At 34.9% G+C, this 68,651-nt stretch overlaps 9 protein-coding genes across 24 annotated transcripts in view; 4 read left to right on the top strand and 5 right to left on the bottom strand.

The window, feature by feature from the left end:
- LOC112282057 (homoserine kinase) overlaps positions 1-1,563 on the top strand; it is a 3,105-nt gene extending 1,542 nt beyond the window's left edge. For all 3 annotated transcript variants that reach the window (XM_024519213.2, XM_024519215.3, XM_024519214.2), the window contains exons 5-7: positions 1-137; positions 592-688; positions 835-1,563. The exon at positions 1-137 is cut by the window's left edge and continues 121 nt beyond it. In XM_024519213.2, the coding sequence (XP_024374981.1) occupies positions 1-137; positions 592-688; positions 835-1,100 (500 nt within the window). In that variant the 3' untranslated portion in view covers positions 1,101-1,563. The remainder of the gene's footprint in view (positions 138-591; positions 689-834) is intronic.
- Positions 1,564-11,263: 9,700 nt separating this feature from the next.
- LOC112282767 (DNA-directed RNA polymerase I subunit 2) lies at positions 11,264-20,639 on the bottom strand. The gene is made up of 27 exons (XM_024520834.3): positions 20,197-20,639; positions 19,513-19,595; positions 19,140-19,259; positions 18,722-18,798; positions 18,339-18,402; positions 18,108-18,178; positions 17,769-17,846; positions 17,503-17,548; positions 17,219-17,396; positions 17,006-17,061; positions 16,655-16,728; positions 16,316-16,433; positions 16,031-16,115; positions 15,809-15,924; positions 15,531-15,658; positions 15,240-15,319; positions 14,810-15,051; positions 14,567-14,719; positions 14,230-14,385; positions 13,974-14,048; positions 13,658-13,761; positions 13,451-13,526; positions 13,211-13,360; positions 12,942-13,085; positions 12,586-12,798; positions 11,933-12,199; positions 11,264-11,854 (listed from the first exon to the last, which is right to left on the bottom strand). Exons 1-27 carry the CDS (start codon positions 20,444-20,446, stop codon positions 11,456-11,458), a joined length of 3,603 nt encoding a protein of 1,200 aa, XP_024376602.1. The 5' UTR covers positions 20,447-20,639; the 3' UTR covers positions 11,264-11,455.
- A 2,015-nt stretch (positions 20,640-22,654) lies between these two features.
- Positions 22,655-27,574, top strand: LOC112282368 (uncharacterized). Of its 4 annotated transcripts, none has more exons than XM_024519885.3 (3): positions 22,655-23,022; positions 23,206-23,263; positions 25,631-27,574. In XM_024519885.3, the coding sequence occupies exon 3, from the start codon at positions 25,812-25,814 to the stop codon at positions 27,315-27,317; it is 1,506 nt and encodes a 501-aa protein (XP_024375653.1). In that variant the 5' UTR covers positions 22,655-23,022; positions 23,206-23,263; positions 25,631-25,811; the 3' UTR covers positions 27,318-27,574. The 4 variants fall into 4 exon arrangements, with proteins under 4 accessions (XP_024375653.1, XP_073390314.1, XP_024375654.1 ...); XM_073534213.2 differs by having other exon boundaries at positions 22,655-23,034; XM_024519886.3 differs by lacking the exon at positions 23,206-23,263.
- A 258-nt stretch (positions 27,575-27,832) lies between these two features.
- LOC112282367 (uncharacterized) lies at positions 27,833-35,513 on the top strand. 5 transcript variants are annotated; one of them, XM_024519882.3, is made up of 11 exons: positions 27,833-28,517; positions 29,240-29,368; positions 29,858-30,008; positions 30,293-30,327; positions 30,438-30,744; positions 30,908-31,888; positions 32,009-32,568; positions 32,824-33,589; positions 34,131-34,705; positions 34,895-34,999; positions 35,267-35,513. In XM_024519882.3, the coding sequence occupies exons 2-11, from the start codon at positions 29,276-29,278 to the stop codon at positions 35,396-35,398; spliced, it is 3,705 nt and encodes a 1,234-aa protein (XP_024375650.1). In that variant the 5' UTR covers positions 27,833-28,517; positions 29,240-29,275; the 3' UTR covers positions 35,399-35,513. The 5 variants fall into 5 exon arrangements, with proteins under 5 accessions (XP_024375650.1, XP_024375647.1, XP_024375646.1 ...); XM_024519879.3 differs by having other exon boundaries at positions 29,243-29,368; positions 30,908-32,568; XM_024519878.3 differs by having other exon boundaries at positions 30,908-32,568.
- Positions 35,514-37,310: 1,797 nt separating this feature from the next.
- On the bottom strand, positions 37,311-39,652 carry LOC112282210 (putative arabinose 5-phosphate isomerase). Its single transcript, XM_024519575.3, has 4 exons — positions 39,053-39,652; positions 38,444-38,947; positions 38,038-38,261; positions 37,311-37,909 (listed from the first exon to the last, which is right to left on the bottom strand). Exons 1-4 carry the CDS (start codon positions 39,209-39,211, stop codon positions 37,753-37,755), a joined length of 1,044 nt encoding a protein of 347 aa, XP_024375343.1. The 5' UTR covers positions 39,212-39,652; the 3' UTR covers positions 37,311-37,752.
- A 286-nt stretch (positions 39,653-39,938) lies between these two features.
- On the bottom strand, positions 39,939-43,397 carry LOC112282211 (uncharacterized). 7 transcript variants are annotated; one of them, XM_090250486.1, is made up of 6 exons: positions 42,636-43,345; positions 42,224-42,417; positions 41,784-42,028; positions 41,023-41,613; positions 40,793-40,822; positions 39,939-40,447 (listed from the first exon to the last, which is right to left on the bottom strand). In XM_090250486.1, the coding sequence occupies exons 4-6, from the start codon at positions 41,504-41,506 to the stop codon at positions 40,260-40,262; spliced, it is 702 nt and encodes a 233-aa protein (XP_090106612.1). In that variant the 5' UTR covers positions 41,507-41,613; positions 41,784-42,028; positions 42,224-42,417; positions 42,636-43,345; the 3' UTR covers positions 39,939-40,259. The 7 variants fall into 7 exon arrangements, with proteins under 7 accessions (XP_090106612.1, XP_090106615.1, XP_090106616.1 ...); XM_090250489.1 differs by having other exon boundaries at positions 42,361-42,417; XM_090250490.1 differs by having other exon boundaries at positions 40,756-40,822; positions 42,224-43,397.
- An 11,302-nt stretch (positions 43,398-54,699) lies between these two features.
- On the top strand, positions 54,700-58,811 carry LOC112282079 (pyruvate dehydrogenase E1 component subunit alpha-1, mitochondrial). The gene is made up of 9 exons (XM_024519269.3): positions 54,700-54,923; positions 55,305-55,737; positions 56,152-56,307; positions 56,555-56,767; positions 57,260-57,334; positions 57,493-57,573; positions 57,822-57,893; positions 58,103-58,249; positions 58,470-58,811. Exons 2-9 carry the CDS (start codon positions 55,402-55,404, stop codon positions 58,662-58,664), a joined length of 1,275 nt encoding a protein of 424 aa, XP_024375037.1. The 5' UTR covers positions 54,700-54,923; positions 55,305-55,401; the 3' UTR covers positions 58,665-58,811.
- A 3,307-nt stretch (positions 58,812-62,118) lies between these two features.
- On the bottom strand, positions 62,119-64,637 carry LOC112282425 (flavonoid 3'-monooxygenase). The gene is made up of 4 exons (XM_024519994.3): positions 64,035-64,637; positions 63,558-63,921; positions 63,109-63,457; positions 62,119-63,018 (listed from the first exon to the last, which is right to left on the bottom strand). The coding sequence occupies exons 1-4, from the start codon at positions 64,306-64,308 to the stop codon at positions 62,383-62,385; spliced, it is 1,623 nt and encodes a 540-aa protein (XP_024375762.1). The 5' UTR covers positions 64,309-64,637; the 3' UTR covers positions 62,119-62,382.
- A 1,255-nt stretch (positions 64,638-65,892) lies between these two features.
- On the bottom strand, positions 65,893-68,120 carry LOC112282426 (heavy metal-associated isoprenylated plant protein 28). Its single transcript, XM_024519995.3, has 3 exons — positions 67,805-68,120; positions 67,378-67,590; positions 65,893-67,235 (listed from the first exon to the last, which is right to left on the bottom strand). Exons 1-3 carry the CDS (start codon positions 67,847-67,849, stop codon positions 66,714-66,716), a joined length of 780 nt encoding a protein of 259 aa, XP_024375763.1. The 5' UTR covers positions 67,850-68,120; the 3' UTR covers positions 65,893-66,713.
- Between the last annotated feature and the right edge of the window lie 531 nt (positions 68,121-68,651).

The following is a 68,651-nucleotide window of genomic DNA, read 5'->3' as shown; positions in this document are numbered from 1 at the left end:
TTGTTCTAGTGCGAAGCTACGACCCCCTCCATCTCATACCACTTAGTTTTCCTGGAGGAAAGGATCTTTATTTCGTCCTTGTAATACCCGACTTCGAGGCACCCACTAAGGAAATGCGGGCTGTCTTGCCAACGGAGGTACATGTCTTCTGACATTCCTTGGAATGGACGTCATTACGTCCTGTAATGATTTCTTCTTTTTAGTTCTTTAACCAAAAGATGATGTTCTCTCTCGTATGCACGTCTGTTGGTTTATTATTTGGTGATACTATACGGCTTGTGTAGGAGAAGACAGTATTTAAAACCCCCCTCAAAAAAAGAACCCTCTAATTAGTATCAAGTTATAAATCCTAAACCCTGAACCCCTAAAACCTACCGCGTAGCATTTCATAGCAAACTTAAATTAAAAAGAAGAGTTTGAGGAGTGATAGAATCCATGTTGCTTTTATAGCTTGAATCTTTCTTCTTTACGATCAATGAATAATATTTTGCCACGGAGCCAAAGGGTACATGCACGTATCTGCTTAAGAATGCTATGGACTTCAGCACGATTTCATTTTTACTTATCTCAACTGGAATGTCTTTCATGTAGATATCTATGAAGAAGCACATTGCCAACTGTAGTCAAGCGTCTGCTTTGGTAACAGCCATTCTACAGGGCGACGCCTCTCTCCTTGGAGCTGCTCTTTGTAAGTGCCAGAATACTTTCTCTTTTGTATAATATTCTCGCCTATTTGTTGTTGGTTTTATCGCACGTTGTTTACGGTCTTATTCACGCACATCTGCAGTAATTCTTGTTTCTCATATTTCTATGGTTGTGCTCCTGCTTCTGCAGCGTCAGATACTATTGTAGAGCCTCAAAGGGCTCCTCTCATCCCAGGGATGAATGCAGTCATAGCAGCGTCTAAGCAGGCAGGTGCATATGGGTGCACAATTAGCGGTGCAGGGCCTACTGCAGTAGCCATAACAGATACGGAGGAAAAGGGGAAAGCAGTTGCTGCAGCCATGGTGAATGCCTTCAATGTTCATGGGAATCTCAAAGCAGAAGCTCACGTAAATAGGCTAGACAGGGAAGGCGCTCGACTCATTGAATCTCATTGATGGACTGCTTATGACAACACAATGAGTTCGCGAAGGTCCCTGTATCTTGACAACACTGTCCTTGCAGAGTGGTTTTGAGATGTGGTTATCTCTTGGGCTCAAGGAGCAGATTAGTGACTGCGGGATTGAGGCAGGGAACGTCTTGATATCTGTCTTTTGGCCTCCTTTCCTCATTTCTCGTGGTGAAGATGTCATTCAAGGTGAAAAGTAATGCGTCATGACCATATCTCCAAGTGTAGTGTGGGATCCTTAAACTTTGTGCTCAATTTCGATCAGCCCAGGGGTTGTCAAGAGTATTGATGTTTCAGTCGTGGGACGTGCACAGTCAGCACTCCTTCCTTTACCAAGGAAGGCTTTTGATAAGCTGTGAATAGAGCATTGCTTTGCAATTACCACCTTGTTCCTAAGCTGTTTCGGGCTTATATTAAGAAAGTTTTGTCTCGACAAATCTTCACAAGTTCAATCGAAACTCTCTTTATACGCCACCTGCAGGCAGTTCCTTCAGCACTAAAGAGATAGGGACATCTAATATAGACACAGAAAACTTGTGGCACATAACTCACGTGTCATGGGTTTGTGATACAAAATTGCAACACACAAGCATGTACTAAGTAAATACAAACTACAAAAAATAGGTCACTATAGGCCACTATTTGATGTTTGTGTTATATAGGCCACTATTTGATGTTTGTGTTATATAGGCTATTATTTGATGTTTGTATTGTGTAGGCTATTATTTGATGTTTGTGTTGTATAGGCTATTATTTGATGTTTGTATTGTAAATACAATGCAAGGGCAAAAATTATTCTTAGTTTCTTTGTCATATTAGTAACTTTAAAAAATATTAAGGTACCAATTTAGGACATACATATTTTGTAGATTAATGTATTTAGGTAATCAATTTTTTTGACATAGTACTTATATTTAAAATAAAATAAAGTAAAATTTTAAATAATAAAACTTATAATAAATTTTATATCTTCATCAATATGTCCTAATATTATAACATTAGCCTTGAATACTAAAAAAAACAAGATATATTCTTATCTACAACATATTTCTTTGCTAAAAAAAATAGCCAAATTCAAAAATTAGAATAAAATATAAAAAACAAGAAAAATAAATATGTCTAATTGCTAATCAATTACTAAGATATTGTCATGTCTATATCAATTTTTTTTTTATCTTATTAGAATAATAATAAGAATTTAGATATATATATATATATATATATATATATATGATTTCTATATCTATAGAAAAATATAAAAAGTTTAGAAGTTTAGAAGTTTTAGTAGAATAGAGTCCAAATATAAATAACATTGTACACAATTTAAAAACACTATGTACAAGTTTTTGGAAATCTTTGTCTAAATTATCATTTAGTAGAAATAAAATAAGAAAAATTAAAAATATTAGCCATTAAATATAAAATTTTATCTAATAGAAAATTAAAAATAATAAGGTCTTCTTTTAAGATATCTTTGGTTGATATAAGACTATATATATATATATATAGTTGTAGTCCTATATGCAAAGCATTATTTTTAACTAACATCAAAAGAATTCACATAATATGCATAAAAAATTAATTCTAACACCAATTTCATATTCTATGTTAAGGAAGTGTTAAATTATAATAGTAGAAGTAAGATGATTTATAAAACTTATTGAAAAATTGAAGCTTCTAATAAAAAAATAAAAAATAAATAGAAAATATATGCACTTAAATATAAGACTTTAAAAGTTGAATTAGAAGATTTAAGATGTTTAAATTTTTTTTAATAATTTTTTAAAAATATTACTAAATTACTACCAAATATAATTATAAATAAGTATACAATAGAATAGAAGAGGTAATAGGAAAGAAAAGAATAGCTTTATAATGGGTGATTTTTTAGATTAGACATTGAGAGTCTCTTCAAAGAGACAAACATACTACTTTGGCTTCATTACATAGTGTTTGATTGCTCAATTGTAACTATATTAAATTGTTAAATACATATATTATTATAATAGTACAAGAAGATATTTTATTTATTTATTTATTTATTATAGTTAGTGATTATATCAATTACATAAGTTGGATTTAAGTTTTTTTAATAAGAAATTTGTAATCAAATTAAGAACCAACTAAGGTTGGAATAATTATTAGAACACTTGCATATAAAAATACCAAGGTTTAACAAAGAAAACATTGAATTGAGAATTAATAATAAAATATAATCACTTTTGATTTACAAAAGGTATTAGAAATAAAGATGTTTCTACTCAACGAAAAACATTCGATGAAAGTTTCTTTTGAGAAGCTTCTCCAACTTTTTGATTCAAACAAAAACTTAAGAAATTAATATAAATTAGGAAGTTTTCTAGAGAGGAGTAAAATTGAGGTCTTAGAATATAATCATTGTTTAATTTATAGCCATCAAGCTTAATAATATTATTCTTTTGATGAAGTGGGAGCAATTAGTACAAGTGATAGAAGAATCTCGAATACTTAGTAAATATATGAAATAGAGATAGTATATTTGAAAATTAATTCTAAAAAAATTTGGAAGATTTTATTATAATATTTTTATAGACTAAGAGTTATATAAGGCATTTTTTTAAGATAAAATATTAATTTGATGTTGGAACAATATAGAGCCCAATGTAGAGACAATACAAACTTATTTAAAATACTAATATGGATTACACTTAAACATATTTTGAAATGATTTATTAAATTTTCTTAATAAATAGCAATTAAAATAGGAGAAATTTTAGAAAATAGCTAAGATAAAAATATTAGCAATAAATTAAGTTTTTGTGTTGCACTCAAGTATAGAGAAGGTTGTAAGTTAAAAATTGAAGTAAGAAATTCTATGAATAATTGAAATAAAATTATTCTCACATATTATGATAATATTTGAATTGATTTTTTTTTTTTTAAAAAAAAAAACCATTAAATAAAAAAATATCTAATATTTCTAAAAACTAAGACTCCTAATAGACAAATATGTAAAGTTTGAGGAATCATTCAAAGAGCAATATTAATAAAACCAAGGTTAAAATACCAACAAAATATATCAAGGATATAGAAGCATAATTAAAAGTATTATAGGAAATCAAGATATGGTATTTTTGTTTTCTTATTAAGATGGTTTTATAGTAGTTACAAATAAGAAAAAGAATGACAAGAAAGAACTAAACAAGAAAATGGCCAATATTTAAGGATATATGATTGTATTCTATTGACAAAGAAGAGAAGATTAATTATAATAAATTATCAATAAAAACTTAAGTGCTAGTTTTTTGAGTGGCTTAATAACATTTTTGTGTAGGAAGTTATCAACATAATAACAATCATATATGCCAACCTTGACACATCAATGTTTTTTAAACCTTTTCATTGAATTAAACATGGCTTCTAAAAACATACTTGATTTTCAAGTGGTTCATAGTACTAGAGAGTTATATCCTCTTGAATTTTGTAGTTAAAAAAAAAGATTGAAACAAAAAGTATTACACTCTTTTGTAAAAAGACTAGAACTTTAAGAAGGTAATTCCTAAGCAACTCAAGCCAAGGTTGTCCTTAACCACTTTTTTTATGAATTTAAAAATCTTGTCTAATTGTTTTGGAGATTAGATAATCCTTCTAAAGTTTTTAAGTTACAAAGTTATATTCAAAGTATCTATACAAGATGTGATTTTTATATATATATATATATTTAAGAATACAAATTACATGGTTTGTAAATGCAAGAGTTAAGATATTTGTTATGATCAAATATTCACTTCTTTATTCTAAAAGCTGATTTTAATCATGTAAATATTTTTAATAATACAGAAGTTGGTGGTATTTGTATAATGGTTTCTTTCTCTATTAAAAATTTAGTAGTTAAATATAAATTATTTTTAAGTATTTATTAATAAAATCATTAGGTCTAATTTATTATATAATATGGAATTAAAGACCAAACTACATCAAAGTATAGTAGAAGAAACCTATTTGACTTAACATTCTTGTCACATCACATCTTAAGAGTATGATTTGTAAAGAAAGCTTATATAAGGATATTCTTGTATAAACATGTAGTTGTGTATTATGATATTTTTTTTTTTTATAATAATATTTTAAAATTACCATCTTTATATTAATATAATACTAATAGAAGGTTATTTATAAAGAATTAAGATATAAAAGTAAGTAAGTAATTTTAATTATTAATTTTTAGATTAGAAATTGATTAAAATCTTATTATTATAAATAGAAATATTATAATTATAGATATAATATGATTATTTATTAATATTATTAATATATATTAATAATATCAAAAAATGAATTATATTTAATATAATTATATAATATAAATTTAATTTTTATTAAAAAAAGTTTTTAAAAATAATATACAAAAGATAAATGTACATAAAAAAATTATATACATAATAATAACAAGTTAGAATTACATGAATGTAATATAATATATCTAAGTAAAATTTAATTATTGACTAATTATTAATTATAATATTTAAATCTAGACTATAATCATATATAATCTTATATTAAAATTATAAATTATCTTAATATAATCTAAAAATTCCTATATATATATATATATATATATATATATATATATATACACACACACTTACACATGTATATATAAATATTATTTATAAGAAAAAACCTCAACATTTTAAATACTTAAAATTAATATGTTTATGATTTTTTACAAGAATAACTATTACACATATTTACTATATAAAATAAAAAATTTCTTTAAAATATAATGCACCATTCTTTTGCATAGAAAAATTTCTAAATTATTTTTTATTCTTAAAATCTAAAAATTACATATATTCATAAATGAATTATATTACATTATATCGATAGATATTAATGTTTTATTTATTCTTTATTAAATATTTTAAATTATATATATATAGATATATATATAATTATGTAATTCATTTGTATAAGTTATATTAATTACTTACATATCTTAGTCCAAATCAATTGTGTTGCCTTACATTTATTACTATGCAAACCATGTATTGCAACAATAGGTTTATTAAATGATTTAAATATTTTAAATAGTTACTGAAAATTAAATCTTCTAATTAATTCTAAATAAAAAATAAAAGATGTAGCACAAGATTATATTAGCACCAATTTTACTTTAAGATCTTAATATTTTTTGTACTTTGCAATCAAACAATTTCTATAGATTTAATGAGTATTTTCACATGTATTAAGTTAAAAAAATTATTAGTTATATTTAAAATAAGACTTAAATAAATTTTAGAAATTAAAAAAATAATTTTTTTTGTGCTTGAAAGTAATAGAAATATGTATTAAGTTTTATCACATTTTTGGTATACATGTTTTGGACCTACTTTACTTACAAATTCAATATCATGCTTCATTGGAAAATTTAGGATGTTTTGTTTTATTAATTTTTATACTTAGATACATAACCTCTTTGTTTAATTTTAAAGTATCTAACAATGTCGTTTAGTTGTTCACAATTAAGATGATGAAGTAAAACATAAAAATACATTTTGTTGTTGATAATATAATTAATCAAGAAAAAAAGAAAAAATTAAAAATTAGAGGTAAAAAAATAAAAAAATGTGAAGAAATTAATATGATTTTTTCAATAAATACTCCTACTACATGGTAGAAATTGTATCACAAATTCTTTTATAATTTTAAGTAAATTTTATTTGTAAGTGAAATTATTTCAACTACATCAAATAATAAATTTTTATTTGAAAAGATTTATATTTACATATTACACATCCATAAAAAAAAACCAAATCAAAAAAAAAAAATTCTAATAATGTCTTTACATTCTAACTTCTTTCAATAAGGGGATTTAGACTTAATGTTTTTGGACAACCAAATTTCATGTGTTTTTGGTTTTTGAGAACCTGAATACCATGGATCATTCAAAATATCACCTCTCTAAATATCACTATTTAGATTTTGAATATTCCCTTCAAGTTTCTGAAGTATTTTTTAATATTTTGGTGATGTACCAAGTGATATCAAGTCAACTTAACATGTTGCCTTAACATTCAAGAACAAACCTTTTTAATCTTTTGAACTATTCATTATGCCTCAAAAGAAGGACTCGAACCTTGCAAGCAATGGCAAAGGAAGTCATTTTAGTATAAATGAATAAACTATGATTGTCAATTGACTGAAAGATCCAAAAAAAAATTCAAAGAATTGCATAGTTCCAACAAGAAAGAGGTATATGAAAAGAAAATGAGCAAGAATGGAGCTTTGGTGCACCTAGGTGCCGAAATAAATAAAGCATAAAAAGACAAGTTCAATTTTTGTGCAAAAAATATGTTAAGTTGATTACATACTTTCAAAGCTAAATTTGTGGCTGCATATGAATGATAATGAATATGGGCATTAGCATCAATAATAAGGATAAAAAGTGAGGTATATATATAGTAGCTACAAATTTGGAGGATAGTTGTTTATTCTTTAATAAGATACATACTTTGTATGGTGTGAGGCCAAACGTGGTACCACTTTGCAAGAAGGATTCTAGCATAGTAATAAATATAATATTGTCACGAGACTCTATGATAGTATTGGTGATGATTTTATCAAGTGAATTGTCTAATTTAAAATTGTTGTTTGAAGATTCACTACTTGAAGATACTTAGGAGGCTTTACCGCAAGACGAATTTGATGAATCAAAGGAAGTGTGCAAGGAAGAGCATAGTATTTTGCTCTTCTCTATTTCTTCCATGTCCCTATCTATTTCACTAGTATCACATTCTGTATAACATGCATTGCTTGGCAATACCACCATTGTCACCTCAAAAAAGAGGAGTTATCAACTGCAAGTTTCAAAGTTTGAAGGAAAATCTTTGAAAGGATACTAAATCATTTCCAACTTATTAATAGAGTCATTACAAAAAAAAAAAAAAAAAAAAAAAAAAAAAAAAGAAAAAAGAAAAAAGAAAAACGACCAAAATAATAAAATATTTGGCTCTATTAAAATAAATAAAAAGTAAAAAAATCAAATTTAGGTTACAAAAAAAAATTAAAATGAAAGAAAGGCTAAAAAGAGATTAGATGGAATTTAAACAAGAATTTTTTTTTGTAGAGTAGGAAGAAAGGGAGGCAATTTGAAAATGCAATAGAGATGACAAGCTCTTTGATCTTGTCTATTTTGTTCAAAAATATCTTATTTTATTTATAATAAATTATTTTAAAAAATAGCTAGGCCTAAAATAGAGCCAATATTAAAAAACTAAATATACTTAAAGCCTTTCATGCATACAATCCAAAACTAGGCAAAAAAAAAAAAAAAAAAAAAAAAAAAAAAAAAAACAATTCCTATGACAAGGCTAAATTGTCTCGCTCGGCTCTAGAAATAACTTTGCTTTCGTTAGAGTTTTGAAAAGTTAAAATTATACTTTAATATAGCTAGAAACTTGAGAAATGTAATCCTCCCAATTAAGATATATCTTTAGAGACCATCTTTTTAAATTACATAAAACTTTATCAATGTAGCAAACAATGAAGTTGCTAAAAAATAATTGCTACTATTTGAATTCTCTTGCAACATGGAATTGGAGCTACTTGGACTCTACTAAAATATGGATGCATCAATCAATAGCAAATGATCTTAATTGGATGAAGAACTCACTTTGATCAAAGACAAAGAAATATTGTATCATAATAGAGGTACTTCAATTGAGCCCTTGTAGTTGCATGTACACTTTGTTACATTGTTTCTTGTATCATGACACCTCATGGAATTGACAAGACAAGAGATGTCTCTTGGTTCATGTCGTTATATGGAATCTACAAATTGAAAAAAAGTACTAAAGAACATTGCATCATAAATCCAATGAAGGATGATAGATAAAAGCCATATGATGAGAAGAATCAACTCCACTTGCATCAAAGGATACGAATCAATTTCCTTATTACCATCAAAACTAAATTACAAAAATAAAAGACAAAGTAAATTTTTACTACTAATAGCTCTTTTACAATTTTTCAAAGGCTTTCTATAATATCCAAGTTTGTCAATCAATAGTGAACTTGGACATAATCTATAGCACTTATTAATACAAAAAGATGTAGAATCAAGGTAAAGAAAAAGTGGGAGATTTGATATAATCTCCCAAATACCTCATGGCTATATATGAGCAGCTAAGCTCTAATCTTCCATTCCTTTGTTTTTTAATGTACTTTATTTTTTATGGTTTTGGAGGCCTTAGGATTATACAATTCATTGCATAATAATACTGAGATAAACAATATTGTAGCATGAATTGAAACGATTTTTTATTTATTTATTTCAATTGTGCAATATACAAAGAATATCATGTGTTCAAAATCTTGATGGTTGAAGATCATAAATCCTAAACCGCCTTAGAATAAACTAGTGTAAATCATGCATTGGTAAAACACCTAATGCATAATTATATGCCATTATTTTATTCTAATTTTTTTGTCTAAAAAGAATCAATACTCCCAACATGGCACCAAAATTCTCTAATGGCTCTCAACTAATCTTTGTGAATTCAATTGTCTATACATTATCCAAACTAGTAAATATATTATGCAAAATTAAACATGCAAAAATCTAATTGACAATAAACTTCATATCCATGTCACAAATGAATTTGGTATAGATTTCTTTGAGCAAAGCCTACTAGCCTTTCAAAATTCTAATATAATATTTGTTTGCAATCCAAGCTTTTGCCAAATAATAATTAAATTCTTGATTTATCAATTATTTGGTACTTGGAGACTAATAGCCAAGAATTACTATCTAACTCACAACTTACTTCAAGTTTGCTAATAGGTACTGTCTATTATCGAAGTACTTTTTGAAATTTTTGAATATTTCCATGATTTTAAATATTGTTGCATGTGCACATGATCCAAGTTAGCTCATGATTAGCTCGATGATATAGCAGTCAAGGTCACACACAACCTAGGCATTCATAAAATATTTCTTCTTTCTGTCAAAGAATGTGTCGCCATCATTTTTTAAGCACTAGCTTAGGGAGAACTATATCCCATTGATAAGTCCAATGCAATCGTCAAATCCTAAATGACTAAATGTTTTGTTAATTTGAAGCCTTTGGTCAATATCTAGCCATCACATATACTATTGTTTGAGTAAAAAAATTGCTTAAATTACTTGATTTGTAAATGTACACATTGTGCCATTGTTAATACCTCAAGCCCTCCTCAATCTCCCAATATTGGCTTCATTCTTGTATAATCCAAGGCACTTCAATACTATAGCCAATTGCTAAGTGATTTTGCTTCATAAGCAACAACTCTTGTTCTTGAAAATGGAATGGTCTTTGATGGATGAAAGCACCATCGGAAAGCCCTCCATTGACTTTCATAAGGTTTGTTGAGATTGAGATCAAGCTCATGTATAAAATAATTTATAACTGAATTGATTGATTTGGTTAGGATGTTTTGAGTGAACATGCATTGAGTGTTGTTGATTGCACCATGAACCACTATAAGTTCTTGTACATCATTGAATTGGAAGAAGTCATCCTCAAACATGTTTTCAACCTCCTTACATTGTTCTTCAAGCATTTCATTGAATTTTTCATCAACTAAGAACGTAGACAACATTTCCAAGTCATAAATAGTCTTGTGTTTTTTGAAGCGTTGAGGCATCCTGAGATTGCAATGTAGTATGCAGTTCAAAAGTTTTAGGGTTTGTTGTTTTCGAAGTGCAAACAAAGGCCTAGTAAGTCAGCAATGTGGTATGGAGTCAAAGAGGGAAAACAGCTAACATGAACCACACACTATATGATATTTCATATATTTCTCTTGTGATATTTCAATTCAAAGTCACCTATCTTACCAGGTGGGTGATTTTGAAGTATCAATTGATATTTCGAAATATCACCTGATACTTTGAGATATCATCATATGTGAAGTATCACCCAAAAACCTTAAGTCTGAATCCCCTTAATGAAGCAACTTCAACAAACACTTTGATTATATTTTTAAAGAAAAATATACTCTGCTTATGATATTGTGATATTAGTAGAATTGTTGAGATGCTATATTCCCAACTGCAAAGATATGCCAAAAGTTTTTAAAGAACAAATCATCAGTGGATATTCTTTGAAAATGTCAACATAAACTCTTGTACACTTGTGAACACATCTCAATTTGTTTTGTTGAAGGAATAAATTGCAAAACATATATCCAAAACCTCCAAAAATAGCACAACATTGGAAAACCTTTTCTTTTTGATATTTTTAAAAGAATCCTATAGTTAGTGTAACAGCGCGGCAGTAAGGGGTCCCCGGCAGAATACTCTAAATCCTTTGAAACTATGCAATACTAGTTCTGAGAAAGAGTCATCGTTAGCTTGATATTCATAGCCGCCAGCTCAGCAGCCAGATACCTGAACACGAAAGGCATGGCTACAGTCTCAATTCCTTTACTTGTGTTGCATACTCGGCAAATCTTCTTCCCACCTTGCTGAATTCCAAGACCTAGAGATCCAAGAGAGCCTCTTGTAGTTGGCAGGGGCACTGTTGCCAGAAGACTTCCACAAAAGCCACAAACATTGGCAGTGTGATAATCCGAGCATGCATGCAAACGGTCATGAAGCAAATACGCTGCTCCATGCGCCAGTAGTGAGTCACGCTCCATTTCTCCGAATCGAATACCTCCTCCAACCTTGCGTCCCTTTACAGGTTGCCTCGTGACAGGGTTCACGGGACCCATCGATCGTACCTAATATACCAGGACAAGGTTAGTCATTGTTCAATATGGTGGTACAATTAAAAACTCTGCAGAAAATATCATTAGTACCTGATACTTGTCAGAAACCATGTGCCGTAGCCGTTGGTAGTAGACCACGCCTAAGTAGATTTCGCAAACAAATTCGGTGCCTAAAACACCACTGTACATGACTTCAGTCCCATGGTAATTAAATCCATGAGCATTCATTTGCTGTCCAAGCAAGTCCGCAGTTCCGTCGTTCCCTCCTGTCTTGGCAAAGTCTTTACCGTCGCCTCCTTCTTTACTGCTTTTCTTAAATGGAGTTGCGTTCATGAACTTACCATCAAGAGCACCAGCCTGCAGGTTGGTGAAATAATCACTTATTAGCGACACGACTCTTCCGGCACCTCATGTTAAGAGACGTTTGCAACAAACAACTAAGGGTTGAGATCTAAGAAAAACGATTGTACTAGTATAAGTCGGCGACAATATTGAATCAAATATATGAATTCTGAAGCTAGGTTTATCTTAGACTATTTATAGCGTCTATCAACACAAGAGACTGTAAACAGTCATGAGGAAATAAAAATTTAAACCACAAACATTCACTAACTGTAACAAGGAATCATCCACAATCCATTGCAGGAACATGACTGTTCTTAACAATTAGTCAAGGTTTTCCAAATGGTTAGAAGTCGGACGGAACCAGAAATAGCCAACTGATCATAGCCCTCGGAGCTTACCTTCGCGGCCATTGACTCTAGAAGCATTCCGATTGTCATACGTGAAGGGAAAGCATGGGGGTTAATTATAATGTCTGGGCGCATTCCTGTAACAGCAGAGAAAGGCATGTCCACATCTGGCCAAAGTTGTGAACACACTCCCTTCTGTCCATGCCTGCTACTGAACTTGTCTCCAATCTGTGGATATCGTGGATGACGCGTGCGAATTGTCACCTGCAGATGTGATGCTCACGTAATTCAGGCATAATGATCCTTACAATAATAACTCATTCATATGCTTAGCTCTCAAATCTGTTTGAAGCAACTAGAACTATCCTATTGACGTAAATAACATTTGATATAAATAGTTCACTTACCTTCTGAAGAGGATCTTTACTACCAGTATTGATAGCAGCCACATAATCTACAATAGCAGCTTCCGAACCTTTCAATTTTGAAATCTTTGACTGCCCTGTCATCTTGTTTACAACGCTGCAGTAGGGATCTCCCTCGGTCAAGGTCTACACATCACATTCATGTATGAGATGAAATATTACAACTACGTCCATAGATACCAGATATTATATGATACGAATGAGCCATTTGAGACAAAACTGTTCGAGTACAGCAAACGAGTGATGAATACCTGTCCTACATAGGGAAGACCATCGATATCTATAAAGTTTGCTGATTTGTCGGCCTGCTCTTTGAACCTAGCCATTGCACCTGACCTTGCAAAGACGTTGGTAACACCATCTCCTCTCTGTCGAAGTTCCGTTAAATCGATTGTCTCCGACTGCATCCAAGCCCAACAGAAAAGTTAACTCCCATTAAATCATTGGAAAATGCAAGATAATATACAGAAATCGCATTGAAATTCACTTACCTTGTAGACTTGACCATAGTGTAAGCCACGCTCCACTGATGATTTGTTCAATATCATAGCATCCTCCATATCGAATCTGAGAAACCATTCCAGATTTGACAATATTGTCAACAAAGACATAATAGAAAAATAGAAAAACAATCAACTGCAACATTTTATGGACATCAAGACACTGAAGCTAGCAGCCTCTTGAAGATGTTTACTTACCCTGTGTACGCCAGCACAGCAACAATGGCATTTGTACCAGTAGGAAATTGATTCATATGATATTTGTTCCATGCATTTGTCTGTGCAATTGGCATTTGTGGTGTCTGCAAGATAAGATTAGATCTCAGACTCTTCTACAAGCCCAAACCAAGGATTAATACTAATTTACAATACAGCTCTTAGAAGGGCTAGAGACAAGGAGAAGATTTAGCATCGTGTACAGTTACCAAATGTTTAGTCGCAAGTGGATGTAATACACAACGTATAAATATCCAACGCCATCCAACATTCCCAACATCTCTGGTGTAACAATTACCTGAATACGGTACATCTTATTATCTGCACGACATTGCAGTGCTTGAGCAGGGAACCCCATTGTTTGTTTTCCCATCTATAAAACACATTCACACATCCTTTATCAGCAAAAACAATTATGTGCATTATGTGAAGCACTAAAAAAAGAAAAAAAAGAAAAAAAAGTACTGTACACTAGATCAACCAATCAAGCCCGGGAAAGATTATAAACATGACTAGACAGGAAAATGCATTGCGGGGTTGGGTTGAGGCAAGACCTGACACTGGTACATGTTGCGGGGGCTTTGATTGTGGTCTGACCATGGCGTGAGACTCGCAACAACACTTAAGAAGGCTGTGGCATTTATCTCTTCATGTGTTGGTTTGGGACCAATGGGTTCATTTCCACCAGGACACTTGATTTCCATATAAGCCTGTACAAACCCCACGACCTCGTCCATAACCCATTTTCGTATTTTTGCAGTTATAAAACAACATACAAAAGCTCCACCATCATATGAGCAATATTTGGAATAACGATAAACATAAAACACCAATGGGAAATGCGAAAATGTTATGAAAATAAAAATAAAATAAAACAAGAAACTGGTTGACCTGCTCAAGAGGCCCTATCAGCTCCAAGCTCCCATCGCCGAACATTTGCTTCACAGTCCTTGTAAAACGAGATGGTGTAGTGGCAAGATACAAACCAGGATATGATCCTGCTGATGTGCAGGGAATATAGGCTATTTCCATGTCAGCTGGAACCTGCATTTTAGTCCAGATTGAAACATTAAATATCCATTTAATCAGCTCAATCAAAAGATGTGCGATACGCTATCATAATCCATGTCTTACCTCAGAACCATCCACAACTTTGAGTCGTCGAAGATGTTCAATGATAGAAGGGATAGCTCCGGTTGCTAAATGACCAATCACACAACCATCCAAAAGAACTGTTAAATATTCTGGTGGTGCCATGTTCGACAACTTTGGGAGCACTGGAACCAGCCCCAAATTAACCATTACTTTAGTCACTGACTTCCGAATCGCCAAGGGGTCTTTCTTATTTCCACGCGCATCCAGATCTGACGAAATTTCTGCAAGACATAGCAATGATCTATGTGAACCACAAGGAGGCAGATATGAAACAAAAAACCAAAATCTGCTGGATATGCAATATTTGTTTGATTAGATTTGGTGTCTAGACTAGCTCCCGTCCTACCATTCAAAATCTACCTAATAAAAACTGCGAGAACAGTATTATAACAAGACTACGAATACTTACGGCAAGCAGCAGTAAGATGGTTGAGTAGACCACATGGTGAGCCATCAGGAGTGTGGACAGGACACATAAATCCCCACGACCTGAACCACAACAGTGCCAACCACACACAACCTCAGCAAGTATGGAGTGTAGAAATTTAAAAAAGACGCGCATTCCCTCCTGAACTTTTTCTATGAAACCCGATCTTTACGAACCGACGAACCAGGCACCAGAAAGATGGATCAAGTCTTCCATCGTAGATAATCAAAAGTTTTTCGAAAGATTGAATGGTGAATAACTCGGATCACTTACTCAGGTAATAATTTACGAACAGTAGTAGTACGAAGTGTCGCAAAGAAGGCGCCTCTATGAACTGAACGAAAATGAGAAAGGTACCGAAGAAAATTTAGCTTCTCTGCAACAAGGGTAAAACCCCCGACCTACAAGCATAGCAGCAACCCATCAAAAGACCGGTGTAGGCATTGAGCCCTGCATTTTTCTGGTGGAAATTTTAAATTGACAATGGATCTTCGCATTGCTTTAGGCTTATCATAAGTAGTGACAAAACCAATATGACTGACAATACATACCTGATTGAGATCCAACCCAGACTGACTGACAAGGTTGCCAGTGTTCAGCAAGTACTCCACCTTCTTACTTACGTCAGAAGCTGGTACTTTTTCAAATACCTTTTGCACATGTTTAACTGTAACGTCAATGGGTTCTAATAGTCAATATATTGGAGCATTAATATGAAAAGCATTATCAATCATGCGCCAAAAACATGAAAGTGAAACAAGTTCGGGGCATACGTTGTAAATCATTCTCAGCAGGCTTCTCCTTCATCTCCTTGAGAAGTTGTCCCTGGACTCTCAACAACCAATCTTGGATTCTATCCTGCAGTAAATCATAGCTGAAAATCAGTTTTATTGAAAAATATACTCGTAAATATACATTGGAGCACCAAAGAAAGAATCCCCACAGAGGATAGGCATTATATATTGATTTCCTACTATGATAACCAGCTCAGAGTTCTCCAATTCAAGTCTTCACCAAACAAGAAACTGAAAAATCCACGCATTGAATATAAAATAGACCTTGACAACTATGGTCAAGAGATGCCCAGGCAGTAAAATTTCGTGGTTTTGCAATGCGTCAGCATTATCTGGAGCCGCCATCCCATCTACCAAAGCGAATAGCTTTTGTAGCATGAACCTGCATAAACGTAACACTATATGAATCGAAGGGTAGAAGAAGGGGCTCACATTAACATGTAAAAGAATCAGCCTGCGTTGTTTAACAGCCTGCGTTGTGTAACGTCATGCAAGAGGGACATAACTAAGGAAAAAGCCAAGCTTAACTTAAACAAGGAACAGTATGCATAAATACACGCCATTACATTCCAGAAACCCAATTGCATAAGGTAGAGAAAGTACACAAGCAGGTTGAATTTATCAAGAGGATTGTCCAGGTGTACAAGTATATAATCGTTAAGAACCTGTTCTCCCACCTGTGTAACCCACAAAGGTAAACAAAGTGAAAACTACGAACCTATACATGAGAATGACCAACTGGTTTTAGACGCACCTTACCTTCATGATAACGAAGAAGAGATTCAGGTTACGAAGGTAAGTAAATCAAACGGAATCATAATTGCAAATGTTCCCTACAAGAACAGACACTTATTCTGTTCTGCAAGCTGTGACGTGAAAAAGCTTAACATCGAAGGCACGTGAACAGAAGTGGAAACACATGAAACCAAACGAAACCGAATCAAAACTGATTACCACAGCTGCGTGCTGTTGTTTGTCTTCTAGGCCCATTACTGGCCGAAACCGATTCCCTGCATAAATGCAACTTCACATAGGATAAATGAGTAAATATATAAGACTTACATTATAGTCAGCCCAACTTTGGGTGGCACACAATGCTTTAGAAAGAAAAGCCAAAGTAATTGAAAAAAACACTCTTAACTAAAAGAAAATAGCAGGTTAACCCACCAAGGAACTGAAGGCAGTCATGACGTGTAAAAAGCGAAAGTTGTCTAACTTCTTCTAATATAATTTTTGCTCTTTGACTAACAAATTGTGAACCAAGTGCACCCTTCATAGCTTTTGAATCACTCTGAATTGACATCAGCTGCTCATAAATCTCATATTCATTCGATTCGATTAAAGCCTGCACCGAAAAAAATTGTAGCAATGATGTGATTCTCCAATCAAGGAATTTTTCGCATCAAATGTTTGAATTCATAGAGCATTTATTAGAGGTAAAAAGCTCAAACCTTCAAGATGATTCCCACAGGTATAAGAAACTCCTGGCGCCGAACGCTGTCTTTGTCAAAACGGAAACGTTATCATGAGCTCTATTTTCTCTCATAGTAAATTATGAACAGCGATGCACAAACTTCAGCGATAAATGATTTAGCATTAACTACAAAAAACCATCAAACACCTGACCCCTAACCCCATATTCTACCGATACAACTACATAGTATGTACAGCATACTACAAAATATGCATTTTTACTTAAAAAACGAGGGATACTTACGAAAAACCAAGTGATGCACTCCCATAGTTCATGTAGTACATCCTCATTGTGACCGCAGACTGATCCGGTCTTACACACCTACTCACCACACACAATCACTCACAACTTAGAAAAATTCCTAACACATGCATCATGATTTAATCACATAAATCAAGTGTAAACACCAGATTCTTTTAATTGTAAAGAGCAATATTATTCAAAAACCGGGCAAGCCAACCTAAACGTGTTAGCTTTCAGTCAACAAAATAATTTTTATGTCTAAACCTTCTCACTGAATTAACTAATAAGCCCTTTCTGAAATTCATAAGAAAAACAGGTGTTCGATAATCTTCAGCGTACCTGATCATAACTCCCTTATCAGAATAGGAGGGGCCACGGTTCTTGTATGAGGTTCGTTTGACTCCTACAACCTGTAAAAGCCAAGTATTTATTGCAGTAATGAAAGAAGCAAAAATCCTCAAACACAGTCACAAACAAATCCAATAAACACAAGATTAGCAAAGTTTAACTTTGTTATATATTCTGATATAGAAAAGACAAATGGACATCTCAGGAGCCATTTCGACATACATAATTGCGCTTAGGCATGATAAGAAGTCGAATGATACGTTCATTTCCGTTGCAGATAAAATACCTGTTCACAGAATATAATCAGCGTCACAAACCAAATCTTATCGACTCAAATAGCCGTTTACTCCAATGACACTGAGGACAACATCCAACAATGCAAACGCGCTCATAAATCTCAGAGTAAAAAAATAGATTTGAGACAGTTTTCTAGATCTCACGTAAAGACGGTAGAATGCCACCAAAACTATTTAGAGAATTAAGAAGAAACATACAAATGCACTGTACTACGACATTAAACATTGTAGTGCCATATAGTACACTTAGAAACAAGGCCAATCAAAGATCGAAATTCAAATGCATCAAAAGCGGGGAAGGGAACTGACCCTCCCATCTCTGTCGCCTCCTCCTTTGCAGCAACCAACTGCTTTTGATTAAGTCCCCGAAGATGACAAACACTAGACTGCATTATACAACGTCATACGTCCCCATAAATAGTTTCAGCGATTTTTAGGTAACTTAATTGAACACAAAGACGGGTAAGACACGAAGCAAAATCGCAAATCAAACTCAAACATGGGGCACCTACTGGTTTCATAACATAGAAAATCGAAAAAAAAAAAAAAAAGACCTACTGAATCAAATGCTTTCACTAATTTCCATTTGTCAGACTTACTGGCAAACATAGAGATAAATCACTAAATCTACTCGATCAACCCTACACTCGAAAAGTATTCTGATGCTTCCATAGGCTTGGGGTAATTTGTTTTCAGACCTATCAAACATAGTTAATTTAAATTGTACCTTGACCATTACAGGCATCTTGCCATAAGAAATATTGTGTCGCACAACTACTCCATTGTTCCATTGCATGCATATATCTGCTGTGAATATACCTCTGTACGTCAATCCAGCAAGTCGACACTGCAGATACAAAACAGGAACGAATCAAAAACAAAAAAAAAAAAAAAAAAAAAAAATCGCTTGGCAAACCCCTCCCCTACAAAAACCTTCTAACAATCCTCGTTCAATGACGGCATTAGACTTATATCATTACACAAGTCATTATGCAGCAACGCATACACAGTCCACTACGGAAACGTGTTTCCTAAAGAAGGAAGGAAGGCAACTAGAGGAAAATACCACTTTCAGCAGGGAAGGATAAACGAATGCTTACTTCGGATGGTAAAAGGCGCTGATCTAATGCTTGGCTACCTAGGTCTTTCATTGGCGGGCTTACGTTAGGCTTCTCAACCCACAGTGCGAACGGTCAAGGATATCTCAAAATCATGAGTATTGAAAGACAAATTGTGTCAAATGACTGTGCATATCCAAGTTCAACTAAAACTACAAGTACGCAAGACGTAATTTACACCCCCATCACTTCAAAAGCTATGTACCGCATATGAGTTACAATCAGAAAGAAGTTCTCACACTGTAGCAAACATAGCATGTGGTTAAATTCTCTGAATATAATGAAACGCATTATAATCAAGAAGATCGTTAAAAGAACGACACGAAAGCAATTAATTGAACCAATGCTTATAGGGTACGCTTTCATCAAAAGTTCCACCACTAATCATTTCAATCCCCTAGGGCCTGACGTAGAAGCAAACGCATTACTATTGTTAAATTGAGCAACTCAACAATTAGCGTCGTCTGCACTGCTACGCTCGCGATCATGGCACAAAAATAAGGCATTCGAAGCACAAAACTCCAGTCACTCTGTTCATTGTCACAGAAGACCGAGTCTTTGCGCCACGATCTTCAACCAAAAATTGCATGCTATAAGTGCAGCAATCCCGATTTTCCAACAAAACCTCAAATAATCCAAAGACTTAGAAATGCAGTGAAAGGATATATCGCAATGATGTTCCAGAGATCGGGTGTTTCAATTCAATCGGCTGCAAACGCCGCACAGCCTCTTCCAGTCCCCGCTCAACAAAATAATCAAAAGACTCCGTGTGAGGCTTAGTCAAATCATACAAGCTGCTACAATCCAGCTCTTCCTCCTTCCTGCCACCGTAGAAACTCCCAAACTTCGGAGTTGAAGCCATGGCACTTCCTCCGATGGCTACCGAGCCTCCTGAGCTCTCAGTGCGTCCAACCATGTTCACAGTCACATCCCCCAACCTCACTCTTTCCGCAAACGAAGCACCTGTCAATCCACCACGCTGCAACGAATTGCCAGCACCAATTCCGAAGCTCGGATTCGGAGGAAGTCTTCGAAACCAGAAATTCCGCGGCCAGGGCTTGCGGAAGCTTAAACCCTAAACCCTAGTCCTGCGTTTAGTATGAACACTAGAATTATGAATCCGGACCCTCGGAGGTTACTTCGCCGTATTCACACTGGCGCATTTGCAGATATTGCCACGTAGTCGAGGAGTCTGTTCACACCTGTGGAAGAACAAGAGGAAATCAACGGAGAGGTTTCGTTCGTTCTACGTTTACCATTGATTGTTATAGTTATTTATTTATTTATTTATTTATTTAAATGTTTTTAATTCATTTCAATTAATTTATCAGTGTTCATTTAATTTATACACTATTTTTATTTTTTAAAAAAATTCACCTTGATGCTTGACAATTTAATTATGAATATAAAGAAATATGTATTCCTTTTTTTCTTTTTTATGTTTTTCTTTATCAGAAGTAACTTTCAATAATAGGAATCATGTGGTTTTGTGTTAACATGTAGATAAAACATATTCCAACTGACTTTCAGTATACAAAGTAAAGCAAGACCTGTTCACATTTAATTTATTGGAAAGTTATTGTACATTCCGAATTTGAAGGAATGCACCAAACGAATTCAGCAAAGAAATTACATAACGAAATTAACTCGACATTAATTACACACTTGGAATGTCAACAAAACCTGCATGAGCATACATGTTTATATGCATTCTATCCAAAAATTCAATTTAAGAAAAAATAAATATCTCTCTCTCTCTCTCTCTCTCTATATATATATATATGTATATATATATATGTATATATATATTGATGTAGTTTGTAATAATTTAATAATAATAATAAAATGTTAAAAAAAAACATCACATTTTTAGGGTATTACTATTGTTACCTAAATTTATGTCACCAATCTGTCACCAATCACATGACACCTTTGTTTAAAACCTTTCAAATCAATCAACTTTTATTTGCTAAATATCTAATAAAGTAATTGATTGAATAAAAATTTTGATTAAAAAAAATAGAAACCTAATAAAAACATTTTATTTTTTTTATTTTTTTATTCTTTGTTGTTGGATTGGTGACAAATTGTAGTGACAACAACAAAAATTGTGGTAACATTAGCAATACCCTATTTTGAGGTAATAACAAGCAATCACAAATAAATCCATGAATGACATGTGTTCTTTGTATATATAAGAAAGTTATGTTTAATAAAAAGAGAATATATATATATATATATATATGTATATATAACCAGAATAACATTTATGTTCTATTGTTTAATTATTACCAATTCTGTGTGTTTTTGTTTATTGTTTAATTATGACCAACTATGTACATTTTCTTTTTGTAATGAATATTTATATTTTGAGAGCATTTTAGTTTCTTACAAGGTTATCCAATATGGTTTTAGAAAAAGATGGTGCATATTACAAATATTTTTAATTATTAAGTTAGTTAGTTTTATTTATAAATTGAAAATTGCACCAAAAAAATGCACTCTCATGCAAGACATATTTCGACTTTTGAAATCAAGGTAATTACACAATTGGAATTGAATGGCTAAAAATCTTGCACAACGATATTTTGATGCCCTATAAAAATTGCTCGAAAAGTTTCGGATTAACAAAACCTCACTCTAGCATTTTAAATTGCTGATCGTGTTTTTAAATTTAATAAAATTTAAAATTAATTCAGGAGATTATTCTAATTGAAGAAAAACAGCACAACACTCATTTTTAAAAAAAGATTTAATTATAATTACAATTAGTAACACTTTTATGTACTTAAAAGACTTAAACTTAAACAACCTTGGTGTTACACCTGTATTGGTGAATAAAAAAGAAAAAAAAAAAAAAAAACGTAAATTGAAAATGCATACCATAATTTTTTTTAAATAAAGAAAGTTGTCACAGGTAATTTTCGAATTTCAATGTCCATCAGAAAAAGATGATTGGAAAAGTAACTTTAAAAGCGAAGCGATGGAAAGGGATAGAGATCGACAACAAATACGTTTTCATCTACACACATTCATCCAATACAATGCGTGGAGATGAGAGAGGGAATAAAGTATGCGTAAGCCGTCGTCTTGCACAGGGGAATGTGGCGGGGGCCTGTCACAGTGGGGAGCACCTATTATCGTCATACGGCGTCGTTGTTCTGAAGGACCCTTCCTCATCTGCTGCTGCCAGATCGTGGCATCGGGCTCTCTTTCGTCAGCATTGTTGCTTTTCATTCCCTTGAGCTCGTCGGAGCTGGAACGTGGGAGGTGATTTTCTATGCAAGCGGAGCGGATGTGTAGAGTGGATTAGCTTCGTCGCTGCTGATTATTCGTGTGACTCACACACTAGTGTGTGTTTGGTTTTCTATGCTGCCGAGAGCTGAACCAGTGGAACAGAGTTGAGTCCAAGTTACACGAAGATTTTGTGAGTTAGTTTGTTTGTCTCCAAGGCGGAAGGAAGGACCTAGCGGATTTGCTTGTTGTCACTGGGTTCGTAATCAGGCAATTTTGCCTTCTATCCCGAAAACCGCCACTAATTTTGACTTATCTTTCCTCCTCTTTGTTGATTCGACAGCATTGTAAGGCAGGGCTGTAGACCGTATTGTTTCATTCTTATCTTCCGAATTTCAGAGCGGTTCTGATTTTCGTTGCCAATTTCTTGTGTACTTTCAGTCGAAGCTGGATTGTTGCGTTGAATAGTATGCGGGCAAGAGACTGTAGCCCGGTTTAGGTGAATGCCCTAACCCGTTTGCGCCTGGTTTTCTCTTTAGCTTGCACTTTTCAATGTAGTATGTAGGTTCTTCTTTGAACTGTCGGAATTGTCCTGATTGATATCTGTAGATTGTCTTCTTTTGAGTTTCTTCGTTTGACCTAAATGTGTAGAAGAGTTTCACTTTAGCTGAGATCGCTTGAGTCTGCCTTGATTGGTGGCCACGAACGTTATGAACCCCTTACAATTGGGCGTTTTTTGTACGCTGTTGTCATAGGGTTTAATTGATCTGACTTTAATTTGCTAAGTTTCATACATACAAACTTTTCTGTAGAACATCGTATTACGAGGAGTATGTAAGTTAGTTGAGTGCAATTCATGCATACCCTCGAGAACATTGTTGTTTGTTTAAGTGTTTCTGATGAATGGTGGTTACGAAATTTCTTTTCAAGGTTGCAATTTCTGTTTAAAATTCTTTGCAAGTAAAGTCGTGTTTAGATTAATTGTTTCGTAATAGTTGGGTTATGTGTAGGGAGCAACGACGTATATAGCATTATCATTTTTGGTCCAGTCTCTTATCTTACCAGTTTATTGTCCTAATCTACATGGTAATCAGATGGAAAGTAGCTACTCTAATTTACAATGCGAGGACGATTTGATGATAGGGTTAGACCAATGCATGGAATATGTTGAGTAGATGAATCGTATAAGATAAGCACCGGGCTTATATAGGCCATACTTTGGCGGGTGACGGTATCCGAGGGTCGTAACCGATTAAGAGGTTGGCTGAATGTAGATAATGTAATTGACATTAATTGATCTATTGGTCATCAACAAAGCATGTGAGGGACCCAGATTGCTGTTGTTTGGGCTAAATTAGTTGTCTCATTTAGGTTTTGCTCATTTCTCTGCTGCAATTATTTGTTTAGGGGATTAGAGATGTGAGGAAGTATTGCAGAGAAGGGTATTAGTGCGACGCTGCGAGTTTTTAAAATTTGGCGGTTGTTCAGAATTGCTTCCGCTATCAACTGCCTCGACCTGTTGTGCTATCTATTTCGCTTTGTTTGTTCGTTGATATTCTGAGAATGTTTTGCGGCAGCTACGTTTTTATTTCCAGTTGCCCCGAACCGAATGTAGGCGGATATACAATCCTTTTTTTTTTTTTTTTTTTTTTTTTTTTTTTCATCTCTTCTCGGCATTGATGATTCTGCTATTTAAAGTGAAGCTGCAAATTTTCAACTGATTTAAGATTCACTGCGTTGTGTTATCAAAGTTGAATTCCGACTTGGTTTCAGAACTATATCAGCAAGGAAAATCGTTTAGTTTGGACCATTTTCCGACTAACTTAGCAGAATAGACCTAAATATGTTACATTCAAACCGAAAGTGGCATTAACTATTTCCTCGCAGCTCGCAACTCTTCAGCCTAAGCCCCCCAAACCGCCTATCTTAATAAAATCCAAAAGACTTGTAGTGGGTCAGAATTTTGAACTTTCACATTGCTCATGAATATTCATAAAACAAGCAAGTAACTACCCGTTTTTTCGTGAAGTGTTTCAAGAGATAAGGCTCATTTTTAACAGTTCTCTGCAATAATGTTTGAAGTTGAGCTAATTTTCATTTGCTTTATTTCGTTCTTATGAATTTTATTTTGGTCAATTTCAAATTAGTTATTGATTTAAAGGTCTAGTATTGACGAACACATCAGGCGTTTAACCAATTGAAAATTCTCAACAGATGGACTCAAGGTTTAGCTTAGGATTGGGGTTGTGACGATGAGTGATCTTGAGAATTGGATGAAATTCATGTACATTGTTTGACAAGAAGTAGCTACCACCTCACCCATATGTTATGTCACTCCTATAATTAAATTGGAAGGGAGCTTCCAGCTTAAATATGATTCAATTAGATTTAAACAGATTCTCTGGTTTACACCTATCAGTTTCTTGAGTATCTCTCGCAAGGGTGCGTTGCCCCATCTCGGTCTACGTTTGATGTATAAGTAATGGGGTTTATCGTTTTGGACAAAGTAATCAGAACAGGTTTGTGGATCTATGTGGCCTTTCTTTTTCTCTCATCTTCGTGATGTAGAAATAGATAGGTGAGATATAGTATCATGTCTTAAGGGAGATGGTTTGCATGTCATCTTTCCATTTAAGAGGTATAGAGTAGCTTGAGTGTGTAGAATCAGGCGCAGAGGGCATGTAATGGTTTCTGCACGCTACTATGATACGTTACGTAGCACTAATTATTAAGAATTTGAAAAAACTGGCCTCGGATAAATTTTGTCCCGGAATGTCATGTTTTAAACGTGTGGTGTTGACTAAAAGCTTTGTGCAGCTGTTTTAACGTTGATATTAATATACTGTGTTGAATTTCCTGAGTGCAGGATTACGAGCAGTAACTTTGATCGAGGCTACAACTGATTTGAAGCCTCCCGAGGGAGCACTTAACAGGCTTTTGTTGTTCAGTAACACATTAGGACTAATCGATTGCTTGCTACAAATCAGTAGCTAGAAGGAAATAGAAATTTGTCTGTTGCCGGTTCTGTAGCATGAGCATCGGCTTTGATGGGTTCAATCAGTAGTCTCTCAGTATCAAGTTACATCTCGCCTACTCTGCATGTCAAGGCGCTCGAATGTCGTAGTGAGGCTCAAATTGAAGGTTTCATTAGAGCCTTTCAGTATCCGTGCAAAGTTCTTGAGTGCCAACACACACAAAGACTATTTGCTGCAGGGATTGATGTAAAGACGTTAACCAGCTCCAGGAAGAGCAGCAGCCGGATTGCTGTTGTTGGCCAACGAGGCTCTGATGCTAGTCAGGAGCCGGGCAACAATGAGTCACAGGCGAAACTGCAGGAGAATGGGAATCCCAGCAGCGATGAAGCTTCCACGATTGAACCCTCAAGAGCTTTGGCAGGGCAAGAAACTCCATCAATAGAATCGTCCGACTGGAGAGGACAGTCTGAGCTAGAACACGAAGGATTGGTGATATCGAGTGGAGACAGTGATGCATGGGATAATGGCCGAGTTGGATCGCCTATTGTCAGACGATATGTGAGTGACAATGAAGAACGGTGGTGCATGTGGTACTCTGGGGAAAACGTTGATGAATCATTGGGTACTAGAGTGGGCATTGCAATTTCCTCGAATGGGATGCACTGGAGAAGGGGCAAATCCAAGGTCGACACGGAAGGGCAAGGCGAGGACGGTGCTGTAGGTCTAGTTCTCGATCGAAGTGAAAATTGGTGGGCGTTCGATACGCAGCACTTGTATCCCTCTGATGTTCTCATTATGTCCAGTGCCAAAGTTAGAGCTGCTAGCGGTGTGTACTGGCTCTATTACTCTGGTGCTGATGCAGAGGAGATGTCTTTACCATCGAGTGCCATCTCCGCCACTCCTCCGTCACATGAAAGATTTTTTAGAGGCCGGATGCGTCCCGGCCTTGCAATCAGCAACGACGGCAGAAACTGGGCTCGTGTTGAAGGTGACCATCACAGTGGAGCTCTTTTTGACGTGGGTGCCGAAGGCGAGTGGGATTCTTTACTCATTGCCGCTCCACAAGTAGTCTTCCACGAGGCGGGTGACATTCGAATGTATTATCACTCCTTAGACCCCAACACAGGGAAATATAGCGTTGGTTTTGCTCGGTCAAGGGACGCGATGCGGTGGCTCAAGTTTGGGAAGATTCTTGAGGGAGGCGGGCCTGGTTCATTTGATGAGTTTGGCATTGCTGCGAGACATGTTGTGCCAAACCCTAACGGAAGTGGCTACCTCATGGTGTACGAAGGCATCGGAGCGAATGGGAGAACCAGCGTTGGGATGGCGAAATCTGCAGCTGGGTTGCTCAATTGGGAGAGATGCCAAGACGAGCCGATCTTTCGACCTGCGGATTCGGAGCAGGCATGGGATGGCGCTGGCGTTGGCTCTCCTTGTTTGGTTCACATGGATGGTGACGAATGGAGGTTGTATTACGTTGGCGTCAATGCTCGAGGTGAAACTGCCATTGGCATGGCTATGAACGTGGAGGGCTCTCTGACTGAGTTCAAGAGGTGGCATAATTCGACTCAAATCTGATTCGACGTAATCCTCTGAATCAGAAACATGATTGTTTTGTGATGAAAACAGACATCCTATAAAAGCGAATCGGATTGAGATCAAGTAGCAATCGTCTTTGTGATTTTAATTATTCATTTTATCTGATCACGATGTTATCAGGTCCTACATCTTGTAGCATTCACTGACGTTCAGTGCAGAATTCTATGTCTAGACAAGATCCTTAGTACTTTGGAGTATGCAAATTCAATTTTAATTACCATATGTCTTCTTCACTATTCTCTTCCCCCTTCCACACATGATCATTTGGTAAGCTCACACCCTGAGTTTTTCTTGGTCAGTTGATCTCTCATCGCCATCTCTAATTCACTGATTGTGCAGACTCGTCATGAAAGTGATAGCTTCAAGTTAAGTTTGATACATCAACGTATTGAAAGTGAGCCACGGTCACTAGGTTTTAATCTTTATCTTTCTCTAGATGCAATATGAGATAATCTCTACTGTAGTACTTTCACATCAATATGAAAACTCAACAAACCATTACATACTAGTTGCACAGATAGGCCAGGACCATTTCCTCAAACTAAAACATCCTTGAGGAAACCTATTCAATTTGTATGCTTCTGAACTACTTGGCCACTACGCATGTCAAACACACAGAGTGTTACTGTGATAATCCAAGAGGCTGCAGCATCCATACTGTGATCTCAGTAACCGATTCTCAAATTCTTTATGTAGTAGCTCATCACACTTGCAATCACGACGAAGAGCAATGAAAGTCCCACAGAGTCGTTCCTAAGGCATATCTGCGCCCTCGTTGGTGACGACGCTACAAGTTCGATAGTGGCCCGCCATTTAGATATCTCGGTTCCTCGGGAACTAGTAGAAGCGAACTGTTTCGTCATAGCTACAAAGCCTCCGGAACCTCATGCTCTCGCTTGCTTAGAGTCATCGCATCTTCCTACTGACCTTGAAACGTTTTCCGTTTCTACCTGCTGGCCATTGCAGACGCTCTCATTGGCGCCGAGGAGTGCCAGGAATTTATTGCGATCAATAGGTGGATTCTTTTTCGTGTTCTGGAAAAAATGCGGGGATTGATGACGATTTGAGAGGTTCTCGCGGTGTCTTGTGCTCGCCATTTTATTTCACAGAAGCTTCGAGTCTTTATGGTCCAACTGTGATCCCATGATGTGAGGACAAACTGTGATTCCGTTTCAGTGTGTAAGTTTCACCGACAGGCATTGTTCGTCGTAATGTGTGGGAAATCTATGATTGAGGTTAAGAATGGGAATGGACTTCTTAATTTATGCTTTGGAAGAATCAGGTTCTGTTTGCTTGTGCAATTGTTTCGTAGTCGTTGTGTATCTTCTATAGTTCAACTGCTAGTTTTAAAGCACGGAATTCTAGTGATTTGGTCAAGCTACGAGTTCACCCTATGTACAAGCGCGGGAAACTTTATTTTATGAGCGTGATTGTGGTTAATCCTCTTATCTCAATATATTGAACTTGGAATGTCACCATATCCTGAAAGTAGTAAGATAGCTATTGATTTTCAATATTATGCTTTGGTTACTGCTTAAACATGAAGGTGTAAATCATGATTAGAAAGTCGGTATTTACCGTTGTTACGCATGTGGTATCATCTGTAGGGAGCTGGTTTTTTTCAATATTGCAGGACCGACCTTTTTCTCAATGTTTCTCGTGGATGAGATTCCTGTAAATTGTAAATAAATGTACTACATTGTGGACCTAGACAAACGTGTTCGCTTTGTATCTGCTTACAAGAAGTGCCACCATTTTTGAGTATCTTAGAGTAGAATATGAGGTTGCGATGCAATTTTTGTCTAGCTTCATGTGTGTTACGTTTTAGAATGTTTTCTATTGAAATCAATCGGCTTATGGCATCTGTAGAAGGCACTAAGTCGAAAAAGTATGGTGTTCAGCAGGTTGATGTTTTGCGGTCTCGCGTGATTGCTTCAATGCCCTCCAATCAAAAGTTACGAACTCGGCCCGATTTGAAGCGACCCGAGCTGGAGATAGATGAAATGGAGCTCTCCTCATCTGATGATGATGTACTGCTCTCATCTCTACCTGTTGGTGCTCTACTATAATATCCTCTCCTCGATATGAATCTGATTGTCGATATGCCTGCTCTCATCGCTTCCTACATATTATCAAATTAACATGTTTGTGTTCCATCTTTTCTTTCCTATCTTTTCATTTATACTAGAGTAAGACATTCTTAATTTTAGCCCAGACAATCCATCGCGATTATTATACCGTGCGTCTTGTCTCTGAGTCTACTTGAGGAATGTTTTGCTGGATATTTGTGGACTATGAACGTCATTTTTCATCAGCAAATCTTTCTTCTGTCTGCATTGAGACAATGCCCTAGTCCATGCTGCTTCATGATGATATTCAGGTGATGGTCATTTTCTGTTACAGTACGATCTTTGTTTGGTTGTGAATGTCTGCAATAGTTGTAATGGTAACAGACGTCTGCGCGTGGTATTCCTCTGAATAATTCAATAGTGGGAGGATAAGCTGACGTTGTTTCGCAGGGAGAGGCAAAGACGACAGGATTTACTAGTTCTTCCAACTTGATAGCAATGTCATCCGTAAGAAAAGCCTCCTATGCGAATAAATTACAACATCTCAATGGGTTGAGCACTTCATACCCGCCCGGAGACTTTTTGAAATTACCTCTTGAAGGTATGAGTAGTTATTTCTAAATCTGGCGTATTACATAAGGATGTTCTTTCTTTCCTCTCTCACACTCTTTAACACAGACAGACACGAAGAGATGAATTGGTTGCAATCTTTTAAATATCATGGCTGTTAAAGACTCCGCCGGTAGACGTATAAGTAATTTAGGAGCTCATGATATTGCTTCATTCTTTTCTAATCATCATATCGAAATAAAACGAAACAAAACAGAAAAAGTACCTGTCTGATGCTAATGAGGTGAGGTATGTGGTTGGGTGTGGTGAGTTTAGAAAACTCAGGCGTAACTTCTCACACGCAAGGGCAGGTATTCTATCATCTGTTCTCGAGCAAAGTCTTCTTCTACGTAATGAACAGTAGTATCTCCCTTCACCGAAATTGTCTTATTGCCTTAGTTCAATGAATATATGTTTGCAGTGTCCCCAACCAGATGCGTATAAAGCAAGCCGAGAGGATGCAGCGGAGATTTTCGAAGGGGAATCTTTCGTGTCACAGGCTCTTGCTCATGGTTCTGTGGAAAAACTATCTGCAGCAGCACCAGTTTTCAGATCATCACCCAATGGTTCTAGCGCTAAGCTACCACTCTCACATGCAAAGGAAGGTGCGAGACCTGTAGATGTATCGATCGATTCGAACAGAATCACCGGAATGTCCTTTATTTCCTCACGGAAGTCGTTTTCGCCTCCCTTTGCTTCCTCGGGCAGGCCTTTTTCACCCTTATTAGGTACGAGGCTTTATTGCTCAGTGAATTATTTTCCGTGTGGTGAATATAACTATTTCAAACCAGTGTTCTGCAGAAAGGAATTTTACATCTCCTTCAGCTTTGCATGACTTGCTCGTCTAGAATTTTCAGAAGAAAATTGACTGCTGAGTCTAATATTTTTCAGGTTCACGGTTACAACCAATCCCTTTATCTGAGGATTGTATGCAAACGAATGATTTTCAGGCAGCTCTCTATCTTTCTAGGACTGCTGATCACAACGAAAAGCTCATAATAAATATTGACGATAGCGACAGTGAAGAGGAGCGACCGATAGCGAAGCCCGTGCAAATACTATCCAGAGGTGGTGTTGACCAAGTGAAAGCTGCTGGCGGGAGGCCTACCTCTGGCACCCATACCCTTGCATGTGCGGATTCAGATGTCAAGCGCAGAGTGAAACAAACAAACGGTGTGAGATTTACTAATACTACTTTGAACACCAAAACAGGACCCATAATGCGACCTGCATTGATTTCAAAGCTTCCTCCACCTCGAACAGAAACAAAAATAGAGACCTTGCGTCAATTGGATGCAGCTAAGGAGAACAAGTTCCTACAACGTAACCGCGTCAGCCGGTTGTCAGAACCCCGAAGTAAAGCTTCTCCTGGAGTTTTGGAACAAGGTTCAAATGAGGGAACACAAAGAATTTCTAAAGCATCGGGTATCAACGTAGCTGTGAACAGATCAAGTAGGACTTTGAAGAGAAAACTCAGGCCAGCAAATGCAGCATTTATTGACCTTGTATTTGGCAGCTTTCAATCAATTGATGCAGAGCTGACAGAGTGTGGTGCAAGAAATGTATGTGACGCAGATTTGACTCCAAAATCATCTGATTTTCAGAGCTCAACTGGAATACCAGATGAGATTGCTATGAATCAACAGGCAGATTACTCTGTTAAGACGGAAAAAAATTCTGAGACATGCAGTTTTGGGATCAGTAAAGAAAGTAAAAATATTGTTTCATGCGGAGATTTTTCATTCAGTAAAGCATCCACGGCTGCAGAATCCTCACGAACTACAGTATGTGGTGGCACAGTGGCTGCCCCGTCTGTGGAGCCTCCGCTATTTGGGATTAAGGTGGTGGAGTTTGGTACCAAGAACACTTCAGGTATTCAGGAGATAGAATCTGGTGTCACTGAATCCAGAAACGTAGAGAAAATTCAAATTTCGTTTCAAAATTTAACTGCAGAAAAAGTTGTTTATAACAATTTTGCCAATGTTCCGACAGTGGGCACTCCTACACTACCTGGTAGAAGTTGTGCCGCAATTTCTTCAGGAATCTTAAGTGAGTTGCATCTGGAGTCAACACAGCTGCGTCAGACAAGAAGTTCGAGTTTGAAAAGACGTGTACCTACATGTGACGAGTCCACAGAACAGAAAAAGGAACACTCATGGGATCAGAGCTCCGACACTCTGTTATCGATTCTTGCGCGGCCGGGTCCAGATTCCCTCTCCAGAGTGGCAAATCATATTGTTGCTGATGACGATAAAATGCTGTTGAAGAGGCGAAGAATTGATGAGCACGTGCGACGTGCTCGTGACACTGAACATGCAGCTGCCAATTCGCTCTCCTTCTCGTTCCTGTCGAAACAAAGGTCGAGGCCACAGTCATGTTCACCAGGTCCTCCATCAACAGGCCACGTAAAACATAGGAGAGATGAAAGCAGAAGCTTTTGCCAAACGAATGCCCCTGTCTCAGTATCATATATACATGTGCATGGTCAGCATTACCAGCATGCACAGAAGCACTGTGCCCAAGACGGAGTTGTTTCATCAGGAATTCTCAAAGTAAGAAGCAGTATTGATGTCTAACTATCTACTTCTGCTCATTTTAGCAACTCACAAGTGCAAGGTGCACTTTTGATTTTGAACAGTTTAAAGGTGTCTTCGAGCACTGAACTGGAAGTGATGCCTAGGGTACATGGAGATATTTTCCGGCAGCTTCCTGCACTCGTCGCACAGTTATTTATTTATTTATTTATTTATTATTTAACTTTAAATTTTGGGATCTTTTTAACTACTACTGGTTTTGCTGATGTTCAGGTTATGTTTAATGGGGGAAAGAATATATTGCCACCTTCATTTGCTACAAGCCTTGTAGTACAGATCGTAGTACCTGACGAACCATCTTTGCAGAGCAATCAGGCGTTAGCTCCTTCTTCCGAAGACCCAGGAGATTGTGATCCTTGGTCTTGTTGGCATCAGCATGGATCTGGCAAAAGTCATTTGAATCATTTGAGGATACAGAGTAGTGTTACAGGAGGAAGTGCGAGTAATTTTTTGGATAAATTACGAGAGGAAGCGAACCGTGTGGACAAGGATCTAGAAGAGGCAAAGGCCAATAGAGGAGATTGTGTAACCCAGGAGCGAGAATTGTGCAAAGCTTATCATGACGCCCAAACTGCACTTCGTGCAGCTACTGCCCGCTGTGAAACACTTTTTCAAAGTCGAAAATTTCTTAGAGTCCTGGTTCAAATCGCAGAACTAATACTTTTTCAACAAGCTTCTTACTCAATGTATGACAACCGATTAGTTCCTCATGACAAGGGTACAGTTCCAAGAATTTTGGAGCTTTCTTCTCTATCGTACACGACGATGGTGAGGAATAGCTCGACACCATTAACAGGACAGAAGTTAGATTGTCATGTAGGCATTTCCGGTAATGTTACATCTGCAGCTCAAGGGACTTGGATTCGATCTTCTGCTCAAGTTAATAAGAAGACGTTTGAGAGGTCCTCAAGCAAAGCGGACACAGAAATTTTGGAGGGTAAACTTGACAAAGCAATTTATCATGTTATCCAGTTGTCAGGTAGGCATATTCACAGCACACAGGGAGTTAGTGGTAATAAAATTCTCTTTTCGAGTACAGCGAAGCACTTGGTTGCGCTTGTGGTGCAGACGGCGAAGTTTCTGCATCTACTAACCGTGGGTGTGCTGTATTTTCGATAGAACAAGAAGGTCAAGGGTTTACTAGAACTATAAAAAGGACAAAATTGGAGAGTAGGGGCGATGAGAGATTATATATACGATGTGTGTCTTCGTTTATCTAGTTCTGAAAATCCAGCAAAAGCATATCATGGTGTGCTTGCGGAAGAGGATCCTCTGGCCGGTGTCGACTTGTCCACCTGGATTCATGAACGTGGTTCAGGACGACAAACCAGTAGCCCTGAATCATTAGTAGTTTCCATCAACTGAACTATGTGTTGGCTCTGTTAGTTCAGTAATTGGAAGTGTTTTCGCTCATTTTTTGGGCTAAAACCGAAGAGCCATGGATATAAAATCCGACTCCTCTTTTGTAGTCACTTAATACAGAACTCTGACTATGTTTTGCTAAAACATGATGTGCTCAGGGTTCCAGGATGCTTGGCACAATTGTGTGAAATCTCAGACTTGGAGCCGTATGTTGTATCCTCGTAAACCGTTTTGCTTGTTTGAACATTGGAGAAAACGCATCGATGTAGCCCACAGCACATTGGACCAAGCCCTTTTCTTTGCACAGCTCAGGACGTACTCGAATTTTGCTCCGGAGGTTGAAGAGCAGAAGCTGTCTTCAGAAGAATTCAGCATTTCACTTGAAGAAAACGGCAGCGGGGCATCGAAAAATGTTGGGACAATTATTGGCAATAAGTCATTAGTTCCTAGAACTTTCCCTTGGAACAGAAGACCACCAGCACCTTCGCATAAGATTAGAGCATATACCACCAATCATGAAGAGGGCTTAACTTCCAGAGTTTGGTGTTGTCTTGGTCGCCAATACAAATTTAATCCTTTCAAATCTTCTGATCTTGTATCTGCCACACGGAGGCTATTACACTCAGATATGCCATATTTGCATGCAATATTTTCCAACTTCGGCAGTCAAATGACTCTTGTGGATGCAAGTGGTTGGTGCGATTCTAGAGATAAACTAAGAGCTACCTTTGAGGTACGTGAAATTATACTTTTGTGCCTGTTATTAGATGAACTGGTAGAAGCTCGGGAAAAGGAACCAACCACTTAAGGTTAATTATTCCTTGTCGGGAGTTTACTGCTCCTTACATGGATTGGTTAGCAAGTGCTTGATAAAAGGAAATTTGGCTTCTGAACGAAGGTGGCTGACATCTGTGTGAATCAGGAACATGTCGACAGAAAGCTAGGAAACACCAAAGGATGGTTGGGGTTTCCTCTAACACCCATTCACTTCGATCTGAATCGCACATGTACTGACGTGTGTAACGAAGTAAGTCGAATGAAATTTAAGGCTTTTTGTATACTTGGATTTGTGAGATGCATGTTTGTCACTTTGTATCGAGACTATGATAGCAATGTTGTAGCGTAAGCGTTATGAGTGACATGCATGTTAAAGAGTTACACCACAATTACTGTATTTCGACACTGACTGTCTTCAACATCAGACTAGGTTCCAAAATTGTCTTAGTCTTAGTACGTCATGCCGCTTTTCCAGTACTTACAATTTTGTAATTTTAATAATCCATCGTCTGCGCAGATTGAGAACAGTAGAGGTTCTTGTGAGTTCCTGCTTCTATACATCAACAACAAGCAGATACTACTGGAGTGCTTGAATGCTTGTGGCGTATCAGTTCAGGCTCTCGTTAATGATGGGGAAGAGAGCCAATAGCAGAACACTTGTGTTAAAAGTTGTTCAGGTGCTGGACTGTATATGTGTTGCAAAGGTTTATTAATAATTCATCTGAAGCTGCCTTACGATTACGTTGGGAAATTTTGGAGCTGCACCCTAACTGCATTGAGCTTGTCCTTTTTCGTGGTATGTTTGGAGAAGGGGCAAAGATGGATAAATGTGCTTAAGCATGCGTTGAAGAATTCCTCAGAAAATGAGCCCCACCAACAGATTTAGTGGTATATACTGAGGGCAGTATTGTAGCATTGAATATCCTCTGTCTGTGCGCAACTGCTGCCAGCCAAAGCCCCTCACCAATGGAAAGGATTTAGTTACTTTTAACCAGATGAGTGCTCCTAGGAAAGGTTTGCAGCCGAGCCTCAGGAGGATTGAAAGAGCTGATGGCAGCTGTATTTTGATTGGTGAGAAGGTGGTGTTTGACGAATTGAAAAGAAAGTTTCCATCAAACTGGCCACGAAGGGATGCAGAAAATGGGCAATTGGATACAAGCTGCAAGCAAAATTTCATCTTGCAGTTGGTTAAGCGTAAAGTTCCTCGACATGTTCATGTTTCAAATACAGTTTACCATTCAACAGGGGTATTTAGGGCGGGGGGGAAGGGTAGAGGTTTTGAATCCGAATGTTAAAGAAAAGAGAAAAATATCGTCATATTTCAAATCTCTAAAAGATGATTTTTTTGTCATGGGGTGTGAAAATTCATCATTTTCAAAGTGATTGTTGGCAGTATTAGTCCTCGAAATTTTTTTGATAAAAATGCATACACAACATAAATTGCAAAGAACCATGGAGATGCAATATCTCTATTTTATTTTATTTATGTTTTCTGTTATGTATCAAAAAAATTGCAATGACTGTTGCAATAGGATGCATTTTATTATTACTATTATTATTTTTTATTTGAGCAATAATAAAATGTGAATGTAATAAAGAAAATTAATTTATAGTAGTTGTCTACAACATAATTAGCATTAAGTTGTTAGGTAGATGTCTTTACTTTGTTTGGTGCATAGGTAAAAATAATATATTTTACATTTAATTCTTTTTTTATAATTATAAAATTCCAATTGCAAAAGTATGACACCCTTCTATTTTGTATTAAATTAATTGAAATGGAATTTATTGAGTATATTTTAAATTCAATTTTATTGGCTATAAAAGAAAAAGATCTAACATCAAAAACATTTGATGTATTACTAGGAAAATTGTGAAAAGAATATGTGAAGAAAATAATAATAATAATAATAATAATAATTCGTGCACCAACCATTAAGATGCAAATCTTGTCCTAAATAAATTATTTAATGTATGTATGTGTAATATAATTTTAACAACCAATATTTGATTTTAAATGGAATAATTTTGTATATATTGGTCAATTTCTTTAAAAATGGCAACATTATATATAGTAATTTCTTTTCAATTTGCATAATTCTTAAACATCAAACCGAGAACTTAGTTTTGTTGTTACATGCAATAACTACCTTTTAGAATCATATTTAAAAAACTGTACAACTGTATGTCATAACTTTATAATATTTTAGCACCTATTGTTATGTCTCAAACTAAATAATTAAAAGTAAAACATATACAACTTAATATGATAAAATTAAAATATTTTACAACATTATAACATATGGAAGTATTAAAAAAATTGTCTTCTTATTTAAGAGGATATAGATTGATCCAAGAAAATAATCTAACTATATATACAAGATCAACACTAAGAAGACTAACAACTAGATTTGTTTTGTCTAAAATATATGTTTTTTTAAAGATTTAGTAATGAAGACATTTAAAATTTAGATCAAGAATTTTAGAGGTTATTTGATTTTATAAAATTTTAATTTTAAATATGTGATAAAATAAGTATTAAAAATAAAAAATAAAAAATATTTTGACTAAGTTTTTCTTTTTTCTTTTTTTTTCAACTTTGCATTAGTGATGCAAATTTACAACATTCTATTCTCTTTCCTCTCAGACAGAAAATAAAATAAAATATGTAACGTTACTGAAAGAGACATAAAAGAAGTAGTTAAAATATATTCTTTTTTGAATATTCAAGAGGTTTAAAAGCAGATAAGTTCAGTTTTCGCGATCAGAGTTCAGCACAATATTGGGTTAATAAAAATCATGCAAGAAGGAGGGGAAAAAAAGCTCGAACATTTTATCCAGCACAACAAGTGCCGATGACCATGCTATTGTAATGTAACGTTTGTCTGGTTGAAACTTGCAAAGTCCAACAACACTCACATCATGGCGCGATGAGATTGTGGCAAAAAAACATACCCATTGGATGGATGCGCAAGAGCAGTACAACATTGTTGATGCAGAATGCTACAATCCAGCTGAAACTAGGTCATGGAGAGTGATGAGTCCGATGACGACTTTGTTGTAGTCGAGAACTGGTAGAAAAGTCACCGCCGACGCACCCTCTTCCATCTTCTTCATGGCTGCAATTGCCATGACATTCTCCTCAATCCACCTCGGCTCCCTGCAGGATCACCACAACAACAACAACATCAACAACAACAGCAGCTCCGGATAGATTACTACTAGACTTTTCTCAGCTGCTGATTGAGCTAGAAGATGAGATCAGAGTTTCAGGGTTCAGTGGTTCACCTGTTGCACATTTCACCCACTTGGAGGTGGAAGATGTTTTCTCGGCTGGAGTTAAGTGCTCGACGAAGATCGCCGTCTGTGAATGTGCCCAGGAGTCGGTTGGATGCGTCGATGACGATGAGGCAGCCGTATCCTTTGACTGTCAGCTCCACGAGTTGATCCATGATCAGATCACTCTCTCTGCATAATGGTAACGAGTCGCCTTTTCGCATTATGTCCTCGACCTAGGTCACCAAGACACTCACCGAGACACCGTCTCAAACAACTGGGTACAACTGTATTGATTCCAGATGGTGTGAGTGTTGGACCATGTTCAAAGTTTTCGATCCCATTCATAAAAGGTGGTGGAAATGTGTGTGGAGGATCAGGAGATTAGTTCAGGAGGGAAAGGAAAGCATCACCATACCCGAAAACTGAGGCGTCTGCCTATGCGGCCGGCTGGGTGGTTGAGGGCATACTGCTCGCGTGTCAAGTTCTTGGCTTTCATAAGTGCTATGGCGACAGTGTCGCAGAACAGCATCTGGATGGCAGTCGAAGTGACTGGCGCAAGATCAAAGGGGCATAGCTCTCGTTCCAGAGGGAGGTATACATGCATGTCACACATCTTCCGAAAATTGGAGTGTTTGAGCGACGAGATGCCCACAAGATAGGCACTCTTAGCTCTCGCGCAGGGAATGAGTTTGTTTAGCTCCTCGGTGGCACCTGACTTGCTGAACAAGACGAGCACATCGTTGGGACCAACAAGGCCAATATCCCCATGCAGGGCATCAGTCGGGGAGAGAAACACCGCCTTCGTGCCTGTCGAGACCAATGTCTGCGCGCACTTTTGGGCTACGAACCCGCTCTTGCCCACTCCTGAGAAGAAGATGACCCCCTTTGTGTCGGCGCACAGTTGCGTGAATGCTTGCACCTGTTTACATGGCAATGCTAATTGGTTTATTCCACATTGGTCCGGTTACTTACTCCTCGTCAGTCACCTTTGATTGATTGGCGAAACCACAAGTCGATTTATCACCTCTTTGTAGTTCAAGTTCTTGAAGAAGTGATCGAGAAGCTGCTGTTGATCCTGAAACAACTGCTTCAGCTGACGTATGTCAAATCCGTGCTTCTCGCAATGCTGAGCATCAATGTTCTCGGAGGAGTACAAGTCGTAAGCATCGCCATTGGATTCCATGCCCCGGGAATCTACTGTCGACAACGGGATATCTGTTCAACTTCCTGTGCAGAGCCTCCAAATTCGGCTGAGGTTTTCAGAGTTAGCTCCCACTTGTCCTGTAACCAGATCTGGAACTTCTTGGCGAGCTACTAAGTAGTTCCATCACTACAAAAATGTGGTCACATTCATCCTAGCTTGCTCTCGAACTCCACAGCCCAATTTTCACACCACAGGTTGCAGCAGAATGCAATTTAGGACATATTCCGGAATCACCATTCATGTGGCAATTCAACGTAGCTATCCGGCCATTATCTCCAAGATTTCATTCCACGTCACAAAGATCCTTCCTCTCGTCAAATTGTTGAGCATAGGCGAGGAGGTGGAGGGACACAGAAAATGAGCTCATGCACATTGATATTCTGAAAGATCACACAGCAAACAACCCTTGGATTGTAACGCAGCGCATGTGGAAGCATTTTAGAGTTTAGGTCTCTATTCACGAACTACAGTACCATGCCAAGAGCCGTGCATCTTGTGACACTTTTGAAAGATCCCATTCCAAGATGACTTCAGAAAGCTGCAAAATAATCATCTCCATTCACGGCAAGTATAGAATGTTGACAGGCAAAGTTGAGCCTTCCTGCTACTTCTTCCAATGTAGCAATTACGAAATGAATAATCAGAAGACTTCTGGGTCATGCAGATCATGAAATGACTCTTCTACATGTGAGGCATGTGCTGCCAATTGTGCAAAATTAGGACTAAATCAGTTGTTAATGCTTCGTAAGAAGTTGCACAACCTCTTGTGACAGGCATCCAGCTATTTGAGAGCGAAGTGCAAGCTAAGTGGACGCAGTGCGCTACATTTCTTTCTGTGGATTCCAACCCCTAATTGCGTAAAGTAGTTCTTCCATGCCATACAGTTATGGCAGACTTCTGGCGAGGCACATTCTCGTAAGCACAGATATATATATACATATACACACGTATAGAGACGCACTGTCTTGGTGCTAGTCATTTCGATGACGAAATATACGTCAAGATATTACCTAGCCCTATGAACCGTTCAAAACGCCCCCCCAGGAGGAGGAGCTTCAAAAATTCCTGAAGGATTGTTCTTGGCTCTACGTTTCTTGATGAACATAATGATGAGCGCCATGATGCCGCCGACGAGAAGCAACCCGAAAATGATCGCAAGTGCAATAGCGCCTACTGTGGAAGCCACTGGTTTTCCTTTTGAGTAGGGTTGGTCCGCTGCACAAACACGAGACGGAATTGTCAGATGACACATAACACCAAAGCGACGTAACAATGGCCTTAAGAGGATTTCATGTTGTAAGTCTATCTCTAGATGCAGATCATATGCAGAATATTGTAACTATTCTTCACGAAACCTTAGATGAATGTGTACAGTAAGTTTGTATTGCAAGAAACCAAGTTACGTTTAGCAAAATAGTTTCACCGCTCGACCAGGGTTAAGGAGTAGACACAATGGCAGAACGAATCGAAGAAAAAAAAAAAAAAAAGAAAAAAAAAAAAAGAAAAAAAAAAATCTAACCCACATGTGAATGGCAAAAGAATGTTGGGCTGTGGAAGTACATTGTGTTAAGAATCTTCGTTTGCTGTGTACTACGTTGTTCCCAACAAAGCCTACGTTAATATGAATCTGAAAGTTGAAGCCAGCGATCAGCGAGCTCCTGACAGAAACTTTTAGTACACATTCTGATTCACCGCCAGCCATTTAGAAGAGCTTCAAGAATTTCCACACCAAAACATACCGCTGGCACTGCTGAACTCTAAAACCACATGATCCGTTCAGGATTACCCACCTATATATAGAGAAGCAGTTCCATTCGAGCGTGAAACAAGGAACGTGGGACATTGACCGCACAGATCAGTTATCAAACCACACAACCTGGGAAGTACGAGCTGCCGCGATTCATTATGAGTTGAAGGCGGGTAGAACGTCGCCATGCAGATACAAGCGGTGCGATTGTAGGCGACATCATTAAAGCCTCGGCAGCACTCGGCACTTGGTGTGAGTTCACTGGAGTTCGTCAAGAAACCCTTACAATCTACAGTCTGTGCTTCCATCCTTGACTGATCGTTATAATTGCACCAATTGCTGGAGATCATAGAGGTATTTGCAAAACTACAGGTGATGGGCGGGCTGGGCGCCGCTGCAGTAGGACTTGCAGTTGGCCCTTGAGCTGCCACTCGAACTTCTAGGACCGCCATAACCATTAAGGAGACCAAAATTGCCATCAAACGCTGGCCAAGCACACGACCCAAAGCCCTATCTCTCTGGATCATTGTCACCGTCGGAAGAAAGCAGCACTCCCTGCTGTATTCACACCGCAACTCGGCTCCGCAAGAATTCGATTATAGCATTTATGTCGCCACTTCCTGCTACACCAAAGCTGCAACATCGACGAGAGATCAGTGTTAACACTGCACAAACCTTCCAAACTAAAGAACACTCCATAGAACAGGGTTTGATGTCAAATAATACAAAACTAAACTGGAAATTCAACTAAGAATTCGCAACGAAAGAGCTCTGACCCCAAGAACTAATGCTCCATGTACTCACCACCAAAGTCATGTATCACTGTACCAGAAAACGGCGTCACTCAACATCAGCGCTTGTCCCACATACCCAGCCCAACAACTCTCCTCCCAAACCCAACAAATTGTGCACAACCTGCTACCAACACTGCCTTGCAATACTCTCTCTCACTCTCTCTCTCCCCGTCACTCAGAAATCTCGCCTTGACGCCGTCACCTCCTCTCCAAAATTACCATCGGCACACTCCAGAACTCATCAAGAAAGGGAACCTGATTCAAAAAAAACGATTAACGCCAGCTTGATGAGGACATGATAGATTTGAACAATAAATAGACATGTTCACCTACTACACACACACACACACACAGTCCCCTACCACCAGGTAATTCTCTTCAATATTGCGAAATGGGCATTGAATGAATTCCGGTGCTCATGATGTTATAATGGAGAATTCGATTTTACACCTGGAGTAATACGAAAGTGCATCGGAAGGTAGCGGACCAGTCCGAAGCCAGCTTCGACAATAATTGTGAACAAAAAGAGGAAGAAAATGGCTACAAAATCGAGGGGTAAGGTGAGCAGACTTCACTGTGGCCTTAACTCAGCTCTGTTCCTCCCATCTGTCCTCTTCTTACAAGACTGTTGTTGCATTACAAAACTGTTGTTGGAGAGACAGAGAGTGAGTGCGTGAGTGAGTGTGGATGAGTGTGTGTGAGACCACAAAGGTTGATCCTACTCTGAGCATGCCAGGGAGCACATGATTCCAAAAGCCTCTCGGATTTTACTCAAAGCTTTAACAACTTCACATTCTCTGCAGTCAGTCTGCTAGCTCTGCCATAATCAACGGTGAAGCACCCACACGAAGAAGCGTCATACCGGAGGTTGATAGACAGGACCCCAATCCACCTCTTAACCCCTCAACCAGCCCAGCCTGGATGGGATGAATCAAGTCACAATTGAGTGATTCTGTCAGTGAAAAAATGAAACTGAATTTGGTGCCAGGGTAATCTGGAGAAAAAATGGGGTGACGTGATTGATGATGAAGACTATACTGTAGGTTTGCAGTGCTGCACGGAGAGATGGATGCTCATTGCTGCTGCTGCTGCCAGCTTCTCTTTCTTTCTTCTGCTTCTTCTTCTTCTTCTTGTTTTTTTCTTTGCTTTTTATCCGACCGGGATGTTGACGGACTTCCCAAGACAGCTTCCCAAATTCAAATTTCTCAACTCTCTTGTGCAACTCTCCTCAGCCTATTCAGGATTTGAATCATTGTCTTCCTGGTGCGTGCTAACTGGAGGCTCATTTGATAGGGAAATAAACAGATTTCAAAGGTTGGTCGTCCTGATAAATGGCTTCTGCTTGACTAATTAGTGCAGCATTTTAGCATTGGCCAACACGTGGGTTTGAGTCTTTGAGAGGTTGTGAATTTCATGTAATGAGAGTTTTTATTACTTTTTTAAAATTTTCAATAATAATAAACTTAGTATACTCCTATTATCACAATAACCACATTGACAAATTTTAAGCAACAAAGGCTACAACACATTTATATTCAATTGAAAAATCCTACCTATGGAATATTATTATTAATGATCTACTCATTAATTATTCTAAATATGTTCTTAATTTCAAGAAAGTAAACTAGAGGGTAGATAAATGATGATTTAAAAATAAATAAAGCTATAGAGTATTTTTTTTTTTTTTTTTTTTTCTATCTAAAAAATTTCTTATTGTTGTAATATGTGTTGATGCCATCTTAATATGAATTAATGTATTTATGTGATTAATGTAGAAGTAGAGATCTAGATAAACTTAGTTGATGCTTATGTTTGTATTGTACTATAAGAAAATGTAATAATAAATATTTTTATCAAATAAAATCTAAATTTAGATCTAATTTTCTTTAAAGTAATAAAATTGGTTCTACAATTACATATAAAAGATTGGAATTAATATAAAATAAACTCTACAAATTTAAAAAATAAGATCATTCAAGATTATTTTAGTTATTTTATTAACATATTTTTAGTTTTATATTATAAATATCTAGTATTTTATTTAAATTTTAATATTTTATAAATATTAATCATGTCTTTCTTGTCATTTAATTAAAATTTTATGTTTGAAATAAAAAAATGATGTAAAATTACTTCAATTTATTCTTTTATATTACAAAAAAATTTCTAATTAATTTCTATAAAAAAATTAAATAATATTTTTATAAAAATCAATAAAATTTTTAATTTTTAGAATTTTAACATATTAAATTTATTAAATTTTATTACAATTAGTTGTTAAATTAATTATTATTTGTATTTTTATGATTTTTATAATACAAATTACAAAATTTAACTATTATATGGACTATTGGTAGATTAGAAAATTCAAGTTTAGTTTTTTCTATAACTTATCAACTATGAATTATTTTATTTTAAAATCTTTACTAGCTTATAAGTAAAACTTTTACACAATAAAATTTTACATTGACTTACAATATATAAAGTAATAATTTAAAGAAAAAAAAGATATAAGTAAACTTATGACTATTATAAGGTTAGTTACAAGGCTAAAATATTTAATATTGATACAATCATATTACTAATGTTATATGATTTAGATATATTATAATCAATGCATGTTCTAAATATATGAAATTTATACAAAGGTAGGTTTATTTATTTTCAAAAAAGTCACATTATACAACTTATAAGAATTCAATCTTAAATTAATATTGAGAAAGATATGTTGTTTTATATCGATAAAGATTTAAAATATTAACACAAGTAAAATATTAAAATATAAATACATAAATATATAAAAAAATATTATAAAAGATATTATAATTTAAAATATATATGATTGTTAATAAGACTCCTACTACAAAAAATCTTTATTTTTTTATTTTATCATTTTATTTATTTAAATATAATTTAAAATAAGTGATATTTTATTTTCTAAAATCTATAATATATATATATATATATATATATATATATATATATATATATATATATATATAATTTTTAAAGTAAAAAAAATTATATTTCAAATTTTATATTTTATAAATAATAATACACATTGTGAAATTTAAAATTAATAATACAAAATATATCACATGTCTTTGATATCTTATGTTTTTTATAAATTTTATTTTAAAAAGAATTCATGCATTTTATATTATAAATTTATATTACAAATATATTTTTTTATTATTCATGTATAAAACATATAATAATTATAAATTTTAATCTTTATATTAGAATACATAATCTTAAGCATATAATAAAGTAAATTTTATATCTAGAATCTCTTTTTAAAAGGCTATGATTCAAATGCATTACCAAAATCTCTTTTTTAGTAAAAAAAAAGAAAAAAGAAAAAAAAATGAACATACTTTACAAACCATGGTCTTTAGATATAGTATTAAGTGAGAAAAGACAATAAATAAGACTAAACCACTTTTTTACTATAAATCTAAATATATAATCTTATATCTTTATTCTATTATTAAAAAGAGATATAAGATTTTTGATTTTTTTAATAATTTTTTAAATTACTTTTTGAAACAACTTCTTAATTTATTTTAAGAAACACCGTTTTAGATGGGCTCAATCAAAATTTTAGAAAACAACACCATTTATGTCATGTAGAAAAGAAAAGAAAAATTAGACTATTTTTTTTTCAGATTTTTGAACTTCTTTTTAAAAATAAAGCGAATTTAGTGAAACTTTTTTAATTTCAATTAATCAAAGGATTTAAAATTTTTGGCCTCTCATCTTATTTTTTAAAATATAAACACCTTTTAAATATAAAAAACGGCATAATTTTTATTACAAAAGATTAATATATTTTATACAAAAGTAATAGAAATACTAAATAAATATAGTAATAAAGATTATATATAATAAAATAATTATATAAATAAATAAAAATTAATACAAAGTATCCATTAAAAACTACAAAATTAGAGATATTGCAAGTCAAAACCTTAAATAAAATAATAAATTATCAATTAATTAAGTAGATGTTACGGTCATATATATTTATAATATTAACTATCAAGATTAGAAGATTGGATTTTATCAAAGATTAAACCTTAGACATAATTAATACTTATAATTATTTAAATAAAAGACTTAGGTAGAAGTAAATAAAAGTAGGTAAACTTGTTAATTTCTTATAAATAAGCTTTATAAAGGCAAATTTGATTTTAAACATGTTTGTAGTTGATGGATAGGTTGAAAACTTAGCCAACAAGTTGACTATAAGTCACACATGTTGGCAACTTGTAGTACAAGTTGGCCATATGGCATACATATCAAAATTTGTCTTATAAGTTAGATACATGTTTCATAAGTTGGACATACGTTGGAGGTCCTATAGAATGTCACTGCTTAGATCTTAGTTTGATAATATATATAAAGGTAAGAATGAGGCCTTCTTTACTCTTATTAATTCTTTTTTTTTTTTTTTTTTTAGTCTTATTTCAAGAATCTTTAGTCTTTTTTTTTTGGTAATAGCCATTGTAGTTTTTACATTCTACTATCTTTGAGTAATTATCTACTCACTTCAAGTGACATAAGAATATATTGATGTTTTGATTATTTATAATTTATATCCTTGACAATTTGATATGAGTATTAATTTACTATTCTTATTTTTTTTTAAAGTGAGTATATTATCATAATTATTTTTTTGTAATTTAAAAATTTCAAACTATGTAACTTTAAATTAATACTTTTTTACTTTTTAATATTATCTCTTTTTTAAAAGATACTAAATTACTACTCTTTGAAGAAAATTTTATTTAATATTAAAGGTTGGAAATTACCTTCTTCTAATTTGACTTGTAGATTTGTTAAAGTTTTGTGTTATAAGGTGAAAAGAAAAATTATGGATGCTACTCTTAGCATAAATAAGAATAGATTTGCAACTATTGTAGATCTTCACAATCTTGCTAACACTCCTAAGGTAGAAATTTTATATATTATTAATATTAGTCATAGATGTATTATTTCCACGCCTATAGAAGAAGCCAACAATGAGGTCTAATATCGATGCTAAGAAGTTGTGCAATTAAGAGAAGCAAGTAAATTAATATTATTATTTAATCAAAAAGATCTTACCACTATAAATATAAAAGAAATAAAGATTAGTGTGTTGTAGAAGTTTGATGGAATAAAATCCAAGTTTTAAGAATTTTTATAATAAATTAAGCTCTATCTAAAGTTATTCCTTTCTAATATCTTTATGGATTTATTCAAGTTTGATTCATACCTACATTCTTATCTAGAATAGTTCTTTCTTGATTTGCACATTTTAAAAAAAAAAAATTTATAATTTTGATATGATCTTTGTTCATTCTTGAAACTATTTATGGCCAAATTTGAAAAAATGATAACAAAAGGTAGCAAAGACAAAACTCATATCGTTACAACAGTGATCACACTTAACTACAAAATAAAGAACATATATTGCTGAATTTGAAAACCTTCCTTGCCATAAGGATTGGAATGATAAATCAAAAAATCAATTTTAATATGGATTAAAAAATTATATTAAAGATTTATTATTGATGATATCAAAAGTAGACACATTAAAATAATTTATTATTTAAGCTATTTCATGTGACAAACAACTTTTTGAAAGGCACCACAAATAAAGATTTTGGATGGAAAAGAATAAGACAAGTCATAAGCACATTTCTTTAGTTTTAAAAAACTTATTTATTAAGTGTAAAATCTATAAAAATTGATACTATATTTTTTAAATATCTCACAAAAAAAAAAAAAAAAAAAAAAAAAAAAAAAAAAAAACTTGACTTTATCAAAAAAAAATTATGCTTTTATTGTAGAAAATTTAAGTACATTACTTAATATTTTTTTAAAGAAAAAACACAACTACAAAATAAAGAGCATGGTTGCTAAATAAGATAATATTTTAAAAAATAATTTTATCCAACTACAATAGGAACCATACAATTGGAATTTTGTACAACATCTAGTAAAGTTTGTATTTTTTTTTTTGAAATCCATCATCTTATTCTATAATAGATGTTTGTTTATGATCAAAAAATTAAAAATTCTTTTTTTTTATTAAATTTAGAGATCTTATCTTGTTTTATAAATAAAATCTTTTTTTGAAAACTAAACATAGCTTTAATCAAGAAAATTAAACTCATGCATGTAGAAGTTATAACTAATCATTTGTTGTCTTTTGGAAATGTTACATACAAAATTATTTATATAAATATAGCAACTAATGGTTATAATAGCTTAATAATATTTATTATTATTAGATATCCCTCTAACCTAGTTCTTTTAGGTTTTTTGTAGCTAAAGAAATATAATCTTCAAATAGACTAGATTGCTTGTAATCTTGATTTTTTTCATATCATAATCTAGACTTTTGTTATCCAAGTAAAAAATCATAAGTCTAATACAATCAAATACTTATTGTTATGTGCAAAGGCTTTCATACATGTTGCAAAAATAAGATCACTTTTTATTATTTATATCAAATCTATTTTTGATAATAAAACGATTTTAAGTGACTTTCTAAGCTAATATCATGTTTAACAAGATATTTTTTTTAAAAAATACAAATATTCTTCTAAAGCATTGTCAATAGGTTTGTTCAATTGATCTTAAATAAGATCAATTGTCATTACGATCAATCTATCACTTATGACAAAACAAATTAGATACACTCAAAGAGTATAATAATGAGAACTTGGTCAAAAACTTCATATATCATTCAAATTTTTTTAATAAAAGCTCCAATCATGTTTATGAAGAAAAATAATGGATCACTACAAATGTGAGTAGATTGTTAAAGATTTAATAATATCACCATGAAGGATATATATCTTCTATCTTTGATATCAAGGCATTTTAATTAATTGAATTAAGCAAAGATCTATACAAAAGAAATCTACAAAAAAAATATAATTTCATATACATTAAAAAAGAGATGAATAAAAGATTATATTTTAAATCAAATATGGACATTTTAAATATAATTTCATTTCTTTTGGACTTATAAATACATCAATTTTTTTAGAATCTAATAAATAATATTTTTTGAGAAATTTTAGATAATTTTAAAAGCTATTATGTACATAATATTGTAATCTATTTTAAGAACACAAAAGAATATAAACTTCATATTTTTTGTGTGTTATAAAAATTTAGAACTATATACCAAGATTAAAAAAATGTATATTTTACACAACTCAAATTGACTTCTTAGGATATATTATTTTAAATGATGGTCTAATGATGGATTCTTAAAAAGTTTGAACTATTATGGATTGGAAGATTTCAAAACTAATAAAAAATATCTAATATTTTTTAAAACTTATCAATTATTATTGGAACTTTATTAAGATTTTTTAAAAATTTATAGATCTACCTACATGCTTGATTTTTAAGAACAAATATAAATGGAATAAGGAAGCTAAAATAACATTTATAGCTTTAAAATAAATTTTTAATATAGATTCAATTATATATTACATTAATTTTTCTAATATATTTTTTATTTAAATAAATGAATCAAACTTTGCATTAGGTGTGATATTCTCACAAATAGGAGTAAATGACAAACTTCACTATGTGATATTTTAATCAAGGAATCTTTTTAGCAATTGAAATCAATTATAAAATCTACAACAAAGAGTTTTTTGTAGTTGTACATGCATTTTAAGAATGGTGCCATTATTTGAAAGGTGCTTCTATTCTAATAATTGTTTATACGCATCACAAGAACTTCAAGTCTTTTATATCAAAACATGTTTTGAATTGTTGCTAAATTAGTTGGAGCATGTCTTTGTCAAGATTAGAATTTAAAATCACTTATCAACTAGGAAAAAAATAAGATTTGTTAGACGCCTTTTTTAGATGCTTTTATTTTGCATCAAAAGAAGAAAAAAATAGAACTTTTGATTAACAACAAAGATTTTTTTTGAAATGGGAGCAATTTTATCTTTGAGCAATGAAACAAGGATTAATTTTTTATTCAATCATCTTTAATCAAATCCAATAAATTATGTCATTAAATCTTCTTATTTATGATACTAAAAATAATTCTTTTAAATTTTATGATATTTTAAATTTTGAATTTAAAAAAAAATTATTATTTCAAGGGATCCTTATATATTCTAAAAGATAAAGAATAATTATGTGCTCATCAAGCTCATTACAATTTTCTACTTGTACAATATTTTGGATACAACAAGACTTTAGATTTAATATCAAAATATTTTTGATGGCTCTAAATATGAAAGACAATTAAAGACTTTGTACAATCATAAGATGTTTTTTAAGGTCAAAAACTCTTTGTAATTTATTTTATAAAATTTTCCAACTATTACCTATACTAAAACAACTATAGTCTTTTTTCTCTCTAGATTTTATCACCAATCTTCTAATTTCAAGTTCATATGATTGTATATTTGTGAGATAGATTATTTCATCAAGATGGCATATTTTGTATTATATACAAAAACTATCACAATTAAAGAAACAACTAATTTTTTTTTTGACAATATTTATTGCTATTATGGATGGTTAAAGAATATTATATTGAATAAATAGACTTAATTTATATCAAGGTTTTAAGAAATTCTTTTGAAGATATTGAAGGTAGACATAAAATATCTTTGATTTTCCATTTTCAAATTGGTGAACACATGAAATGGATGAGTCAAATTTTAAAATAATATTTGATATGCACTATCAATTACCATGAAGATAATTAGAAATTTTTTTTTATTAGAAATTTTTACTTAATATAGTAAGGTATATTTTTATTTAGTAATCACCTTTCTATATTAATTATGATTATTATCTACAACTTGATACTTTTGACTTTTCAAAACTTGATAATCCTATGGAAAAAGATTTTAAAAATTATTTATTAAAGATATATACCATAATAAAGGTATAGTCAAAAAATATTAATAATAAAAGAAAATGAATATAAATATCCATTGCAAAGAAAAACTTCAATTCCACATTAGCAAAAAAATATGATTACTTTGTCATACTATCAAGATTATTTGTCTTTGTGACACAATAGATTATCATAGATTGTGATCATTTTTTACTTATAAATAGATCAATCTAGTTGCTTATTGATTGTACCTATCAAAGTCTATAAAGATCCATCTTATATTTTATATATCTCTACTTAAGCCATATAAGATTATAAATATACTAAGAAAAAAATAAATGTCACTTCTTCTTATAGAAGTGGACAATAATTATGAATTTGAGATCAAAGATATTTTTAACCAAATAATAGATTAGTCTTTTTTCTTTGGTATAAAATATTATTTATAGCCAAGAAGTGCTATCAACTACCTTCAAAAGAAACAAAGATCAAAATGTATAGTAAATACAACTTTTTGCATCTTGAACTTCTTTAACATGGGATAATTGTTTTTTATAGAATTCATCCTTAAAAGAAGGGTTAATATCATAGATATATGTATATTTATATTATTAATTATCTAAATTAAAATAATTATATATAATTATATAGAAGTAAGTAAATTTAATAATATCTCATGAAGAAGATTCTTAGAAGAATTATGGATGTGAATTTGACCTTACACATGTTCATAAGTGATTGATAGGTTGAAATCTTGGCCAACAACTTGGCCACGTGTTGTATATATTGGTGAGTTGTTGTACAAGTTGGCCATATGGTACATATATAAGAAAATTATTTTGTAAGTTGGATATGTGTCTTGCAAGTTGAACACGTGTTGGAGGTCTTATAGAATGTTACTACATAACTCTTAGTTTGATAGTATATGTAGATACAAGAGTGAGGCCTTCTTCATTCTTATTAATTTTTTTTTTTTTTTTTTTTTTTTTTTTTCTTAGATTTGTTTTAAGAATCTCGAGTCTTTTGTCTTTTTGTCTAGCCATTATAGTTTTAATATTGTATTATCTTTGAATGATTACTTCTATTAGTTAATAATACAAGAATGTATTGATTTTTTGATTATTTGTGATTCATAACTTTGATAACAGAGAAATATCAAGCTTTATGTGAAGAAACTTATTTGAATTTGCCAAAAAATTGAAGCCTTTATCTAATCTACAAATAATACAAAAGATATTTCACAAAAAGTACTTCAAAGAAATTAAACAATTGAAAAATAGACAAAATATTTTTTTACTTTTATTGTTGATATTTAACTAAAGATATGTAAATTAAGACCAAAGGTTGGTACAATATGGGTAAAAATTCATTATTCAAACACTTGATTTGTTGCTCTGCAATATATTTTTGAGGAATCCACATATAGAAACAAATAAAGACCATAGTAAAATTCACATCTTTTCTTTTTTCTTTTTTTCTTTATTTCTCTATTAACAGAAGATTTGAATACCTCAAAATTAGTAATGCAACAAAAAAGGAAAAAAGATCTATGAAGATGTATACTGAAACTTCAAGGATTCAAACATCTTACACAAGGAAAAAAAAAGTTTTAAATTATAATAAATAAATGAAATCCATCCATATACATCAATTTTCAAATTTAAATACTTACAAAGTTATATTTAAATTCCAAGGCAGTTAATTCTTTGCTCCCAATATTATTATAGGTTTGAGTTTTTGATGTGTACGTAAGCATGTATGTATGTAAATATACATCTCAAGAGAAACAAGAACAACTGAAGCTGTTCAACTGCTTCAGGTTTTCATGAACATGATGCATGTTTACAACCAATCAGGAACTGGACTGGTAAATAAATGAAAGAAATTAACAAAGGATGGATTGAAATATTTTCTGCACTTCAAAGTTCTTTAATATTGGACCCTAACATAGATAAATCTATTTTTGATGTTTAGGGAGAGAAGGAGAGAGCATTCATGCTTAATTTTGAATTGTGCACAGGTTCGTATTTGATTGTAATTAGGATTTCAAATAAATTCTGATAAAATACCTCAAAGATTGTAAATTTAGAATTATCAAATAAAGAAACAAAGGATTAATTAGTCAAAAACATACATGCATCTCTAGTTAAATTTGTACATATTATTTAGATGTTTTCATTGCTTACACATATTTGAAAATAGGAGAGCTTATCTTAGAAGTTAATCATATAAAACAATTCTTCTGTTTGAATATTGAACAAAAATATAAAAAAAGTGGCAATATTACTGTATTTGTGTGTATGTGTATATATATATATATATATATATATATACAGACTGTATATAAATGAAAATAACGACTTTTACCAAAAAAAGACTTTACACTTAATCAATAAAAAAATGAGGAAAAAAAAGGGCAGTTAAATTTGGGTTTTTCAATTTGAGTAGTATGATACCACTAGATTATTTGAGTACTTTGTTAATACTTCAACAGAGTGCCAACTAAAACCAAACATGTGATCATAACCTGTTGTTTCTAAATTTGTTTAACAGCAGAAGGAATATGAATATTAATATAACATGTGAACTAAAACACATTGTGATTGTAATTTCAAAAATGCCTTTCCCGTTGGAAAGACATGGTTATGATTTAAACAATCATGTCATATCCATCAAACATAGTTTTATTACTATCATCTTGAAACAATAGTTTTAAGATAAATAAAATATTAATTAACTTGGTATTTTGTACTTTTAATTAAAGATGCAAATCATGTGTGATGTTACTGTTAAAATAAATATTTATGTACACTTGAAAATAGAAATTATTATTACTATTGTTTTAAATTCCAAAAAAAATAGTTACAAATTATTTGTTAGAGAGAATTTACAGATATTTATACATTTTTTAATCTTTTAAAATGCAATACTTAGAATTTTTACTTGTAATTTTCTGTAATGAAAAAGAAGAAAAAAAAAAAATTGTACTTACTAAATGACTTTTTTTATAATATTTAATTGTAGAGCTGAAGTCAAATATACAATAAAATTTATATTTCCACAAATAAAAAAAAAATACATTAGAGAACTATTCAATCATCTATACACTCAAATGAATTTATAAATTTAAAAGCATTAAAATTCTGTAACATACTAATATTGTTTTGTATTAGATTATGTTGTTGGAAAAATATACATGCCTATATATATATATCCAAAGACACATGTCACATCATTTTTGTTTAAAAACATAAAAAAAGTCACATATTTAAAAAATTATGACATTAATTAAACAAAAACTAATTAAACCCATGTTGTAGGCACAAAGAATATGCAAAAAATTAGTTAATTTCAAAAATAGTAATGAGTAGCCACAATGAACTGTTGCAAGAGCAATTCACCAGATAAGCAAGCAAAGCAACTTTGTTTTAATTGGTGGATGATGTATGCAACACAGCCATGGCGTAGGAAATACAAAGCCCATCTTGGTTGTTTGTCCAGTGTTTTGAACCAAATATTGAATCTTCTTATGACTCTGTCATGGAGCGCATATGGCTACCCACATGTGCAATTTGAACCAGCTCTTGGTTTTGTTAAGGCCATGTGAATCAACAAGTTAAGTTAAGTTAAGTTAAGTTAAGTTTCCATGAAAACAATCAAACAAAAGTATTGATGAAAACAAAGATGATTGTGAATTTGTCTCCATTGATTTACCCCCCCCCCCCCCGTAATGTGTTCATTCTATAGTAGAGATAATCCGACGAAACAAGTACACCCATCGATACCCGGGTTTGTGTTGCTGTAATATACCCGGGAAGACTAACCCGACATCGAAACCGGGTATATACCCACGGTCATAAGGAGCAGCGAGTGGTATTCGACGACCGCGCAAAGAGTCGTCGTGTCCACCCGTCCGCCATGCTAGCCGTCTTTCTCTAGCCAAGCCAAGTGGCGTGGTGACGGGACAGTCTAACCCTCACTCACTCTCCCATTCCGTTTGCAAAGAGAATCCGACACACAATTCTCGACTAATTACTTTGCGCATCTCTCTCTGCTCTCGCCAGCAATTGCATCGTGTTTCATGCCCCTCTCTCCCTTATTCCATTCCATGGCCCCTGCGCCCGATCCCCTGCTTCTGCCTGGTTGTCTAAACACCGCACGCTGTGCTTTACGGTAGAGTTAGTTGCACAGCTTTGTTGGGATTTTCAGGAAGGAAGTTTGAGTTTCGGAGCCGATATTTGGTGTCAAGTTGGACTGTGTCCAGGTTATGAAGTAAGTGTTGGATTCTGTGGAGAAACGGGGGCGGGGGTGGTGGTGATGAGGATGTGCAGCAGCTCCGCTTGAATGTTTTTTGATGAGTTTGTGGTTTCTTGGTATTGTGAGTCCTTTGGAAGTTTGTGGATTATGTGTGGTGAGATTGATTGGGTTAAAAGATAGAATTAGGGGAGGACGTGTTTGAGTAGTGCATTGAGACGTTGGGATGTCCACTTGAGATAGGTAGAATGTGTGTGGACGCATACCTAGATTGCTACTGGACAGCCTCGGAAAGCCATTTGCTGTACAGAGTGATGGACATGGATGTTGATGTACTTTCAGATGTTTTCTTTTAATCCTTTTTTAGCATTGATGTGATTTTGAGTGAGAATGTTCCAGGTTACGCTGAAACTCGTGTCCAGAATCACGGAGCTGTTCATCTGGGGGGGCTTTTGAAGGGAAATAAACTGGGAATTAGCAGACGAGGCTTTACAGTATGAACGGATCCAAAAGTATGTTGAAGTTGGCTGCGGCAGCCCTGAGCAAGGGTTTGCAGGAATCGCCGTTAAAAAGTGGGTTGGCAGAAAAGGGAAATTTCTGCAGGACTGTGTTTCTTACGAGGAGGTACTCTGCAGAATGTTCTGGTAAAGAAACCAATCCCACTAGCAAAAAATCTGACTCTGGGGAAATTGATGTGGAGATTCCGGTGAAGTTTGATCTACATCTGTTGGAGTCTGGGCCATCCCAAGTAACTACCACAAACAAGGAAGAGCTTATGAAAATCTACACAGACATGCAAATCATCAGGAGGGCAGAAATTGCAGCTGACATGGTGTGTTGCCGTTTCTCATGTTACTATTCTATGAAATACTTCGATTCATATTTTCTCTTTATGCTATATACGATTCTCTGATGCCATATCCAACACTTTGTATCGTTACGTATACTATTTGGTTCACACCGTTTCCTGTGTGGACCAGCCTTTCATCTAGAAAGGCTGGTTGACGTTCAACTGAATTTAGGGTCCTTAGAAGAGAATGAAGATCTGGTACTGATCTACACGGAGAATTTTAGACTTGTATCGTCTCCTGAAGCTTTATTCCTCTCACTGGAATCATTTGTAGTATATCTTCTTCCAACCGTTTTTTTCAACTCTTAGTACACGTCTTGCTCATTTTACATTCAAAATTTAACCTTAATTGATCAACTTTTAAAGAATATCATCGGATTTTTCATTTGCGTGCAGTTGTTTAAATCTCAAATGATTCGCGGATTTTGCCATCTCTACGATGGCCAAGAAGCTGTTTCGGTTGGATTGGAAAGAGCCCTGTCCTACGATGATAATGTTATAACTGCGTACAGAGATCACGGCATTTTCTTAGGGAGGGGAGGTACTGTCTTTGTAAGTTATATATCCATCCACCTGCTGTACATGGTCATTGAGGCTCCTGAGGTGTCGCCTGGCCACAATATTTGGTCTATACATGCATTATATTGAGCTTAAGTAGAAGGATTTGTCTTTTGGAAGAATGAAGCTAATATGACAGCTTAGTTCCTTTCTCAAAATTTGTGGGAATCTTTATTTCATTTACCAACAACGCAACGCTTACCTGTGTTATTCTTTGAGTGGGACTTTGTGTGATTCTCAGGAACTGTTCTCCGAGTTGATGGGTAAGAGGACGGGGTGTGCTCTTGGCAAAGGAGGCTCCATGCATTTGTACCACAGGGAACACAACTTTTGGGGTGGGTGGGGTATTGTTGGAACGACTCCACCTCTTGGCGCAGGACTCGCATTCGGTCAGAAGTATGAGAAGAAACCTAATGTGACAGCGGCAATTTACGGAGATGGTGCCGGCAATCAGGTTTCCAGCTTCTAATATCATTTAACCTGCTCCCAGTAGCAAGCGTAATTGTTTTGTAATCTCCTCTACTGCGCAACGTCGATTACAAAACTGGCATAAGGTGTTCTTGTTACCTCAAACGATCTAATGTTGCCTAGTCCTATCAAAATCCATTTTCACTTTCGATCAGGATGGAAACATGTACTAATCTGCTATAGCTTACTACAGGATGCTATTACTAGGAGTATTTTAACAAAGGTTTTCAAAGAGTGATCATGTTCGTTTTCCTTCTCTATTAACAGTAACGGTAGTTCACGAAGATGGTAGTTCATCTTCGTGAGCTCATCATCTGCTTCTTCGTATCATGCTCTAATGCGATAAATATTTTCGACATGTTGGTTTGATGCTTAAGGTTTGAGCAAATTGGATTAGTACATTGTTCTAGGAAATAAATTCGATTTGAATTTCTGTGACAGCAAGGACATAACTCTCAAATTGTTTTTCTGTGTGCAGGGTCAACTTTTTGAAGCACAAAACCTTGCTGCTCTATGGAACCTACCTCTCATACTTGTGATTGAAAACAACCATGTAAGCTTATCTCTTCTCTTTCTCCCGCAAATAAAATGTACATGTGTCTGTAAATGATGTTAATGGAATCTATGGAGTTCTTTTTTCACAACATTGTTGGACGTAATCCTCCAAAGTAGATGGTTGATAAATTCATGTACTGATTGCCATGGGAACAGTTTGGGATGGGGACAGCAGAGTGGCGGTCATCAAAGAAGACGACCCACTATGACCGCGTTTCTTACATTCCAGGCATCAAGGTAAGTTCTAGACAACTTTGCTAATTGCAGAATAATCATGCATTGTAAGTAGCTGCAATAACATGAAAGAGAAGTCGATTGCGTTTGGCCAAGTGCTTAATTTCATTCATCTTTTTGACACGGAATATCAGATTTTAGGTTTTCAAAGTTTGCCAAAAATACTACGGTGGGGCTGATACATGAAAGGCTGTTACACTACATCCAGTTGAATCGTGATTAACACGCGTGCAAATCTTTGTGAGTTTTAGACAGATGGGATGGATGTGTTTGCTGTTGGAGAAGCATTCAAGCTCTGTAAGGAACATTGTCTTTCCGGCAAGGTACGTGGAATCCCGCCTGTAAGGAGCCAATACAAGTAAAGGATGTTCGAATAAGAAGCGTACAACAGATTCACCTGTACTACAACAAATATTCGACCTTATTGTAGATGAATTGTTTGATGATGAAAGAATTGGGTCTCTTCAAGAATGAGTACACTAGATCGATTGCAGTTCGTGACTGACCCAATCACTTGTACAAATTCTTGCAGGGTCCGATAACTCTGGAAGCAGATACTTATAGGTATCATGGTCACAGTATGTCAGATCCTGGCAGCACTTACCGCAGCCGCCAAGAAATTCAAGGGATGAGGCAAGAGCGCGATCCCATAGAACGCGTCCGTAAGATCATCTTGAAAGTAAGAGCATCGCCCCTGCAGTGTTGTCAAGAGCTTCTCATGACGCGCAGCTCAAAATGCAGACATTATCATACTTGTATTTGTGTTTGTCTGGAATAACAACCTAGAATATTATGATACATATTCATACCTTACCTTAGCTGAAATGATCTCTCAAACACATGAAGGTTGTTGATAGTGTTTGTCATCATCTCATTAGAGAAATGAAATGAATTGTCAGGAGGAGCTGGCTACAAACGAGGAGCTTAAGGACCTTGACAAGCAGATTCGGCATGAAGTGGATGAGGCGTCTGCGAAGGCTCGGGAGGCTGAGTTTCCAGGTGAAGAAGAGTTATTTGCTAACATATACAAAGCTGACTCTGGTCTCATAGTCACAGGCTGTGACAGAAAACACAGCAAAGTTCAGATGTCTTGATTTTCTTGTCAAAAGTTTGAGATATATTTGATCTACTGAGTACAAGTTTTAGGTGACGTCTAAAATTTTGAAAACTCAAACAAGTCATTTGTAAAGACTCCCAAAATATGATCAGTAATTGCAGAGCTGTAAAACAATTTCACAATATGTGGTTATTCTCTCTTGGTTTGATTTACAACACTCGCGAAGTGTATCAGCAATTTCGAAATGCAAGACATTGTTGACCGAAGCTTTTTATGGTTTTATGCATTAAAATCTACTAAATTTCTGAACTTTCCTGCTAATGAATATCCGGACTGTAACTTGTCCATTACTGGGTTTAAAACTCACTTCTACTGCAGCAGTTAAACCATGACAGCAACCTGGAAATGGTTACAAAAGCTTGATTTCGTGAACACATGTTGGACACCTTTTGTATTAAATGTTGACAGTTCCCATTTCAAATGACTCGGAATGTAATCTTTTCAATTTGAAAAAAAATAAATCAACCTGATGTTTTTTAAAATAAAAATAAAAAATATTGTTAAAATAAATGTTATCTTGTTTAAAAAACTAGAAACATGCATACTAACATTTGTTTTTAGTATTATTGTGAAATTGTTCTTAGTGGATTTGGAATTAGTCTAAAATTAATTTAGAATTTTGGTGTGCAACTGGAATACTTTTAGTAATAATTAGTTGGCAAAAGATAGTGTCTGATTCAATTATAGTCAAGTAAACAAGATGAATAATAATTTGTAAAAAAAGAAATTGTGTCCTTAAATCTTTTTGTGATGTTTTAGGTTGTACAAATTGGCATGTTCAGCAAATTCTTAGTTATTTATATATTTGAGATTGAATTTGGTTTTATTTGGTACCAACTCAAAAAAAACTTCAAGAATTATTTTTGTAATGTAATTATAGTTATTTAGAAAATTATGTGTTTTATCTAGCAAATTTAGAAAATAATTATATGAATCTTTCTAGGATCCTAATTCTACCTAAACAAGTAGAAGTAAATAGAAATAAATAGTACTATATTTCTCAAGAAACATTAGAAATGTTTCTTAGATATAACTTGAAATTATAGATGTGCTTATTGTGGTTTCTCTAAGAAATTTCGTTTTTCAAGAAAATTAATATGGAAGTGTCTTACAAGTTGGACATTTGGGTTGCAAGAGTTGAAGTTCTTAAGAAGCTTCTACACAATCTAATTGTTAGCTAGTATATATAGATGCAAGGTTAAAACTATCTTCAATCTTATCAACAACTTATCAACAATTTTATCAACATCTTTAGTTTACTTTATTCCTTCCAAGTTTTATATATGTGTATGTTGTCTTGTTACAAGTCTATTTACAATTGTGTCCATAATATTATTTAATAGATAATTTATTTGTATTAACAAATTGAAGAAAATTTATAAATAATGCAAAGTGGGATTAATTTTTAATATTGCTATTAAATATAATTCTAGTATTTTGATGGGAAATAAAATTGTAAATAATAATAAAATATTTAAAATGATATAATTAAATTAAAGTATATATGGTTATTTATATGTAATTTTAAAATATAATATGTTGATACTATAAATATTAAAAGTTTAATTATAATAATAATAATATAAATTTATATTATGTCTATGTAATATATATATATATATATATATATATATATAGTCATTAGTGACGATTTATAATAAATTTGTTAAATTATAGTTTGTTTTTTTATGTTAGCAATGTGAACCTAAGATATGCATCAAAGTGTATCTTTTTTAATTTATTAAATAAAATTATTATACTTAGCTGCATTAAAGTTATTTAGTTGAATAAGATATTATAAAGTTGTGTTGTTTCTAAATATTGGCATAATCTTAAATTACTAGCACTTATATAAGAAATGTAATTGGTTTAATAATAAAGTCATTTTTTCTAGAATATTATAAAAAGTATAGTACACCTGTTATTGTTTGCTACATATTTTTTAATTAAGTTTTGAAAAAAATTGAAACTTTCAAAATGCCATACAATGTGTCTGCATAAAGAATTTGTACATTTTATTAACACCATTTATTAATTTTTTTTCTTAAAACCAATACCAAAACATTATTTTATTAATAACTTATTTTTATTAAATTTTTAAAATTTTAAATCATATATTGATTATTTTGACTTAGCAAGAAATTAAACCAGATTTGTTTTAGCATTAAAACTAAAAACTAAGTACTCAGAATATTATTATTAATGCATTAAATGATATTTAAATAACATAAAAAATAATCTTAAATAAAATAAAATAAACGGATATCTGATTTAATTTTTTATTTAAATAAAATTAAGAATTTAAATCTAAATTTTACATACATATAAATTTAAAGAGTTTCTGATAGATTATTGAAATTTTGAAAAATATATTATCAACTTTAGAAATCCAAAACTAAAGCTTGTAACTTATAAATTTTAAATTATTGAATTTATTATCTGAATTTATCTGAATTTTTTGGTTAAGAACACTTTTTAAAAATATATGTAATGCTTTGACTACTAACTTTTTTTTCCCAAATTAATTCAAATTTTTTAAAATGTCTTTAGCAACAATGTATTCTTATTTATTTTTGTATAAAGTAGACTATTTCATCTATATGAATTGGAAGTGAAAAAGTAAGTTAAATTTTTAACCTAAAATTTTAGCAATTTTAGCAAATTGTAGAAATTTTTATTTTTTATTTTTTAATTCTACTTTCCTCACAAGACTTGTAAATCTTAAAAAGAGTCATTACAAAGCATTTCTTCAATCAGACTTAAATCAGAGCACCATCAATAGAAGTTTTACTAAAAATTTGGTTGTGATATTGTAGAATATGAGAAAAGCAATAAAATTTCACCCTTTGCTTGTTGAAGTGTCCAAAATTGTTTCAAATTAATAATTAAAATCGTAAATTACTTGTACATTATTATTCTCATTTACATATATATATATGTGTGTGTGTGTGTGTGTGAGTGTGGCTGTGTATAAATATTATGTCAGTGATGATATTTTTTGAATTAATTTCACAGGAGAAAATATCATGAAATATCAATTACATGAAATTAGTCAAATTATCAACACTTCAGTTTTTTGTTTGTGCACATCCACTTTGTGCAATTGTAAAACAAAAAAGAATTGGAGTTTTAAGAAATCACATCACAGGAGAAAAGAATTTCACTACCAGTGAACAATTTTGACTACTAAGTAGGGTTTAACATCACATGAGTAATTGTTGTACACACTCAGTGTTTGAAACACTTAATTCAGTGAAAATACAAATAGAAAAACATGAATAATATACTCTAAACGCACAAACTTCAATAATCCGACATAGAACCCTCGTCCTACTTCAAAAATTCACATGTAAAGAGAACACCGTATGTCATGCATTCTATGTACATAAAATACTTGATAAGAATTACATTCCAACGTCTATCAAGCAACGGAGGTTGAAGAGGTAAATTGTATGTAAAAATATATTTACATATATACACACACATACACACATATATACATGTGTACTGGATAAATTCAAGCTCATTCCCGAAAGTATACTTTTGTTATCTATACTAACATCATTGAAAAGTGGACACGGCACCTCTAGCAAGATCTAGCTTAAAAGGTCTCCGGAGAAGAACCTTGGCTGCAGAGTGTGTGTAGCTCCCTCAGGTTGTGTAGAACTCGTGGTTCAAGCTCTGTAAGATTTGTGTCATTGCACATGGCTCCTCGGTTTAGCCATCAAAATTGTTGGGGTCTTTTTGCGGAGCACAGTCCCCAGAAACTCCTCCGACACATCGAAGTTGTCTGCAGTAACGCCATCAGGAAACGACCAGTCAAAAGTGTGCAGAAGATTGGCCAACATCAACAAGGCCATGGTGAATGCCAGATTGGAGGCAGGACACATCCGCCGACCCACTCCAAATGGAATCAGCTGGTAGGAATCGCGACCAGAGAGGGGGTTCACTTCCGGATTCTCCATGAACCTTCTGGGCTCGAACTTGTCTGGGTTTTCATACACACTTGGATCCCGATGTATCGCATATTGGTTCACTATCAACCTTGTTTGAGCTGGCAAATAGTATCCAGCAAACTCACAAGGTTCGTAAGAAGATCGCATGACGTTGAGAGGGGCAACAGGATGAACACGGAAGGTTTCCTTCAGAATCGCTACTAGGAATGGCAGTTTCTGGATGTCGGACTCCTGCACAAACCGCTCAGGATCTGCACCCACCACTGCGTCAATCTCCTCCTGAGCTTGCTTCCGCAATTCTGGACGGAGCATGAGCTCTACCATGGCCCATTCCACTGTAATCCCAGTCGTCTCTGTTCCAGCGATCATGAGGTCCTGCGAATGCATGATCCACCAAATCTTCCACGTGAGTACGAGTTCCATCAATCATTAATTGTTGAATTCAGTCCTGCAATTGATATTTACCGTGAGCAAAAACTTGATGTCTGAATCTGCAAGTGGCTGGCCATCGTCCAACGGCGCTTTTAACAACACATCTACAAAATCTGGCGAATACTCAGACTTGATATCCACTGAAGCCCTTGCAATAGCATTCTTCCTGTGCTCCTCCACATCCAGAACACTCTCCATTTGTGCCTTTGCCGATTCATGACTCTCACGAAACCGTTTAGGCAATCCTTGTAGCTTTGCAATGAAGGTCAAGGATGGAATGAAGTCGCTGATTACAAAGGTCCCTGCTGCTCTCGTCCTGCTTTTCACCATCCCTTGAAATTCTTCCTTTTTTTCCGGAATTTCTGCTCCAGTTCCGTAGTATCTGCCACATTCAACAAGCATGCTTCAAATCCACCTCAGAAGTATCCATGGAGCACAATCGATGCTCTTGATTAAAGGCAATTGACTATCAATAGCCCCACCTTTTGTTGATAAGCATTCGAGTCATGTTGTTGGTAGAAACCCCAAAAAGCCAGTCCCCGAGGTCGATGGGTTTCCTTCGCTTGCATTCATGCACAAGGACGTCCAGCATGTTCTGAATCTCTTCTCTCCTCACTCCTTCCTGAGAGGCATGGGTACCTGGGGAGAAGAGCTCCGTGTTGCACATGCGTCGTACTTGGCGCCAGTATGACCCATAACCAGCACTTGACAGACTTCTCATGGCAGAATCTCCGTATTGAACTTTCCTGAAGTATGTCTGAGGCCGGTCCGAGAATGTTGCATCGTGACTCTTAAACATGGACTCAACTACCGCAACGGAAGAAACCACGAGACAAGGAATTTGTCCTGAAAGCAACCAAAAACAAGTCCCAGATAAGTAGAAAGTTCAGGCCCTAGAACATGTTTTGAAGAAGGTTGCAGAAAAAGAACAAGAAAGGAGTCTTAGTGCCAAGGCATACCCAACCCGAGGTACATGAGGCCTCCGTATTTTGCACCCAGCGCCTGTAAAAACTTGTGCCTTGCACCCGTCTTCCGGAGGACAACACCCAAATTGCCGATAAAAGGCCATGGCCAAGGACCCGGAGGCAGCTTCTTCCTTCGTTCAATCGCCGATAGAACGTGTAAGATACACGATGTTGTGAACATCACAAACAACACCGTCCCATATACGGAAACATTCGAGCCTTCTTGGAGCCAAAGTCTCCAATTCTGCGTCATCTCCACAAATCCCATCCAGCGACTTGAATTGAGACTACAGTGAGAAGTTCGACCGAGCTGAACCTAACAAACTTCAACTTCACCACTGTGAGGCAGCGTCTGGAGCAATTTTTTCGCATAAGAATATTTGGAACCGAGCTTTTGAATAATGCCGAGAAGTTGATAAAACTATAGAATACGGGGTCCTGAAAGTACCAGCAGATCAGAATCATCATGAGCTTTTGAAAGTGTACTGGAGGACGGCGAGTGACGTAGTCAGAGTTTGGCCACATAATTTAATCATCCTTAGTCACAAAATTGTCATATAATTTGACCATCCTCCGGCCACCGAAGCTGAATTGAGTTAAACGAAAGATTACAAACCTTGTGGACGATCCACCATAATTCTGGTGAAGTTTCGTCACGTTCTCTTCTGTTATTTAGTGCACCAGAGCAGAACCCTTTGACACATGTGAAGCGTTAAGGTAATAACTATCACGAAGCTTCAAACCCAGTTTAAACTGGAAAGCCTACACATGTTCAAAGAGAATGAATGAGCTACTGACTTGAACTAATCCTTCAGTTTTAAGTCCAGGTCGAAGTCAATGCCGTATTCACGGCCTTTTAATATTTGGAGTGGCTACCGCATGTTACAAAAGATAACGCAATTCGTGGTGTGCGAAAACTAACAATGAATCTTTCGTACAGGACGACCATCACCAGTATTCCACAGGATAGAAAGTGACCAACAAATAGAATAGAGAACTCCATTTAGTGTTGCATGAATCTTTGAACTGGGGTGACGAGGCCAAAGATTGAGTTTATTTTCAAGGTTGCAAGTTTTAACGCCCAATTCTCGTGCACTCTAAACCCGACAATAGAACAGAATGTTTAAGTACAGTCAATTAACTTGTGCAGTTCTACCTTGTTGCGCAACACGCCATATTACTTATGAACCTTCATTTTCACAAGCTTACATCTTAATTTATTTCCAAGGATATTCATCTTAAATTCTGAAATCGAGTTGAAAGATGTAAAATTTCGCAGAACACGTATCCACCACCCACTCTGTCCTTTTTACTTCACCGTCCGTCATCCATGCGTGTCATTCTCGTAGCTGTGTCGCACTTTGTCCTCAGAATTTGTGAACAATTTACTGACAGGAAACCTATTGTTGGCAGTGTCTAAAATATTGGTAGGAGGATTGCGGGGTTAAGAATTTGGGATTTCAAAAAAGACACACAAAATCATCGATGAGCAATTATACAGGGTTAAGGGTTCAGGATTTATAAAAATGTTCTGGTGCGAGGAGCCACTTGAATTCCTCGTTCATCCAGTACCAGGTACCAAATGTATGCCCATTCCACCACGGCCGTCTGATATATGACATGCAAAGAGCTTACAGAACTCGCATTTGAACTCTCTCTATTATGGTCAGTAGTTTCTGAAGATGTCCAATGAGAAGAGTGACACACAGCTGCATGACTAGTAATCAGTACATTGCTTTAGTAAATGCGAACAGAAAATCCATGCAGTTTTTGTGGCAGGAAGGGACAACAAATCTGACACTAACCGGGATCAATCGTCTCATGCCGAGGCTCTATTGCAGAGTATTCCAAATGCTTGAAAAATAGAATCGAGTTTTGTAATCTGTAGTATTGACTTCAATAAATCCTTTGCAATTGCAAGATACAGTTTCTATCTTAAGGATGAACTTCCAAACCTAGCTAATCCCTGCTGTACAGCTCATCCAACTTCACTGTGCAACCACAGTAGTTAGAAACATTTCACAGCTGTTTCACTTCCTAAAACAGAAACAGCAGCATTTCTGTATACCTGTATGACTACTTGCAGAGAACACAAAGCGTGTTACCCTTACCGAAATCACCGTATCCAGCATGCCAAAGTAATCTAACACAGCATGTTCGTAACAAGTTTCCCCATTTGATCACATTAGCCTACAGGCTAACAACTCAGATACACTGAAGCTCTTAAGTTAACAGAAATCTTAATATCCCATGGTCTTCGTCCCCAGCATTAATCTAAGAAAAGCTTTGAAGCAAAATTTGCGTTACTACAAAGGTCACCATATTGCCATTCTCTCTACAAGTGCCATTACCAAAAGTCCTACCGCGTGCATGTATTCACAACGAAACCCTTATAAAGCCGAGGCCGCTTGCACCATGGAATTCGATCTTGTCTGTGGGAAAAGCCTCCCAGTTACCTTTAGTGTACATTATGGAAACATTCTGAGGTTGAAACGTAAGCCTCGCTGCGCAGTCTCGATGCGACACCCACAAACCTCAATGAGTAATTTACAAGTTACTGCCACTGTAGAAGCTTGCTACTCACCAGAATCGTACTCCAAGTCCGTCCAAAGGAAGTATAACTGTAGTGATGAGGAGGAACGACATAAGATAACACACAATATTCCTTTCTCATTACACGTTGTTCATTTGAAGGTAAGGAGTATCGCGGTCGAACCGAGCACGATACTCAAGATCATCGTATGCCAGTCTGTTATACAAAGAGCCATGGCGAGGTTCTTTGTAACCGGAGCTGTACACACTGTCAATATATGGGGAACTGTAACGACGCAAATAGGACGAATTGTAGCGTGGCGGGCTTAAATAGCCATTATACACCGAGGAATGAGCATTGTACGCCGAAACATGGTACCCAGGAGCACGGTAAGCGTTCACGAGAGACTTCGTGTGAACCTGGCCAGTGGCAGGATTTCCAGAGTACTGCACGGGCTGAGTGGCCATCTCCCAGTACCTGGATTTCTTCTTCACCCTCCTAACCCTGCGAAGAGCCTTTTCGGGGTCAACGTCGCCAGAGATGATCACTTTCTGTCGGTATTGATCACATACAACGTCCCGAACTCCTTCAAGGTCTGAAACGGCCTTGCGAACTTTCTCCACGCAATTATCACAGCACATTGGAACATGAAGAACCAGACCCTGAGAGAAGAGACACGCATGATCAGATACAATCTCACTTCAGCTTTGAATTCATCGCTACATAAGGAAAATAAAATACCATTGTACGAATTAAAACACTACTCAGAATCCTCAACAGAAAGAGTTGTCAGTGCATACATACCTGAGGGTGAGTCTTCACGTTCCTCTCAAAAGCGACAGCAGGCACTATGTGAGACTCCGTTGATGAAGGAGCAACAAGCGCTCGAGTGCGATAGCGAGTTGGACTAAGCTCACGAGGGCGGTAAACCGGAGCAGGCATCATCACTGGCCTCCTCTGGTGGCGGTAAGGATCCGTGTTGACAAAATATGTTGGTTCAGGCGGCCCATAGAACACCTGATCGCAAAATGTAATGATAATGTCAGGATAGACCCACAGACACACAAAAATGAATCCTTCTAGACAGTATTCACGCCAACTGCGGCCCTCAATGAGAGGACCTTTCCCGAACAATACTTGCAACGATCGAACAATGAAATTGCATCGCTCAACTGATGAATACTGAAAATCCAAGTAGCGGAAGACGCAAATCCTTCGCAAGCGCACATACCTCTGAAACACTGGGCAACTCAAATCGCTTCTCCCAGGGATCCATACCGATTATCTGCTACCCCACAGAACAGTACTTGGAGCTCCTAAGATCACGTAGCACACGCTATACTCACAAGACACAGTTCCTCGGCGATGATGCAACCACTGAGATTGGAACACAAAGTCCAAGGAGAATCGAAACACACACCAACTCTTGAAATATTACACAGATGACGGCAAGTGATGAGCTAAACGTCAACGTGCAAAACCCGATACAAACTTACGAAGATCGTTGAGCAATCCGCGCTAGACACCCACACACTGAATGAAGTGCGAATCGTTCATCTGACAAACCATGCTGCAAGCTACACTCTTGAAGGGTTGGAAACGGGGGGGGGGGGGGGGGGGGGAGGGCGTGGTGGGGGCAGATTCGTTAGAACTTCCTAGACAAGCCAGAAGAATGTGCACAGGTGTGTAAAACTGAATGGAAATTTGCAGCACGCAGATCGAGGACTTGGATGTCATCTATCTTGAACAGAGCTTGGCATGCCACCACGTATTGACTAAGCTAAAGATCTCTGCCCCTACCCGCCTCTTGCCCCTAACACGTATCGCAATCCGAACATAGCGGCCTTATACAAGGCCGCCTGCCTTTTGATATCCAGTGTCAAGTGGGGGCCCAACGATCAATCTGTCGGTTGTCTTTGGGCCCCATCTGAGCTCACGAATCTCCGCATCCAGTAATATGGTGGTGAGAGTGGCTTCATCACCACGCCATTGCTCTATTCCTGCTGCATTCGTGCTGAATTCTGCGAAGCGCAGTGTCCAGATTCTGGCCAACTGTAATTAGGATTGTTACTCCGGAC

Source organism: Physcomitrium patens, chromosome 5 (assembly GCF_059467195.1).
Source record: "Physcomitrium patens ecotype Gransden chromosome 5, ASM5946719v1, whole genome shotgun sequence".
Classification (NCBI taxonomy): domain Eukaryota; kingdom Viridiplantae; phylum Streptophyta; class Bryopsida; order Funariales; family Funariaceae; genus Physcomitrium; species Physcomitrium patens.
This window is presented reverse-complemented; position numbering and strand designations above follow the sequence as displayed.

Excerpts from the sequence above, each read along its gene's own strand:
- LOC112282767 (XM_024520834.3), bottom strand. The coding sequence starts at position 20,446 with ATGGTTGGACGCACTGAGAGCTCAGGAGGCTCGGTAGCCATCGGAGGA. Across the intron at positions 15,659-15,808 it reads CTGGGTTGGATCTCAATCAG|GTCGGGGGTTTTACCCTTGT; the intron begins GTATGTATTGTC and ends CTATGCTTGTAG. Across the intron at positions 13,527-13,657 it reads GCTGTGCTGGCGTACACAGG|ATTCGATATGGAGGATGCTA; the intron begins GTAAGTAAACAT and ends ATGGTTTCTCAG.
- LOC112282368 (XM_024519886.3), top strand. The coding sequence starts at position 25,812 with ATGGGTTCAATCAGTAGTCTCTCAGTATCAAGTTACATCTCGCCTACT.
- LOC112282367 (XM_024519879.3), top strand. The coding sequence starts at position 29,276 with ATGCCCTCCAATCAAAAGTTACGAACTCGGCCCGATTTGAAGCGACCC. Across the intron at positions 32,569-32,823 it reads TTTCATCAGGAATTCTCAAA|GTTATGTTTAATGGGGGAAA; the intron begins GTAAGAAGCAGT and ends GCTGATGTTCAG. Across the intron at positions 33,590-34,130 it reads TCATGTTATCCAGTTGTCAG|GGTTCCAGGATGCTTGGCAC; the intron begins GTAGGCATATTC and ends TGATGTGCTCAG.
- LOC112282210 (XM_024519575.3), bottom strand. The coding sequence starts at position 39,211 with ATGGAATCCAATGGCGATGCTTACGACTTGTACTCCTCCGAGAACATT. Across the intron at positions 38,948-39,052 it reads AGAACTTGAACTACAAAGAG|GTGCAAGCATTCACGCAACT; the intron begins GTGATAAATCGA and ends CCATGTAAACAG. Across the intron at positions 38,262-38,443 it reads GCAGACGCCTCAGTTTTCGG|GTCGAGGACATAATGCGAAA; the intron begins GTATGGTGATGC and ends TTGGTGACCTAG.
- LOC112282211 (XM_090250485.1), bottom strand. The coding sequence starts at position 41,506 with ATGATCCAGAGAGATAGGGCTTTGGGTCGTGTGCTTGGCCAGCGTTTG. Across the intron at positions 40,823-41,022 it reads AACTGCTTCTCTATATATAG|TACACAGCAAACGAAGATTC; the intron begins GTGGGTAATCCT and ends GGAACAACGTAG. Across the intron at positions 40,448-40,792 it reads ACGAAGATTCTTAACACAAT|CGGACCAACCCTACTCAAAA; the intron begins GTACTTCCACAG and ends GTGTTTGTGCAG.
- LOC112282079 (XM_024519269.3), top strand. The coding sequence starts at position 55,402 with ATGAACGGATCCAAAAGTATGTTGAAGTTGGCTGCGGCAGCCCTGAGC. Across the intron at positions 57,335-57,492 it reads TTGTGATTGAAAACAACCAT|TTTGGGATGGGGACAGCAGA; the intron begins GTAAGCTTATCT and ends CCATGGGAACAG. Across the intron at positions 58,250-58,469 it reads TCCGTAAGATCATCTTGAAA|GAGGAGCTGGCTACAAACGA; the intron begins GTAAGAGCATCG and ends ATGAATTGTCAG.
- LOC112282425 (XM_024519994.3), bottom strand. The coding sequence starts at position 64,308 with ATGGGATTTGTGGAGATGACGCAGAATTGGAGACTTTGGCTCCAAGAA. Across the intron at positions 63,458-63,557 it reads CGAATGCTTATCAACAAAAG|ATACTACGGAACTGGAGCAG; the intron begins GTGGGGCTATTG and ends TGAATGTGGCAG. Across the intron at positions 63,019-63,108 it reads ACATCAAGTTTTTGCTCACG|GACCTCATGATCGCTGGAAC; the intron begins GTAAATATCAAT and ends ATGCATTCGCAG.
- LOC112282426 (XM_024519995.3), bottom strand. The coding sequence starts at position 67,849 with ATGGATCCCTGGGAGAAGCGATTTGAGTTGCCCAGTGTTTCAGAG. Across the intron at positions 67,591-67,804 it reads AGTTGCCCAGTGTTTCAGAG|GTGTTCTATGGGCCGCCTGA; the intron begins GTATGTGCGCTT and ends TTTTGCGATCAG. Across the intron at positions 67,236-67,377 it reads ACGTGAAGACTCACCCTCAG|GGTCTGGTTCTTCATGTTCC; the intron begins GTATGTATGCAC and ends CTCTTCTCTCAG.